Below are 72,089 nucleotides of genomic sequence, written 5' to 3' on the forward strand. Positions count from 1 at the left end.
GCGCCGTTCTTCCACTGACGTGTGGGCTCTTTGGGTACATGGCCTGCATGTCAGTGACCCAACGCAGGCAGCGCACAGCAGAGGAACCTTTGGTGGGCCAGGGCGGTCAGAAGCGGGCATTTCATAAACCGATGATTGTTCATTGAGTGTGACGTCATCCTTTTCATGTAGATAAGCCTACTATGTTGATAGCCCGTTCGATACGTTGTGATTCATAAAGACCGCTGCAAACATCAATGTTCTGCTTATCACAGATAAGATTGATTAATACCCGTAACAATCCATGTCCTTAACAAAGGGTGCATGCACGTATAGGTTGAGCGTGTGTCTTGCGTCGTGTGCTGTGTGCATGCAGGCGTGCGAGTGTTGCGTGTGTGCAAGGGTACGTTTCAGTGTTGCATGCATGTGTGCGTACGTGCGTGTGTTCGTGAGTGCATGTGTACGTGTCAGTGTTGCACGCCTGCATGCGTGCGTGTGTTCGTTATGTGTACGTGTCAGTGTTGCACGCCTGCATGCGTGCGTGTCTTGCGTGCGTGCATGTGTACGTGTGGGGTGAGGCTACACGTCAGTCGACTGACTTTTTCATCTCTGGTCATTAGATTTTCCAGCCGTTGGATACGAAATCAAGGGCCTGCAGTTTATCATCAAACTCCACCCCCCTGAGCCGCCAGCCACCACCGGCCGAACCGCCGGCCCGCGCCGCCCGCCCCCGCCCGCCCCGAAACCACTCCCCACCGCCGGTCCGCCGCCGCACCGGCCATCCCTCTAGCCCCCCCCCCCCGCGCCGAGCTTTTTCTCCGGCGATCCCCACCCCACCGCCCAATCAACGCGCCCCCCACCGCCGGCGACTGCCAACCAGAGGTCTCACGACTTCGAGTACCCACCGACCACTAATTTATTACCATTTCTGTCCTTCATATACGCGCTGACGGGTGGGCCCTATGGTAATGTGCGCTGCTGAATGTGGACCGTTTGACTGGTCAATTGATCGTGTCATCAACAAATTACGGAGCTGTATGGTGAGCGAGTGACCGTATGATCACCCTAAAATGTATTTTATTAACACAGTACAGACTCAAACTACCATTTCTTTCTTTGATATACGGGCTGACAGGTGGGCCCCACGGTTACGCGCCCCGATGGTGCAACACTAGTTGCGCCACATGGAACGTTTGACTGGTCAATTGATTGTGTCATCAACAAAATACGGAGTTGTGCAGGTGAGCCAGTGACCGTATAATCATGACATGTATTTTTTTAACACAGTACAGACGCAAGGGCTCATATATACGCGCAAGCACTCACCGCTATAAGCGCACACACGCAGACCCTACCCCTATGAGCACCTTCGAGAGAGTGAGCCAGCATATGATCTTGAGATTTTATGAAGTCACCATAGGTGCCTCGTAGTCGAGTGGAACGTCTCCTCCCACTGAACGCACATCGCCGGAAAATACTAAAATTAACCCAGGATAAATGCGAGCACTGGGACTTTAACCCTGGTGGGCTCGAGAAACCACTGTCCTCCTAACCATCCAACCACATGTTGGTTAGCACGAAAAAATGTATGTTGAGACCGTGATGAGCTTATTCTGAAGTCCAGTGACCATATCGTGCTTTCGCTTCAAATACAATGACTGTAAGTATCGTCAACAAAATACGGAGCACGCATCAAATGCAAAGTCCGTCAGTGTCATCAAGAAAATACGGAGACGTATCATGAGCTAGATACCGTATGATCACCACGAGAATGTATACAGTTACCGTAATGAGCATATTCTGAACTCCAGTGACCGTATAGTGCTTTAGCTTGAAATACAGTGACCGTCATGCGTGAATGTGTCGTGGGCATGCATACTTTTAGAGGGCCGAGAGATAGTTTGTGTGCGTACGTGAAAGTGGTGTAGAAAGAGGGGATGTCCGGTGGAGACAAGGAGAGATATGCCCTTCATTTCTTTTCCTGTGACTATTATTTTAGGAGAATATATAAACATTCGCAATGCAAAACAAATATTTTTGGATGCACCATGCAATTAACTTTCATATATAACATTGTACTGTTGTATATGCTTATTTTCTTAGTGGCCGATTGCGTGTGTGGTGTGGTGGGCACATCATTTCTAGTTGTGGTGGGTCAACATGAGGACTCATGGGTCGGTTCCATCCTACGCCACATAGGTTGGATCGAGATGCGTTATACGAAGACCCATGTGGAGGACTCGGCGTACAACACGAAGCTAGCTACCAGAGTCGCGGAGGACTCTACCCCACTGGTGATAAGCCGACTATATATGATTTGTAACCCTAGGCCCCCAGTATGTTATAGAAGCTTGGGGGCTAGTTCGTCGATAGTATACACACACGCACAATGCCTGGTATTCACGTGTACTTTGTACACACCCCTATCACTAATATACAGTACCAGGAGTAGGCTTTTTCCTCAACTGTAAAGGTCCGAACTAGGGTAAAACTTTGCCTCGTATTACCATCCAGCCTAACAGTCAGGGATATCCTACTGAATGATGTGATGGAATCATATATGCCAACTACTAAGAGAGAGGTGTGTCTGGGGGGGGCAATGTGTGCGAGAGAGGCCTAAAGATAATGTGCGTGCGGGAGACACGTAGGCACATATATGTGCGTATAGAGGGCTAGTAGAGACCGTGCGTGTGTATATATGCATGTGAGTAAATAGTGTTTCCAACTGAGATTAGTGAAAAGAGTGGTACATAGTAGTCAGAAAGAGAGAGAGAGATACAAAGAGAGCATGTGCGTGAGACTCCCCGACACCCCGAGAGAGATTGTGAGCTTGTGTGAAAGAGAAATGCCGATGCATATAAAGTGTGTGCACTTATGCGGTAGATAGAGAGATATATAGCGTGTTTGTGAGAACGGGCCGAGGCATAGTGCATCTACGTGTAAAAGGCGGTTCTATGCATTAAATTAACATATGAATGGCATTATTATTTTTGGATGAGATCATGAATTTTGCCAATTACGTATGGACGAAAATCGGTCTATCAGACACCCATACTCTATTGAATTCTAGCATGTGCATGTGTTTATTTCATATTATCGATCCATAGAGTGAGAGCGGTTTGAAATACAGGCAATGGATGCTTTTGCAATTCATATATAAACATTAATTAGTGCACTCCATGTTGTTAGTGTGAAGCACTTTATACATTTGTCACTTGCATGGATACATTCCAAATTGCTAGCTATGAAATAGAATACATGTCGAATTCAACATAAAGGGGGTTTCGAAGATTCGAATTCATAGGAAGTGCATTCATCTATTTGAACCCGAGATAATGGCATTTGTAAATCAGATGTAAAAGGGGGCATCAATCTTTGTTGTGCGTTTGAACATGCTATATATATTCATACGCATGTCTAACTTTTTTTTTTGCAACCAAGGAGATTATATCTGGAACCATGCATGAACTGAGGTAAGTTGCATATTTTTTAATATATACTCGTGTACAATGTATATTCAAATGTGCCACCTCCATTCCAAAATAATCGTAGCTTTAGGATTTTCAAGAGTAAAGATTTGTGAAGTTTGACAAATCCTGAATGTTCAATTTAAGAGAACCGAAAACGTTAATGCTTCTGCTCCCAAATATTGAACGAAGCGCCAAATAGGCCTCTGGTCACCCGAAACCGCGCGAGACTAATGTTTGGTGGTAGGAAATTACTGTCCTGACTCTGGCCCGTGTAGCCTATCGGCCCGATGTCCAAAGGTCTAAACCGAGGTAGGTTTGTAACTTCACCAAGACGCCAGTCTCAACCCCCTCCGAGAAGCATTCATACGCCGTGGGCGCCTAAACACCCATGCGCTCGGCCGAAATCTATCCCGCCCACATTTGGGACACCTGAGATTACTGTCCTACCCCCAACCCGCAATATGTCCGAAAGTTTAGATGGGGGCAAAGTTTGTAACTTTCCCCAAATTTCAAACAAGCGCGTCCCAAACTGAAACATTGTTCCCCCTTAGTTCCCCGCCTCCCCCCGTTTCCCCATTCATATTCCGTGGGCGCCAAAACGCCCTCTCCACCAGCCGCGAAACCCCAGCCTCCTCCGTCCTCCACCCCATAGTGCCCAATCCACCGCCGCCCTCCTCCATCACGCCAGAGCCGGTACCCCGATGTCGTCGTCCAACGCAACCGCAACGCCCTCAAGGACTTAGCAGTTGAAGCCGAGGTTGAGCTGCCTCCACGACGCCGACGCCGACGTGCACCGTACCAGAACTACTCCGACCACGTCGTCATGCGCCTCACTGCTGCCGCTCCACTGTCGCAACCGTCCACCGCACCGGAGCTGTTCCCGCTACGCTGTCGTTTGCCGCCTCGGATCTGCTTCCCCGCCGCCGACAGACGGCCACCGCACCACACTCAACAACTTGGCCATGGGTTCGTCCAAGGCTGCACCATCCTCCACAACTTCTCGTTTCCAGCGAACCACAAGAAGATCGTTGGAAAAACAGAAGGAGGACACAGCACTGCAAGCAGAAAGAGGTACTCCTCTTCCCTTATTCGTGCAAACCTTACGTCTCTGCTCACACCGTATTCATCCCACGAAAGAAACTAGTTGAGCGCTTCTTACTGCATCTTCTTCGTGCTACTAAATGCACAAGGTTTCCTCCCTTTACTATTTCACCTTTGCTAGAGGTCAGTAGCCCGCCTGGATTTCAATTCAGGGTCAGTCGAACCGCAATTAAAAGAAGCAGCACCTGCTTAGGCGCGCGGAGCACCTAGTCCGCCTGTTCGCCGGGGAAGCGGCGCATCGGTGTCTATCATAGGGGTGTGGGGTGCAGGAGCTGCTTGCGCCCGATCTGGAGGTCGGCGGGGCTTGAATGGATGGCCAGGGGCGGTGCGGTGAGGTCGAGGGGAGGGCGCAGGCAGGGGACTGGGCTGGTGGTCACTGCCGTTTCGAGGAAGATCGTCAACACTGACTGGCTGGAGGTAGATGAAGGCGATCTGCTCGTTCTTTGTACATCGGACGGGGCAAAAAAAATGGACTGACCTATTTGTTTTCAGTCGAATGTTATTTTCATAGAATCCTGTAGTAATTTAGTGTGCCATGCATGTTGTAGAGCTATCATATGTCTCCCATCATTTATTTCTCACCGACCTGCTATCTGCTACCTTTACACTATACTAATTGTGCACACACTTCACCCATACTCACACTATTGTTTTTTTATGCATGGGTATTTCAGACTCTGACACTGTGTTGATGAATGCTGAAAAGAAAAGACAGAAGGCGCTCTAGTGTAATTCGAAGATAAGCACTAAGCTTTTCAGTGCTCTAAAGGATGCAGTGTCAGCAGTTGGAGACAGTAAACGTAGCTCTGCAGTTGATGATCTCAATTGCCACACACAACCATCCCAGGTGCTTGCTTTAACTTCGCGCTGTCAAATGTGGTTGCATGTTGCATATGGTGTCTAGCTTGTATTGCTTCCAATTTGGTTAAATTGCATCTGCTTACTTTACACATTATACCTTTGATAATGACATGCCTCCTGTTTTTGATACATACTACATATGTCTATTAACCATGTTCGTACATCAAACTAATGCTCTTTTGTATCCCTCGTCAATCACTTATGATGAGACAGTCACCCGAGTGGGTTGCTATGAGACGCCATACTCGTTTAAAGAGTGCAGTGTCGTCCTCCCCACATGATTCTCAAGAAACAGCAAGGCTAAATGAAGATAGTCAACGTAGCTCTCTAGTTGATGACCGCAATTCCCCCACACCACCATCACAGGTGCTTGCTCTAACTTCGCAGTGTGATATGTGGTTGCATGTTGCATACGTGTCTAGCTTGTAATGCTTCTAATTAGGGTAAATTGCATCTGCTTAGTTTACACATTATACCTATGAATATGACATGCCTTCCTATTTTTGGTACACACTACATCTATGTGTTAACCTTGTTCTTACATGAAACTACCTCTCCTTTGTATCCTGCATCAATCACTTACGATGAGTCACCTTTATTCGTTGCATATTGCATATTATTTCTAGCCTGTTGCCATGTATTACTTCTAATTTGGTCAAATACATTTGTTAGGGCACCCTTTTAATTTGGCAGAGTGATATTGGTTTCATCTTTCATATGGTTTCTAGCTTGCATTGATTCTAACAAGTTCAAGCACCTTGTGCTTAGTTTACACTTTATACATCATACATGTCAATATGTCACGCCGTCCTGTTTTTCATACATATTCCATCCTCCTATCATGCGGCTGCCTTACATGAAAGTAGTGTTCGTCAGTATCATGCATCAATGAGTTCTGAAGAGCAATTTTTATTCCTTTTTCTTGTGGGTTTGACTTGACAAGGCAAAATCAAGAAAGAGGAAGGAAAAGAGTAAGGAAGGCGATGATGGTGGTCCTCCGCAGCAACGTAAATGGAGCATCTGTACCGATTCCCCTTGTACTGATAGTGCATTACAAGGTCCAAGTCTCCGCTCCCCTACTCCACCATCCAAGGTGCTTGCTCTAACTTGGCAGTGTGATATCTGGTTGCATGTTGCATATGGTGTCTAGCTTGTATTGCTCCTAATTAGTGTAAACTACATCTGCTTAGCTTACACATGATACGTGTGAATATGACACGCTTTCTTGTTTTTGGTACATACTATATCTGTCTATCACACCATGTTCTTACATGAAACTACTCTTCTTGTGTATCCTGCATCAGTCACTTATGACGGAACACCTTTAAGTTGGCAGTGTGATATTGGTTTGCGTCTTGAATATGATTTCTAGCATGTATTGCTTCTAGTTTGATGAACGCCACCTTGACGAGACAGTTTTAACTTGGCAGAGTGATATTGATTGCACCTTTCATATGGTGTCTAGTTTGCAGTGCTTCTAATTTGTTGAAGTGCCTTCTGCTGAGTTACCACATCATAGGTGTGAATATGTCAAGCCGTCCATTTTTTCGTACATATTCCATCCTCGTATCATGACTTTGCCTTTCATCAGAGTAGTGTTCGTCAGTATCATGCATCAATGAGTTCTGAAGAGCAAATTTTATTCCTTTTTCTTGTGGGTTTGACTTGACAAGGCAAAATCAAGAAAGAGGAAGGAAAAGAGTAAGGAAGGCGATGATGGTGGTCCTCTGCAGCAACGTAAACGGAGCATCTGTACCGATTCCCCTTGTAATGACAGTGCATTACAAGGTCCAAGTCTCCGCTCCCCTACTCCACCATCCAAGGTGCTTGCTCTAACTTGGCAGTGCGATATCTGGTTGCATGTTGCATATGGTGTCTAGCTTGTATTGCTCCTAATTAGTGTAAACTGCATCTGCTTAGCTTACACATGATACGTGTGAATATGACACACTTTCCTGTTTTTGGTACATACTATATCTGTCTATCACACCATGTTCTTACATGAAACTACTCTTCTTGTGTATCCTGCATCAGTCACTTATGATGGAACACCTTTAAGTTGGCAGTGTGATATTGGTTTGCGTCTTGAATATGATTTCTAGCATGTATTGCTTCTAGTTTGATGAACGCCACCTATGACGAGACGGTTTTAACTTGGCAGAGTGATATTGATTGCACCTTTCATATGGTGTCTAGTTTGCAGTGCTTCTAATTTGTTGAAGTGCCTTCTGCTTAGTTACCACATCATAGGTGTGAATATGTCAAGCCATCCATTTTTTCGTACATATTCCATCCTCGTATCATGACTTTGCCTTTCATCAGAGTAGTGTTCGTCAGTATTATGCATGAATGAGTTCTGAAGAGCGAATTATATTCCTTTTTCTTGTCGGTTTGACCACACAATGCAAAATCAATAAAGCTGAAGGAAATTGGCAAGGTATTGGATGATGGTGGTCCTTCCGAGCAACTGAAATGGAGGTTCTCTGCAAATTCTACTCTGCCATCCTCCCAACAAGATTTGCAAGACAACGCAAGGCTAGACAGTCAACGTAGTTGTGTAGATGATGAGCACATCTCCCCTACTCCACCATCACAGGTGCTTGCTCTAACTTGGCACTATTATATGTGGTTGCATGTTGCGTATGATGTCTAGCTTGTATTGCTTCTAACTTTGTTGAATTGCATCTGCTTACTTTACACATAATGCCTATGAATATGACATGTGTTTCTGTTTCTAGAACATACGTGTACATGATGAGCACATCTCCCCTACTCCACCATCACAGGTGCTTGCTCTAACTTGGCACTATTATATGTGGTTGCATGTTGCGTATGATGTCTAGCTTGTATTGCTTCTAACTTTGTTGAATTGCATTTTCTTACTTTACACATAATGTATGTGAATATGACACGTGTTTTCATGTTTCTAGAACATACGTGTACATGATGAGCACATCTCCCCTACTCCACCATCACAGGTGCTTGCTCTAACTTGGAACTGTTATATGCGGTTGCGTTTTCCGTATGATGTCTAGTTTGTATTGCTTCTGATTATGTTGAATTGCATCTGCGTAGCTTACAACTTATACCTGCAATGATCACTTACCCATAAGACACACTTAACTTGGGACTGTGATGTAGGTTGCATCTTGCATTGTCTTCTAGCTTGTACTACTTCTAATTTCTTGAAATGGCACTTACGACGAGACACTTTTTACCTGATAGAGTGATATTGGTTGCATGTTCATATGGTGCCTAGCTTTCATTTCTTCTAATTTTGTTGAAATGCCTTCCGCTTACTATTTTTCATACATATTCCATCCTCCTATCGTACATGTGAATATGAAATGTTGTCTTTTTTTGTATATATTCCATCCTCCTATCCTGCGCTTGCCTTACATCAAAGTAGTGTTCGTCTGTATCATTCATCAACCAGTTATGCAGAGCTAATTTTATTCATCTTCTTGTGGTTTTGACTTCATAAGGCAATATCAGAAAATAGGAAGGAAAAGAATAAGTTAGGGGATGTTGGTGGTCCTCCGCACCGACGCAAGCAGAGACTCTCTAGATTTGCCACAGCTACTGCTAATGAAGTTGAAGTCCCAAGTCTACATGATGAGTTCATCTCCCGTACTCCACCATCGCAGGTGCTTGCTCTAAGTTGACAGGTGTGATAATTGGTTTCATGTTACATATGTTGTCTAGCCTGTATTTCTTCTATTTTGATTAAATTGCACCTGCTGAGTTCATACGTTATACATGTGCATATGACATGGCGTTCTGTGTCTAGAATACACTTCATCTATCTATCATACCATGTTCTTACATCAAAGTACTGCTGTTGTGTATCCCGCATCAGTCACTCATGATTGGACACTTTTAACATGGCAGTTTGATAGTGGTTGCATCTTGCATTGATTTCTACGTTGTACTGCTTCTAATTTTTCGAATTGTCCCTTATGACAAGACACTTTTAACTTGGCAGAGTAATATTGGTTGCATCTTTCATATAGTGTCTAGCTTGCATTACTTCTATTTTCTGGAAAATCCTTCTGCTTAGTTTACACATCGTAGCTGTGAATATGTCATGTTGTCCTGTTTTTCTTACATATTCCATCCTCATACGGTTGTCTTACATCAAAGTATTGCTTGTCAGTATCATGCATCAATGAGTTCTGAAGAGCGATTTTATTCTTTTGTGTTGTGGGTACGGCTTGACATGGCAAAGTCAAAAAAGAGCAAGGAAAATAATATAGTAGGGAGTGGTGTTACTCGTCGGGTGAAACGGAAAAGGATCTGTCGTCCAGATTCTGCTGGTACTTATAGTGCAGTAGAAGGTCCAAGTCCACCGGCTAAATCTACAAACACAGTATCACCTGCTCCACCAGCTGCAGCATCAGCTTCAACTGTACCAGCATCTCAACGAGTTACTCATTCGTTTGCTCCGGAACTAGCCAGTTCCCAAGCTGCCTTCACACCTAACACTACTTCCGAAGCACTGCTGACACAACAGGACTTGGCAAGATCAGATGAACCTCATGAGCATCAACACCAAGACGGTACCTGACCGGGTCAAGTTGCAGTTGCATGCTCCTTTATATGTACTCTCACAGTTTGATGTACACTAACACTTTCCATATTCGTTGTTGAACTAGCACCACGGCGCAAGCGGAAACAGACATCAGGGATAATGCTTGACAGATTAACAAAATCTAAAGGAGGAAGAATGGAGATCCATTTTGAGGCAGGTTTAAAAAGGCCACGTGATGCTACAAAGTCAGCCAAGTTAGTATCAGAGGCAGCCGTTGTCGTTAGGTGTCATGCACGTATCCTCCCAACGTGGATCCAGTACAGGAATGAGAAAGACAATACCCAGTTTAACACCTTCCTTGACCATTTATCCGTAAGTAATGTTATTCATCGCAATTAGTAATATTGTCTTGCTTTGTCCCATACTTTCTAGCTTCCTCCTAATAAGACTCACATTCTTTTTTCAACAGATGAGGTTCAAGTTGGATCCGAAAGATGATGCAACTAAACAAGCATGCACTCATGTTTTTTCAGTCTGCTCTATGACAGTATCGGTACCACCTTAGAAAATCTCACTTTGAAGGCAAGGCTAACAATGAAATCGCCCAAACATCTCCAGTGGAATATATTACAGATGAAGACTGGACAGCCCTCGTTAAACACTAGTCTGATCCAAAGTATCAAGTAGGCTATATGTATTTGATCAGACCACATATTGAACTTGTATTTATGTATGTGCCTTACAAGTGTACCCTCTTCTAGGCTAACTGTTTGAAGAACAAGACCAACCGTTCTAAAGAGAAATTCCAACAGTCAACAGGATCTCGTAGCTATATTGCACACTGCGAGGCTCTTGTAAATAGCTGCTACTTCCTTCTTTTTTCTATGCCATATTATCGTATCTATATTGACTTGTTCCAAATACAGAGGAAAGCCTGTGCGGACCAAAAAGAACCTGAACTGAATGCAGTGCAAATCTTCAAGGATTGCCACACCAGCAAGATGAAGGGCATGAGCACACCAGTTCAAGCCGCTGTTGTAAGTCCTTACTCCTCCTACCTTTGAACTGATTGGTATTGTGATGTGTTCATTTAACTACTTGGTTTGCAGCCAATGTCAGTTACTCTGTTCACTTTTATACACAGTTGTCTTAATGTATCATTTCACCTTACATGGTTTAAAAGAGATGAAGGATATTCTTTTGGTCTTGATCTGTATTCTAGTTGTTATGTTCACGTGCGCACACAGTGATAAAATAGCCTGTTTGTTTTATATCTGTTTGCCCATGATATGAATGATGTCATACTATGTTCATCCTACTTTAAACCATGTCTCTTTATCCTTAGATGTCAACGAATGTGAGGAAATAGACAATACAGTAGGCATGCTACATGGGCATATGTTCCGAAAGTGATTTTATTATGTAGTTGGCACTACAATACATGCTAATGTATTACAGTAGTTCACCAAAATAAGTTATGTATAAACGTGTAACCTACTTTGTTTGTTTTTGTCTCATTAGTAACTTATCTGGTACACTAATCTACAAGTTCAAACTTTTAGGAAGCTATGGAACAAATGATTGAACAGCCACAACCACCTGAAGGTAACGAGGCTACCACAGGCACAATGTCACCTCTTGTTGCAGTGCGTCAGTATCTCTCCACTAACAGTGCAAAAAGCACCTTCCTGCGTAATTCTAGGTTGGTTGTCAAGGTAACCTCGTCCAAATCGCCTACTGAACAAAATCTTCCTGCTAGACAGAGTGATATATCTGTGCTCCAGACACAAGTCCAATCCCTAATGGACGTCGTTTTGGAAACAAGAATAGTGGTTGACAAATGTCGTCAAGATATGAATGGTTTTGAAACCAGACTATCAGACATTCGCTTCGTTGTTCAAGAGCAATGGCGGAAAAAAGGTGAAGATCGTGCTCCTCCATCAGATTCTACAGCCTGAAACATTAGCACTCGGGTCAAATGATTTGTGCTTCTATACATCTGATGGTGCTTTTATCTGCAAGGACTGTAAAATTTATGCCAACAAGCCTTTTGTTGTGTGGATGGAATTTATTTTGTTGTGATACAACATTTATGATGCTACCAAAGGCTGCAATAATTACGACGCTATTTTTGTATAGTGTAGGTTTATCTTAGTAATGTATTCGGCCGAAAGCTTCGTAGGAGCCCAACATGCCAACATTCGTCGGGACCATTCCAATTGGGCTAAAAATGGTTATGGGCCGAAATTTGCATGTAGCCCACTAAAAATATCTGGGCCTAAATCAGCATAAGATTTCATATTTTTCTGGTAGGCATGTGCCCATAGTGGGCCTTTAACAGGCCTAAACATAATTTGGGCCCTCAGTAACAATAGGCTGTTTACAAGTGTAAATATCTCGAGCCCATAAAAAACATGGGCCTTTAAAAGATCGAAAGTGAGATTGGGCCCTGATTGTGCCAAATAACCCACTGGTCTTAGCAGGCCGGAATGGTGGCCCATTTATGATGCGGATCTTTCACAGGCCGAAATTCGGATGGGCCGTAAATGCGCCGACCTAATACATGGGCCTTTAACAGGCCGGAAGTTCGGTCGGGCTAGATTATCGTCATTTTTATATGGGTCGTTAATGGGCCCGATGTGACATTGGGCCACATATGGCCCATGGATTTCGTCCGACGTTAACAGGTTAAAAATCACAACAGGCCGAAAGTGGCCCAAATCTATAGTGGGCCTCTAACAGGCCGAATGTTAGACATGGCCGAATATGACCCAAATCCTTCACGGTCGTTTATGGGCCAAAAGTTTCAATGGCCTGTAAATGGGCCCAAATGAAGCAGGACGTTTATCAGGACGGAAATACACCGGGCCGTAATTCGGCCCATATACTTAGCGGACTGTTAACGGGCCAGAAGTGACCATGGGCCACGATGATGACAAGTTTAGGACAGGCCGTTGACGGGCCGATTTGACACTAGCCATACGGGCCTTAACTGAGAATGTTGGGCCTTTAGCTGGGCCGGCCCATTATGGTCTGCAAAATCTTGTGGGCCTTTAGCTGGGCTGGCCCATTGTGGTCCGCTAAATCTTGTGGGCCTTTAGCTGGGCCGGCCCATTATGGTCTGCAAAATCTTGTGGGCCTTTAGCTGGGCCGGCCCATTATGGTCCACTAAATCTTGTGGGCCTTTAGTTGGGCCGGCCCATTTAAACTTTATGGGCCACTTTTGGGCCCGTCCACGTGTCAACATATCATAGGCCCATCTCGACCGTTGGATGAGTGACACCTGTGCTAACGCGGAGCTGACGCGTGGTTCCGTCGGCCAATGAGAATTTTACACGTGGAAAATCGGCATTGGTCGTGGCTGTTAGCGGGTTATCGAATCCAAAACCGGACCCGATAGCTTAACGGCGTCCCGTTACGGTCGATGCCACGTGTCGGCCACCCTTGACGAAAGCACTTCTATGACGCGCGATTTATCGTCATGGAAGTGGACACTTCCGTGATGATAATTTTGGTAATGTCATGGAACACTTCTACGACAGCACAGGTATGACTATCTTCATTCTGTCATAAATTTTTCATGGATGTACATGCATGACAGAAAACGTGACCTACTGTGACAAACACGTATCATCACGGAAGTGTATTTTTTTTGTAGTGGAAGGGAGGGGAGAAGAAAGGAAGGGGAGGCCGACTCCCCCCTTTCCTTCTCCCACTCGGCCGGCGACCTAGGAGGGGTGTGCCAACCCCTTGTGGGCTGGTGGGCCCCTTCTCCTTTGGCCCATGTGGCCCATTAACCTCCCGGGGGTTCCGGTAACCCCTCCGATAGTCCGATATGTACCCGGTACCCTCCGAAACACTTCCGGTGTTCGAATACTATCGTCCTATATATCAATCTTTACCTATTGACCATTTCGAGACTCCTCGTCATGTCTGTGATCTTATCCGGGACTCCAAACAACATTCGGTCACCAAATCACATAACTCATATAATACAAAATCGTCATCGAACGTTAAGCGTGCGGATCCTACGGGTTCGAGAACTATGTAGACATGACCGAGGCACCTCTCCGCTCAATAACCAATAGCGGAACCTAGATGCTCATATTGTCTCCTACATATTCTACGAAGATCTTTATCGGTCGAACCGTAATGACAACATACGTTATTCCCTTTGTCATCGGTATGTTACTTGCCCGAGATTCGATCGTCGGTATCTTCATACCTAGTTCAATCTCGTTACCGGCAAGTCTTTTTACTCATTCCGTAATACATCATCCCGCAACTAAATCATTAGTCACATTGCTTGCAAGGCTTCTTATGATGTGCATTACCGAGAGGGCCCAGAGATACTTCTCCGATACTCGGAGCGACAAATCCTAATCTCGATGTATGACAACCCAACAAACACCTTAGGAGATACCTTTAGAGCATCTTTATGATCACCCAATTATGTTGTGACATTTGATAGCACACAAGGCATTCCTCTGGTATTCGAGAGTTGCATAATCTCATAGTCGAAGGAATATGTATTTGACATGAAGAAAGCAATAGCAATAAAACTGAACGATCAATATGCTAAGATAACGGATGGGTCTTGTCCATCACATCATTCTCCTAATGATGTGATCCCGTTCATCAAATGACAACACATGTCTATGGTTAGGAAACTTAACCATCTTTGATTAACGAGCTATTCTAGTAGAGGCTTACTAGGGACACGGTGTTTTGTCTATGTATACACACATGTATCAAGTTTCCGGTTAATACAATTCTAGCGTGAATAATAAACATTTATCATGATATAAGGAAATATAAAATAACAACTTTATTATTGCCTCTAGGGCATATTTCCTTCAAATACTGCTTCTCAACGGCGACTATCTCCTCAACCTCGGCCTTGAGCCTCTCATAGGTGGCCATTAGAGTTTCTGGGGTAGGCACGGTGGGGCCCTTGCTGTTCTTCCCACTTTCTTGGTTGAGGAGTTCGTCCGCCAACGTCGTCAACTCTTTGGACAGTGCTTGTTTCTTGGAGTTCTTTATCTCCATGGGTTGGCCCGCCAACATGGCCAACTCGTTGGCCGGTGCTTGCTTCCTGGAGATCTTTGTCTCGAGTGGGTTGTCTGCCGGCAACTCTTTGCCTAGTGCTCCAGGATCCATCAATAAACTGACAAACAAAAAGCAATCGAAAGGAAACCATAATCGCAATGAAAACAGGAAAAGAATAGGCAGTGAGAATCGGTCGGAGCTTCGCAAAAAGAAGATTCTTGGAATGAAAATATAGTAGCATCACTAATTAGCCCACCCTTCCTTTGTCGGTACAGAAGAAAAATGGCAGAAGTGAGTAACCTGGAGTGAGGATTTCTTCAAGATAGGGGAGAAAGGGCTTCAACGAGCGTTCCAGTGAAATGATGGTTGCTTCATCCCGTCCAACTTCGAGGACACTTTAGCACTGCTGGTAAAGGTGTGGGTTTTGTGATATGATGGGTCATGACGGCCACACCGAGGTGACTGGTGAGTCTCCACTGTAGCGCCTCGATGTGATTTGGTGGATGGCACACGGGCGCGGATGCTTGATGTCCCGCATGTTTGGAGCAGCTGGTCATAGAGTTTGGACGACGGACGAGGAGCTCTGTCCTGGTTGATTGGTCCCTATGATAATATGTGCCAAATTTTCACTATAAATTTAGCTAACCAAATGTTGATGCATGGCACAAAAAATTACATCATTGAAAACTATGTTCAAATACGAATCCATGGACATAATTTTTGTTAACATGCACTAACATCTTGTGAGTTAAATCTTTGGTCAAAATTTAGCACAAATTGCAAAGGGGACCAATAAAGATTGTACTCTCACATTTTGTTTTGAGGATACTCCCACATAGAAAATATAAATAATAATGCATGTTGGTGCAGACCACGTTTCCGATAATTTGAGTCGTGGGCTTGTTCAAAAATTTTACGAGGCAGTGGTTGTTCACTTGATGGAGGGTCTAGTACCAGACTTGAACGATACAAAGTGCGACCTAGCACACCGTTAGGGCTGAAACAAAAGCTCATAGCTCACGAGCAATGATCCCTTGATAGTTCATCTCGTTATCCTCGTGGGTCGCTTCTTAATGAACAAAGCCAATCATCAATTTCTTAAGGAGCTTAACGAACCAGCTAACAAGTTTCACGCTAAGTTCGTTAGTAACAACACAACACATGTTTCATCTTACGTTAATTTTCGTTTAACGAGCTTCGAACGAACCAAGTCGAGCAGGGTTTTTTCTTGTTAATCTTTCAGAGCTTAACGAGCCGAGCCTTAACGACCACGAGCTTACGAGCACGAACTTAACGAGCCGAGCAGCTCATTAATCCACCCCTGCACACCACTTGGAATAAGCGGGTAGCTATCGCAAAAAACAATCAACAACTAAAAAAAGGTGACCTGGCACGTACACAATTTTAAACGATTGTTCCGATGGAGTGAAAAAAGAAAACTACCCCACTATACGTATATATATCGGCAGGAGCCTCCGCGCTTGCTTGCCAGGGTTGCTCTATTCACACACTCTCATCCTCTCTAGATCTAAACAAGATAGCGGTGGTAACACTGTCTTTCTATCCTCATCACTAGCTACAGATCCGGACGTATCCCCTCCACCGGTGAAGGGGAGGAGGGGCAGCGTTTAGCTCGTCGTCGACAACGAGGGAGGAGACCCACTGCCGGCTGCACCGTTATCTTTGGCCGAGTGCCAGCGCAGGAGGTCCTCCGATCCCTTCGTCGATGCCCTAGTGTGGGCAGATCCGGCCTCCCGCTGCCCACCTATCCACACCCCGACGACCCTCAGGTATATCTTCCTTCGAAACCGGCCCAGATCTACTTCCTCAACTTGCTACGTCGCTGCATGTGCATCATTTTCTACCTCTCAGCCCCCTCGTAGCTAGGATCGATCGGATGGTCCAACGTCACCTATTTTTTTTCTATTGTTAGAGGTAAAGCTACTTCATGGAGTCGAATCTTGTACATGGTTCAAACAAGAAATAAAGGGGGGAAAGTTAGTATGTACATCGGACTTGGTACAAACAGGAAAGAAAGGGGGTGAAAGTAGTATAGACTGGTCATCCAACCGGTTTCTTGGTCGAAAAGGGAAATATAGGGGAAACGTTGTACACAGTGGTATGACCAGGACTAGATTTGTTATCCACACATACGAATAGGTGGCTAGAGTGAACAAAAATGGGACCAACCCAGATATGTTGCTTGGATGTTTGTTTCTCGGGGCCTGAATCACCACTTTATGCCCCGGTTTAGGTACATGGTGCTGGACTGCTGGTGCAACCACTGTCCCATGCCCTTATAGCAAATATTTAGCTATTCTTAATCTAATGCCCCTAGTAAAATGAAGCCATGCCACTGTTACAAGCCATGACAAGTTTAACCAATTGTTTTTGTCAGTAATAGTTTGAGACTCTGACTATTTCCTCTGTAGCTTTTTATTCAAACAGGGATATCAATTTCACCTCGTTGCTATTGCGACCTTTTGGTGCACTACACAAAACACTTCTTAAAAGAAGTGACTTTTGTGTTGTTTAACTGGAATGTCACACCGGAATAGTTGGTTCATTTCGGTGGAACTGCACAAAGGGAGATTTGTGTTCCAATCTTCATCCTCCATATTGGCAACATAACCTTCCTTTAGGTAAGAATGATATTTAATGTATGTGTTCACCTCTATTTTTGCGACTGCCATGAGAAATAATGCTATTGTTTACTAGTACACTTATACTCCTTCACTGACAAAACCAAATCTGAAATAGAAGGCCAATCATGTACTTAGTTTCACCAATTGGTGAGGAGAAAGAGAAACATAGCAAGAAGAAGAAGAAGAAGAAGAAGAGGAAGAAGAAGAAGAAGAAGAAGAAGAAGAGGAAGAAGAAGAAGAAGAAGAAGAAGAAGGAAATGAAGAAGATCACACGATGGTACCATCCCATGTTATCCTAACATCTTGCTAGTGGTATTGTATTGTTGTGTTGCTACTAGTCTTAATTTACTTGAAGAAATGCACTTGTAGTATGTAGCAGAGTAGTACTTGGCCTGACGAAAGATCATACTAATTAACTAGATTCTGGATGCATGTGTGACCCAGCTCTACACAATCAACAGTGCCAAGGTGATCTTGCTGAAGCCGAGGCCTCAGTCGAGGCCATTCAAGGGCTCCGGCAATGTCTCCCTTACATGTGAGACGATCCTCCATGAGCCCTTCCACTTCTGCTGTCTCTCCTGCAAGGTCACTTAATGAATTAGGAGTACTTAAGTAGCACTAATTAATTGTTGCCTAATTTTGCTATCGGAGTTAAACAAATCTTTAGTAGCACCCTATGCTGAATCATGTACGTGTGTATTTGTGTATGTGGAGGTGAACCATGTGGTGGAGCAGGGAGGGGAACTTGGTAGTGTCATGATATAATAATGCTATTGTTTTGCATGTCAATTTATTGCCACTGGTTCAATGAGGCAATGTTTTGCTACTGTATTGTCCATCATTAATTTGATGCTACTGTTAAAGTAATATGCTAATGTCTTTCTATCCTTTCACACTAAGCTAATGAAGGTTTCACCTTGTTCCTACTTGTGCAAACAGGGATCATGTTGTGACAATCGTACATTGGAACTACACAAGACAATGCAATGAACTGTATCCCAGCCAGTGCTTTAACTCTGCTGGAAGTTCTTGATAATCTTTTGATATAATCTCACCACTGGTAAACAAGAGTGATGTCAACCATACATTTGAAGCGCACAAAAATATGTACTATTGAATGATTCCACTAAGTGCTTTATCATCTCTTCTGGGACTACTTGAATAAGCTTCTTGCTCAGGTTGGTACCGACCTAAGGCCTTCATCCATATTAGTTTGCTGTCATCTCTATTGGTATCGTGCTACTGTGTTGCTACTGTCATGAGAAACTCCTTTATCTTTGCACGTTAAATTTTTGCAACCTATAATACATGGCAATGCTTTGAGTGTTGAGCTAATTGGAAGTGATTAAATAAACTAATACCTCTCTTTAAGCAAGACTACTATGTTGCTAACTTTACCCATTAAGATAATGGGGGTGCTTCTTTTTTTGGTGAATATGCTTAGCAGCGTATCATTTCATTGATAGGGGGTAGAGAGTTGCGAGTACAAAGAAGAACATGGTGCAGCCTCATAGACATGCACGAGCCGGTGTCAGTGAGGGTGCAAAGTGAGCAGGGGGAGGAGGATGCTCAGCCTCAACACATATATCCTAGGTTACAGGAATAATGCTAGCTAGTCCCATGGCGCCCGCCTTGGCCCAGAGCCGGGCATCATCCTTGATGGCCTTGGTCAGGTCTCCCATGGAGGGGCGCTGGCCGTCGAAGATAGCCGCATTGCGATGCTTCCAAATGGCCCAGGCAGACAGCGCGATGATGGAGTTGAGTCCCTTTCTGAAACAGCCAGGGGATCCCGGAGCCGCTTCGGACCACCAGGCGAAGAAGCTCATGGAGTCGTCCAACGGTGGGGCAATAAGGCGACACCAGGAGAGAATTTCGTGCCAAATGATGCGGGAGAACACGCAGCCCACTAGCAGGTGATCGATGGACTCAGCCTCTTGGTCGCAGAGGATGCAAGCGGGGTCATTAGATAGGCCATGGCGCACTCGCCGCTCCGCGGTCCAGCATCTGTCGAGGTAGGCGAGCCAGAGGAACACTTTGTTGTTGAGGGGAGCCCCAACTCCTCCATAGTAGTTTCCAGCATGGGGGCAAAGTGGAGACGTGGAACAGAGCGCGATAGCAGGAGCTGGCGGAGTAGACTCCATTGGTCGTCCACTTCCAGGTGATGTGGTCGGGCTGATTGGTGAGGGAGAATTGTTGTAACTTGCGCCACAAGTTGATGTACTCGACGACCGCGAGGGGCCCGAGGGTGCCGTGTATGTCTCCGATCCAAGCGCCATTGGTAATCCCATCGCAGACCAGCGTGCGGCGGCGCCGACGACGTGGAATGAGGGATGTAAGGGCGGGCGCGATTTCTGGGATTGACTGACCATCGAGCCAGTGGTCGCTCCAGAAGCGACAGGTTCTACCATCGCCCACATGCCATGAGGTTGAGGCACAGAAGAAATGGCATGTATCTTCATCTTGGGGGAGTTGGAGGTGATGCCATGGGCGCGATGGGTCGGTGGCCTTGAGCCAAAGCCAACGACATCATAGCGAGATGCCGGTGAGGTGGAGGTCCCACACGCCGAGGCCGCCGAACTCGACGGGGCGGCAGACACGCTGCCAGCTGACAAGGCAACAGCCGGAGCTGGCGTCCCGACGTCCATGCCAGAAGAAGTCACGGATGATGCGCGTGATTTTCTTGAGGATCGTTGGACAGATAGCAGTCGCCATGAGGATGTGGACGGGCATCGCAGAGAGCACGTGGTGCACAAGGGCAAGCCGCTCGCCGCGAGATAGGAGCGCGACCTTCCAGGTCGCGAGTTTCCTCGCTAGCTTGTCCACCAGCGGGAGTAGCGCCGAGGAGGGGGTCTTGCGAATGGAGAGGGGGAGGCCCAGGTAGACGATGGGGAAAGCGATGACCGCACACCTGATAGTGGAGGCGATGGCTGTGGCAATCTCCTGACCGCAGCGAATCGGGGTGGTGGAGCACTTAAGGAAATTAGTGCGCAGGCCAGAGGCATCGCCAAACACCCGCAACAGCTCGCGGAGCATGGCCAACTCGGAGCTGGTTGGGTGGCAGAAGATCACCATGTCGTCGGCAAACAGGGATATACTCGACGCGGCATGCCGGTTGGTGAGTCGTTGGAGCATGCCAGCGTGCGACGTGTGTTGCAGCAGGGAGTTGAGTGTGTCAATCACGATGACGAAGAGCATCGGGGACACGGGGTCGCCCTGGCGTAGCCCGCAAGCATGGTCCACGGGCGGTCCGGAGTTGCCGTTGACGAGGACACGCGTGGATGCCGTGGAGAGGAGGATACAGACCCACTCGCACCAGCGGTGCCCAAAACCGAGGTGGCGTAGAGTTTGCAGGAGGAAGGTCCAGGACACGGTATCAAATGCCTTCTTGATGTCGAGCTTGAGAAGAATTCTCGGGGCCTTCAGGCTCTGGAGCAGGCGCGCCGTCTGCTGAACAAGGAGGAAGTTGTCGTGCACGCTGCGGCCAGCGATGAAGGCGCTCTAGTTGGCAGAGACGAGCCACCCCATCTTCGGCGCAAGCCTCAAGGAGAGGACTTTGGCAAAGAGTTTGGCTAGCAGGTGGATCAGGCTGATCGGTCGGATATCGGTGAGCGTGCACGCGTCGGGCTTCTTGGGGAGAAGGATGAGGAGGGCCTCATTGAGCTTGTGAAATCCCCTCCCGTTCATGGCGTATATCTTGTCGAATGCGGCGCAGATGTCGGCCTTGATGATAGGCCAGCAAGCACGCAGGAATTCTGCCGTAAACCCGTCCGGCCCGGGCGCCTTGCCTATGGGGAGCTGCTTGACGGCGGTCCAAATCTCATCCTCGAAGAAGGGGTGTTCCAGGTCCGCAAGGTCGAAGTGGCGCGGGTCGATGCAGTCGAGGTCGATGGAGTGATCTCTAGCGGAAGATGGGCCCAGGATGGAGCTGAAGTGGTCAAAGGCTGCTTTGGCAATCTCCACCTCGTCGGAAATGATCCTAGAGCCCACACGGAAGGAGGCCACATGATTCTTCTGCGCGCGGTGGGCAGCATGGATTTTGAAGATGGCCACATTGGTGTCGCCTTCGCGGAGCCAGCTAAGACGCACGCGTTGGCTAAGGATGGAGCACTCGAGGGACACCAACCCGAGGTATGCCCGCTTGAGCTCGTGGCGCAGCCAAGCTTCGGCCGAGGACATCACACGTGAATCTTGCGCCATGTTGAGGCGGTAGATGATTTCGCGCACAATTTGAAGCTGAAGGGAGATGTTGCCCGTCGTGCGCGCCCCCAGCTCTGGAGACGGCGAGCGGTGATTTTGAGCCTGCTATTTATGTGCCTGAACGGGTCGGGGTCTGGGGGTATAGAGTTCCATGCCTCATCAACTGTGGTGAGGAATCCATCAAGCTTAGGCCAGAGACGCTCAAAGTGAAACCGGCGTTTTCCAAGGTTGCGCGACGCGCAGTTCACCACGAGGGGGCAATGATCGGATACAGCAGTGGCCAGGCATCGTAGCATGTGATGGGGGTTGATGGTCGCCCATGAAGGGGTGCAAAGCACGCGATCGTTCCGCACCAGGGTGGGATTGCTTTGCTCATTGGACCACGTGTATCTCCGGCTGTGGAGGTAGATGTCCCGCAGGGCGTGGTCCGCAATGAACCGTCTGAAGCGGTTCATGGTGCGTGGATTGAGGTTGCCGTTGTTCTTATCCGCACAAGAGGTTATCACGTTGAAGTCGCCACCCAGCAGCCAGCGGCCGGTGATCATATCGCGTAGATCGTGGAGCTCGGCCATGAAAGCGAGCTTCTCATCCATGCCCTGGGGACCATAAACACTCGTGATCCACCATGGGGTGGTGCTGGCGCCAAGGGAGATGGTTGCCGAAACATGAAACGTCCCAATGATGGGGTTGGCAAGGGAAATCCGGTCGCAGCGCCAGGCCAGGAGGATTCCACCCCGGGTGCCCGTGGCCGGAAGAAAGAAAAAGTCCGCGGAGGGGGCGCCGAGCGTCTCCAGAACAAGCAACGATGAGACGGAATTCAGCTTAGTTTCAGAAAGGCACACAATACAGGGGTCGGCCGAGGAGATAACAGAGCGCACAGCTGTGCGTTTGGCGCGACAGTTGAGCCCGCGCATGTTCCAGAACACTATGGTGAGGTTTTGATCCATGAGAAGGTGGGGGTGTCGTGCGCAGGGCGAGTGCATCATGCCTCGACCAGGTGAGGCGTGGGGGGGCCACTCCGTCAAGGAGGCCAGCGGGGACGGTCCAGCCAAAGAAGTCGGTGAAAGCGAGGACGATATCACTAGCCAGGGGCTTGGCAAAAAGCCTGTTGTAGCGCTCAAGAGCCTCGCTGGAGATGGGCTCATCATCCCCCAGCAGCCCGAGGCGACGGAGAAGGACCCGCTTGGCCTTCGTCTCCGAGTCCAGGCCATGATCCACTTTGGCGAGCTGACCGCTGCGCCACGGCGTGAAGTTGGGCGGCAGTTCACCGTGTTTGCGGCGCACAGAAGGGGTGTCGAGCACCGGGGCGGGTCGCGTCCTGATGGAGTTGATGTAGTCCAAGACGTGGTCGGGAACGGGGCAGGAAGCAATGCCGTTGGAAACGCATGCAGGGAGCTGCATATGAGCCTACATGGTCTGCATGGCCTCGGGGGGTGGCGAGCAATCAGCGGCCGCGGGCGGGCCCCGGGGCAGCGGCGGCACGGGATCGGAGGGTGCGTAGGTCGTGGGCGTGGGCCCAGCGAGATTTCCTGCAGCGCGGGGGGTTTCCGTAGTGGCGACAGGATCGCACTCGGGATCCGTGTGGCCAGACGGGGCAGGCTAGGGGGTCAAGGACCGCGACAAAAGGGGTGAGACCGTTGGCGGCCGCAGGACCAAGGCCGCATCAGCGATTGGCTGGCGCACCTCCAAAGCAGCATCAGGGGAGGTGCGGGCAGGTGAGGGCGGGCCCGAAGCGCTGACAACCACCCGCGTGGGTGGGGTAGACGGGGCTTCCCGCCCAGGAGATGGCGATGGGGTGGAAGGATCCGAGGCAGACCATGACAAAGGACGGGGATCGCGGGGCGCAGCACGGACGAGGTCGACAGCTGGCGGGCCACAGATGGCCAAAGCGGTCGTGGGCGTCGTTTGAACTGGTGGTGCTTCTATTTGTTAGTGTATGTTTCATCAACTAGTCCCACTATTACAGTAAACTCACTCTCTCAATATATGTGCCAACAGGGATGCTCGATTTTGGTGGAACTACACAAAAACTTTGGGTGCTTCATTGCCTCGACTGCATCCTTCCTTTCCCGTCGGTCACTTATCTCGGCTTCCAATCAAAGGAAATAGTAATTGATATGCTTCCTCACACAGGTTGGTACCGATCTTTATATTGTGCTTGTCATATGTATTGGTAATATGGTATTGTGCTACTGTTGGTCGATTTCATAAATGAGTAACTTGGAGCCTGAACTCGCGGGCAAATCATTACATTGGGTGATTGCAGTAGAACTGCACAAAAAGATCAGATGGGCAGATACTTATGATGTTGCTATGTACTCCAAAGTTCACTCAGACAAGCATTGATGTTGACCAGAAGAAGTGCCAGAGTGAACGCCAACAATATTTCTTGGCGCATAGCCCATAAAAACGCAGTCCAATCTTTGGTCCCAACTTGTGCCTTTTGGTTATCGGCACGCGAACTGTATGGCATAGAGTCTAAAGATTCCCGACAAGTTGGTTGACGCGTATATTCATCTGGCACTTAATTAGTCTGCATGCCAGGGATGCTCCATTTCAGTTGAACAACACAAAAAATTTGGGTGGTTCATTTTATCGACCGCCTCCTTTCTTGTCTGCAATGTAGAATTTTGGCGAGCTACAGGACCAAGATGAGCCAATAAACCAGTTGGATGAAAGTATTGGCCAAGTTGCTCAAATCTCCCTCAGCATCGAGGCCACTATCTTGAGGATAAACCTACAAGCAAAGTTCAGATTGTCTGTGCTACCTCTCATGTACTCGAAAGTTTGCTCGTACAAGCATTAATTTTAGCAAGAAGTACCACCGAGTGAACACCATTTACTAGTCTGTACCCTAGGTAATTAAAGTTTGTCCATGGATGATATTGGCTATGATCTCTCAATCATTTGGATGCGTAAACATGCTGAACGTGTGTATATCTGAATCTTTTTGTGAATGTTATCTACGAATATTGTCTTGTGATCTATCAATCATTTGGATGCATAGACTTGCTGAACTTGTGTATATATGAATCTTTTGACTTGTTGATTGTGAATATTGGCTATGAATATGAACGTGTCTTGTGAATCTGAGTTTGTTACGAATGTTTACCTTTTCTGTTGTACTTGTGTGCTAACTTGTTAGAATGTCTACTGTGGGATTGTGACGCGTGAGTGTCAACGTCACTCCTTCCCGAGAAGATTTGCACCTGCTTGTTAGGGTAGCAATGGCACGTCAGCTCTTTTATCTTTTTGCTCTGTCTTCCCCCCTCCCCCGCTCAACCCCTGCCATAATGTTTTCAGCCTCAAAACAAACATAGTATTGTGTTGTTTTTTGGCCTTGATGAAAAATTAAGTGCTGCTTTCTGTAGGTTGGCCCGCCCAGCAAATGGGCTGTTGGTCCCCAACAGACTGGGAGGCTAAAAATACAAGTTGTATGGTGCGGAGGCAAGTAAAAAACCGCCATTGAGAGCCATCCACTGAAGAAAAAAATCGCGCCTGATGTGCTTCTTCAGTCGCACCACCGGCCCCCTTTTTAATCCAGTTCTCTCCATTCCCCAACCGCCAGCACGGGACGGAAGTTTATTTCCCCCTCGCGCTGCCGGGGGATTGAAGAAGCGCGACATCAAATCCAACATCGGCGATTGCTGCTTGTCCAAGTGATTTTCAGATAAGAAACTGCATGTTTCAGAGGTAGAGCATTTAAATCAACACACACTTTTCAAACATGGATAACATAATGTTGGAAATTTTATTCATGGTAAAAAATGGAACTAACGACAAGTTAACAGCATGCTGATCAACATTCATGTATAGCACATCTTCATATGATGCAAAGTCCAAAAGATATGCTATTTTCAAAACGGCAAGACAATGTTGAGTGTGCGAAAAACTAGGTAAACTAGGGACGAAATTTTGGCAAGTGTTAGATATTTTTCAACTGCACCAATTGGAATCGAACCCAGGCAGTACAACTTTTGGGTGAGAGGGCTGCAGCCACCGGGCTAGTGCGGTATGTTCGAAAGAATGAAGGTGTCTTCCCCGGCTCCGGTTCTTTCCCGTCTGTGTGCGCTCGCCGTGGTGCCGCCGCCGTATGCCATTGTCAACATGCTCAACAAGCGAGAGGAATCCGGAGAGGACTGTACGCCGAGAGGCTGATAGTTGGGACCCACCAGGTCCAAGCCGTACGCAAGCAAGTGCCACATTTGAAAAATAAGCTTCCTCCTAATTGTATACTGATGTTGGGGCCAACGGGTTTGTCAACCTAGTCAATAAACAAAATAAATTTCCAACGATGACTGTCATCGGGGAGCTTTTTCTAGGGGTATCGGGGATCTTTTTTTGCGGGAAAGGGGTATCGGGGATCTAGCTGGTATCATTTTTTTCAGAGGGCGAACAAGTATCAGCTAGGCCTAAGTTTTGTTTTTTAACATGAGTAGCCCATGACATATCGAGACAGTGGTTTCAACTTATTTATTGAGGTCCATCATGTACGTACCGGCCTATGGGCCTCCCAGCGTAGGTTTTACTTTTTCTTAAACATCGGCAGTCCAATGTATTTTTTTAATAAAACGCAGGTCTATGTTATGTTTATCTATATATAAGAATAATAATGCAGTGTCCAATTTATGTTTTCCCTTCTAACCACATTATATATATTTATATTATTACTATTATCGTATATTTAATTTTTTTGCAGGGATATATTTAATAGAAACTTATATATACATTATAAAAACATCACACATCTTATTAACTTATAAAAATAAATGTTTAACAGAACTTGGCAAGGGAAATCATGGTTGTTTTTGACTCTCAGGCAAAGAAAATCCTGGTGATTGCATACAAAAGCTTGCGAAGATTTTAAGGACCAATGTAATAATAACACACTCATTTTTATTTTGAGCAATAACTCGCTAATTTGTAAATTTTATATATAATAAAATGTGTAGCTCCGGTTTATTTTTTGATATTAATTGCTCCTTTTAACCTAACATTAAATATAGAACAAGCCCAGCTAATTCGTGTATTTCAAGAAAGTGCAAATGGGCTATGATTTCTTAGAAAAAATTAAATGGGCCGCATTGACGCAAAATTATTTGTTCACCCAGCCCAGGAAATGGACTGTAATTTATAGAAAACATGGGTTAAATATATGCCACATTTTTGCAGGCTGACATGTGGGCGAATGTCGAAGCCTACGCAAGGCGTTGTTAACTTAGTCAACCAATGATTCTGACATCGATAGTCGTTAGATTTACATCCAACGGCCGGTATTCATCTTCAATCTCTCGTCTTCTTCCTCCAGCGTCGCCGGGACCTGCTCCCGCCTCCGGCTGCTAGGAGCTCTGCTTAGCACGCTTCACTGCGAAGCGCTACCCCACCGTCGGCCAAGCCATCCCCCACCCCTCCACACTTTCTGTTATTCTCCGCCGACTGCAGAACCACGCCGCACCAGAACCAGTTAACCCTCGTACACCTCTTCGTCTGTGACTCCATTGCCGCGTCTTCCCATCACCGGCTCGTTGCCGTATGGGGCCTCGCCGTCGTCCACCGCCTTGGTGCGCTCGGTGCGGCGTGGTCAACAAACAAGAGTCATCGAAAGAGGACTGTACGTGGAGAGGCTGGCGTGGGGATGCACCAGGTCCATGGACGCACGCATGCAACCGTCTCCTTATTACACGAAAATAAAATTATTCCTCCCCCTGAAAGTTGGGACCCACCACGTATATCTTCGCAAGGAAGGAAGTGCCTCCTTATTGCTGCCCCTGATAGCTGGGACCCACCGGCTACATCTTCGCACGCAAGGAAGTGCCTCCTTATTACGTGAAAAAAAACAATTCCTCTCCATGACAGTTGGGACCCAGTAGCTATATCTTCGCACGCAAGGAAGTGCGTCCTTATCCTCCCTGACAGCTGGGACCTACCTGGTCAAAGCGTACATAGCGGTCTCTGTCTTGTCGCGAACGTGTATGTACATACTGGTCGATCGATCGCTTTGCAACGATGAACAGTGGCCGAGTAAGTAGTGGCACATGTCATAGTAGAGCCCCTCATGTAGCAGTTCAGGTTGTCCCGTTTGAACTGTGTACACGTACATACAACCACATGCCAAAAAATACGGCCACGTACGTACATACGAGCGGGGTCTCGAAACGCGTACTCGCGCATACGAACGACCAGGGCTCGTGTACATGGAAAGGCAACAGACGGCATCGACGTCGGCAGCTAACCGGCTGGGTCGGAATGGAGGAAACATCATCGTGTTCATCGGGATCCAAGTGACTGGGTCGGAATGCGTCATGTTCACCGGGAGCGAAGCCACTGGGTCGGAACACTTCATGTTCATCGGGAGCCAACCAGCTTGGACAAAACAACGGGAATGGGGTCTGGCGTACCGCAAAACGGAGGAAAATGGCCTTCTGTTCGACCGCATACGATCGAAACGGGGTCCTGTTCATCGGGAAGGGTCTGACATACCGCAGAACGAAGGAAACAACCTTCTGTTCGAGTGCCTACGGTCGAAACGGGGTGCTGTTGATCGGGAGGGGTGTGGCGTACCGCAAAATGAAGGAAACAAACTTGTGTTGGAGTGCCTACGGTCGAAACGGGGTCCTGTTCATCGGGAGGGGTGCGACGTACCACAAAATGAGACTCCATGGGATACTGTTCATCCACCGTCTACTGCTTCGCTCCAGTCTTCACGGGCTACTGTTCATCCACCGTCTACTGCCTCACTCCAGCCTCCACCTGATATTGTTCATCCACCGTCGACTTCCTCCAGCCTCCACCTGCTACTGTTCATCCATCGTTGACTTCCTCCAGCCTCCACTAGCTACTGTTCATCCAGCCTCCACCGGCTACTGTTCAACCAGCCCTCCACGGGATCCTGTTCATCCACCCCACCTCCTCGATCGGGGTCCTGTTCATTCAGCGACAACGGCCTCTACTACCACGGGGTCCTGTTCATCCATCCCCCACCGGGAACTGTTCATCCAACCCCCAATAACGGTCACTGTTCATCAAGAGGCAGCAATAGGTTCGATTGGCTTCAGTTAGCAGCAATAGCGAAGGAATCGCTCGGGTTGAGTTAACAACCAAGGGATCGATCGCTTGGGTTCAGTAACGTAGCTAGTGCAATCGCTCGGGTTTAGTAAGCGAACGCCTCGCTCGGGTTCAGTTAGAGCCCAATACCTCGCACACACGTGCGTACGTGTACGAGAGAAACGCGCAAACCTCCATGCATCGCTCGACCCCGACCACCTACCGTAATCGGGAACTCCCCGATATTTTCCTCGCCCTCGCTTCTACCATGATTTTTTCCGTCATGGACGACCCAAAGAATGTCATGCAGGTGCATCCCCGGCCCGCCCAGGACAAAAAGCCCATTTTATGTCATGATTTTTTGTCATAGAAGTAGGAGCCACCACATCTATGATGATACGTGTTTTTGTCATAATTATCGTTATAGTAGTGTCACAAGCATGACAGAAAAAAATTCGTTCGGCCCAAAATGTCACGGATGTGTCTTTTTTTGTAGTGAGGTTTGTGGCCACCTGGTGGGTTCCCCTGTGGTGTTTCTTCGCCCAATATTTTTTATATATTCCAAAATAATTCTCCATAAATTTTCAGGACCTTTGGAGTTGTGTAGAATAGGCCTCTCAGATTTGCTCCTTTTCGGTCCAGAATTCCAGCTGCCGACATTCTCCCTCTTTGTGTAAACCTTGTAAAATAAGAGAGAAAAGGCATAAGTATTGTACCATAAAATGAAATAACAGCCCATTAATGCAATAAATATCAATATAAAAGCATGATGCAAAATGGACGTATCAGCCAACACATCTGCGGCCACAGCCGACACCGAGGAAAAGTAGACCATGGGAGGTCGTCACCGCTTGGGTCCCACGGTGGCCACCGCCAACGCGTCGCTGACATACACTGCCGATGTCTTGCTCGGTTCAGCGCAGACCATCGTCGACCCCCGCCTTGGCTTCACGGAAGCGGAGTAGGCACTCTTCCCCTCGGGCTAAAGCATGGGCACTCCGATGAGCGGCGGGGTCGGACATAAGGAAGGTATGGCGAAGGCGAAGGCCACAAAGGCGGAAGCCACGGAGGGTAGCCATGTCGTGGGAATGGAGATCCACCGCGGCCGGCATTAGACTAGGTGATTAGTTGAAATATGTCCAAAATTATACCTCCAGAGTCGGACTAGCTCCGCTTTGAGTCCAAAATGTAATGAATTTCATCTGGTTTATGTGAAATCTGCCGTGTTTGCATGAATTTTGTTTGGTTAATTCAAACAGTGGTTGAAATGCACGCGACTATCGTTGGATGGCCGGCTCCCGCATCAGTGTGTGCCGAAGGAAATTTGCGGTTCAGCGTTGGAGATGCCCTAATTGGTTACAAAATACTGTATGACCGAGTAGATTGTATCAACCGAGCTTTTTTAGGTCAACCAGGGATTTTATTCAACGTTCAGTGCCGTAGCAATACAAGCAATGTCTGGAGGAATCCCTAGCCACAAGCGGCGACCAGGAGGGAAAGCTGAAGCAACCTTTGCAAATGGCGTGAGCTTCTAGGTTTGCTTCCCTGCACTCATAACGAAAGCTAATTTTTACAAAATCATTCATCGATGCCTTAACTTCATCTATGACTAGTGCATAAGATGAAAACGTCCTCCCATTGATGTCGGACACGACCTGCATGCAATCAGATGCTATTGTCGCATGTGAGATATGAAGATCCCTTGCCAGAGGAAGTGCCTCGCTGCACGCGTGGGCTTCAAGGCTTGCCGCATCCACCAGGCCATCGAAAGTAACTGCTGATGCCCCCATGTAGTTGTCGTGCTTGTCTCTGCATATAGCAGCCGCTGCCCCCGCCTTACCAGATCTGGAGACTGCACCATCCACATTTATCTTCACAGCATCTTCTCCCGGTGCAATCCAGCGATGAACACGCTGCTGAGTTTTTTTTGCATTGGGCGTTACCCTCCTAGCAGAAGCTATGTCTAGGTCCTCCAAGTAACGGTTGATGAAGCACATAGTAGATAGAGGACTCTGGAATTCATTGTCATGTATAGCCCTTCTTCTAGCCCACCAAATAGCCCACATTGTAATAAGCACTCTCGCTAAATCATGCTGATTCATGGACTCAAAAAGCCAAAATAGCCATAACCTTGCATCATCAGATCTGTTGGACAACATATGTTCGACAATCTCCTCATCCCCCAAGGCCCATACACACCTTGCCATGCGGCACTCAAAGAGAGAGTGCCGCCATGAATCTGTTTCAGCATTGCAGATGGAACACGCCGGTGTGGTCGCCATCTTTCTTTCATGTCGGGTTGTGCCTGTGGGGTGAGACATGTGAGATAATCTCCATACAAAGACTCTGACTTTTGACGGGATTTTAACTTTCCATAGTCGCGTCCATGAATTCCTTTCCTGTGTTTGATTTGAGTGCCCCAGCCTGTGCTCCAACCAGTACTCCCTCTGAAACTTTATCCTGTTTATCACTCTGTAGGCCGATCGGACAGAGAAAAGCCCCTTCCGGTCATCGTGCCATGCCCAAAAGTCCGGCTGCAACCTAGAGCTCAAAGGGATGTTCAGTATTACATCAGCATCCGGAGCAATGAAGTGTTCATTGATCACCTGTTTATTCCATGCACGCAACACTGGATCAATCAATTCCAAGACTAGTTGTGGCGGGTTCACTGTAATGGAGCATATTGGTCTCAACTTATAGTCGCGCGGCAGCCAGTTATCATGCCAAATATGTGTCTCTGCTCCTGTACCGATCCTCCTGATGAGACCCAAAGCAAGGGCATCTCTTCCTTCGATTAAGGAACACCAAACCTGGGACGGGTGAGAGCCCAGAGTTGCGTGTAGAATATCAACCTCGGGGTAGTATTTGGCTTTTAAAACTCTAGCACTTAGAGTTATCCGGATCCTGAAGCAAACGCCAAACTTGTCTGGCTAGTAATGCAAGATTAAAGAGTTCGATATCCCGGAACCCCATGCCTCCCATAAACTTTGGCTTGCACATAGTTCTCCACAACGCCCATGTCGGTTTCCTCTGGCCTTGTTTACTTCCCCACCAAAATTTACGAAGTAGCCCGTTGATGTGCTCACACAAACTGCGAGGTAATTAAAAGCGGGCCATGGAATACATAGGGATAGACTGAGCAACTGATTTTATCAACACCTCTTTCCCTCCAGCCGACAGACATTTCTCCATCCATCCCTGAATGTGCTTCCATATTCGGTCTTTCAAGTACCTGAAGCATCCCTCCTTCTCCTTCCCAACATCTGTGGGCAAACCCAGATATTTCTCTGATAATGCCTCGTTCTGGACATCCAAAATGTTTTTAATCTCCAAACGCTGGGTGTCCGAAACCTTTTTACTAAAATAAATGGACGATTTTGTCGGTGTTTATGCGTTGACCAGAGGCAGCGCAATATGTGTTCAGAAGATCTCTTATCCTGGCTGCACCTACACTTGTTGCTTCAAAGAATAAGAGGCTATCATCGGCGAACAATAAGTGATTGACAACCGGTGCATTGGGTGCAACCGAGAGACCCCGAACCCCACTATCATGTGCGTTAAGCAAGCAAGATAGCCCTTCAGCTGCCAACAAAAATAAGTAGGGGGATATCGGATCTCCCTGCCGTAATCCTCTTGATGGCCTGAAAGTTTCCAAACTACCACCGTTGAAAAGAACCGAAAAAGAAACAGACGAGATGCACCTCATTACTGTCTCCGTGAACCGGGGGCTGATCCCCAACTTAAGCATTACTTCCTTCAAATAAGACCACTCTAGTCTATCATACGCCTTCATCTTATCCAGCTTAAGTGCACAAAACATGTTGCCCTTAACTCTCTTTGTTTTCATGTAATGCATACATTCATATGCAGTGATAAAATTGTCCGTGATTAGGCGACCAGGGACAAACGTCGATTGCTCCTCAGAAATAACCTCGGGGAGAATACTTTTCAACCTGTTTGCTAAGACCTTTGATGCGATTTTGTAAATCACATTACAAAGGCTTATAGGTCGAAATTGTCCTAATTTTTTTGGACTTGCTATCTTGGGAATAAGAACGATGAACGTTTGATTGATATCCTCCAGTGAGTCATCTCCATTGAGCACCCTGAAGATCATACCTGTGACTTCCTCTCCACACAAATCCCAATGCTGCTGAAAAAATGTGCCGGAAAACCATCCGGACCAGGAGCTTTAGTTGGGAACATTTGGAACAAAGCGTTTTTTACTTCCTCATTCGTATAAGGAGCGTTAAGACGAGCATTCATATGAGCATCAACTCGAGATGGTATGTGTGAAAGAACCTCCTCCATCCCTATGGTTCCTTCCGATGAATACAAATCCTCATAAAAGTTTGTAGCCGTATTGGCCAACTCTTCCGGATCATTACACATTGAACCATCAAGCCGTTGCAACTAAGTTATAGTGTTTTTTGCCCTGCACGCACTAGCTTTCTTCTGGAAATATTGTGTGTTGCTATCCCCTTCTGCAAGCCAGCGTATGCGTGATCTTTGCCTCATCATAATCTCCTCCCTGTATGATAATTCCACAATACGATCCTGCACCTTCCTTTCTTCTACACTTGCTCCTACACGCAACGGGTCAGACCGTAGGGCAGCCAACTGCTTACGCTAGTTGGTTCATTGTAGTAGCTGGTTGATCCCTTTGCCATGCTTGTTCGACCGTAGCGCTGAAAGTTTCTTCCTGCTCCCACATGCATTCATAAAGAAACGGTTTCTTTAGAGCCACTCTCAAGTTGCTTGCTTCTAATTCATTTAGTAGGAGGATAGGGCTGTGGTCTGATTTGGCCGCCGTGAGATGTTCTAGTGAAGCAAAGGGGAACATTGCTGACCAACTTGGGGTTGCAAGGGCCTGGACCTACAGAAATCCCCTCTCGCTATCCTCTTCTCAAAAGTCCAATCCAGCCTTATAGCCAAGATCTGCTAATTCACACACATCAACCGCCTCCCTCAACCCTGCAATTTGAGCACTATTGCGTTCATTCGGACCCATCTGCTCTTCTGGCCTCAATATCTCATTAAAATCAACCGACCTCGGCCTTCTAGCATCGAGGCCCATGATTCTCGAGAAATGCAAATCCGGCCTGTGTCCTAAAAGTCAACTTTGGCCCAGCCCAACAAGGACTGTACCCCTGCCACCTGGCCCCCCGCTATGTCATCGTCGTTCAGCTCACTCCCATCACTTTGTTGCCTCGATCGCCCGCGTAGCCTCTCTGAACACGCAGATCACCACTAATATCACACCGACAAGTGGGTCCCATGCACGCTCGTTCCCACCAGTCATCGACATCTAATCGATCCGGTGCATTCCTCGCAAATCTACGCACGCGAACATCTCTCCCCGTCTTCGCCCCACTCGCCGATCCGAACCACCTCAAACCCCAGCACCGGACCCGTCACTCCCCTCCCCCGCCCCGCCCAGCCCAGATCCAGATCCACCCGGCGCGGCACAGCCGCGGCCACCGAAATCCCTCGAGGAATAATGGCCTCCGCGGCCGCAGCGGCGGCGCCGCCGCTGTCCTCGCCGGAGTCTGACCCGCGCCTCGTCGAGGCCTTCGTGCCTTTCCTCGAGAAGCTCGTGAAGAACGCCTCGTGGCGCAACAAGGCGCACTCCAAGCTCTCCCACACCGCCAAGTCCATCCTCGACCGCCTCCAGAGGCCCCCGCCCCCCTCGCCCACCGCGGCGCAGACCCCGTCCACCCCGACCTCGCCCTCCACGCCGACTTCCTCCTCCTGGCAGCCGGGCCCGCTCCGCAACCTCTCGCTCGAGGACTCGGAGCTGCTCCTCTCCCCCATCTCCTCCGCGCTCGGCTCCGGCAGCGCCAAGCTCGTCGAGGCCGCGCTCGAGCTACTCCACAGGCTGATCGCGCACTCCTACATCCATGGCGAGGCCGACCCGTCGGCTGACCCCTCGTCCCAGCTCGTCGCTTCCCTGCTCGAGGCGGCCTGCAATGCGCTCCACCTTGACGACGAGCACATTGAGCTCCTCCTCCTCAAGACTCTCCTCTCTGCGGTCACATCCACCTCCGTGTGCCTCCACGGCGACTGCCTGCTCCGCGCCGTGCGAGCCTGCTATGATATGTATCTGGGGAGCCGTAGCACCGTGAATCAGGCCACTGCCAAGGCGTCGCTCGTGCAGATGTTGGTAATCGTCTTCCGCAGAATGGAGGCAGATTCATCTACGATCCCCGTGCAACCCATCGTCGTGGCTGAAGTGATTGAGTTGCCTGATGCTGGCTCAGGTGCATCACCCACCGCCGATGCCACCTTTGTACAGGGATTCATCTCGAAGATCATAGTGGACATTGATGGTGCATTCACACCTCTGGCACGGACAACCTCGTCTGCTGCGGCAGGCACTGTGCCTCATGATGGTGCTTTTGAGACGACCGCAGCAACCGAGGAAGGAGCAAATCCTGCGGACTTGCTTGATTCAACGGATAAGGACATGCTGGATGCCAAGTACTGGGAGATTAGCATGTACAAGACAGCTCTTGAGGGTCGTAAGGATGAGCTTGGCGTGGAGGGGGCAGTGGTAGCCACTTTGGATGATGATGCTGATGTCAGGATTGGGAATAAGCTGCGGAGGGATGCTTTCTTAGTTTTCCGGGCATTATGTAAGCTCTCGATGAAGACACCGCCAAAGGATGCACCAGCTGATCCGATAGTGATGCGGGGGAAGATCCTTGCTCTTGAACTTCTCAAGATCTTGCTTGAAAATGCTGGGGCTGTGTTCCGCACCAGCGAGAGGTACAATTTCCCTTGCCTGAAGTTATTTTGCCCCAGATCTTCTGAATTTCTTTTTATAATCTGGTAACAACATTGAGCAAAAGTTTGAGCACCATTTTATTCCTTGAAACGTGGTCTAGTCACAGCTTAAGGAAGAGATGAATTCTTTGACGAACTCTTTTGTAAAGATTAGGCATTGATTTACAGGTAGTACATTTGGATTAATCTATAATACTCGATGTTGCTCTGTTCATAGCAATGCTAATAAAAATCAGTATTGAAATTCATGTTGCAATTTACAGAAGTTAGAGGTGTGTAATTTATGCTTGTTGCTACGATATTGAAATCAAAATGTACTTGATCAATCTCACATAAAAATGGTTCAGTGAGGTTGATTCTGACAATTGCATTTTGATGGGACTGCATGGCTGCACACCCATGCAATGAGGGTTATGATCTGATGTCATTTGTCACAAGACGTTTTACCTCCTTAAAAACCTTGATACCATGTCACTTGCTAGAGAAGCAATCTACACTCAACAAAGTGGATACTGTACCAGGAAGAGGAGCTTAGCTATTGTCATAGGAAAATTGATTGGTTTTGAATTATATACGTTGACACATTGTTGGTTATTTTGTTGGTTCTGTCTGTCTCCTCTTCTTGAAATTTGAAAGTAATGCCAATTTGGTTGATAATACAATTGTATTTGTTGAATAACTATAAATGATAAAGTGGGTACAAATTTTGGGTTACAACCTATCATTCTAACGAAGTTGCATTGCCCATGAGAGTCATGGTGATTGATTCTGTTATGGTTGCTTGTATTTTTGATTAAAATGAAGTTCAGTAACCTGTAAACGGACCAGTTGGTAGTGATGGTCTATTTTTCCTCGGGGTCGTACCAGCAGTCTGATTTGGTACTAACGGTTCCGATCGTGATGGGATTCTCATCACCCACTTAAACCTGTTTTCTAGAAACATCCCGCTATATTGTACTCCTTCCGTCCCAAAATAAGTGACTCAACTTTGTACTAAGTTTAGTACAAAGTTGAGTCACTTATTTTGGGACGGAGGGAGTACATTTTTGGATACGCCTAGCAACACCTCATTTCAATAAAATAACTAGTCTTGCAAACTTGTATGCCATTTTTACTCTGTAGCAAGACACATGTTTCTTGCTAGTAAAATAGTAACGGGCATGTGTATTGTCATGCCTACCAAGGTATATTACTGTAGCTTTTCAGGTAGAACAGCTTCTTCTCAAAGTACACTATGCTGGTGTAGCTAATACAATTGTATCTTCATATTGACTGTGCTATAGTCATATTTTCTTGTCAACTGCTACGGAGTTCTTATACCCATCTGCTTGATGCTTTATTTATCGAATATACTTCTTTTTGGCCTAACTATCTTGTTTTAACCTGGTCAGGTTTCTAGGTGCTATCAAGCAGTATTTGTGCCTATCACTTTTGAAGAACTGTGCCTCGTCACATATGATTGTTTTTCAGTTATCTTGTTCTATTTTTATTAGCTTGGTTTCAAGATTTAGGCCAGGATTGAAGGCAGAAATTGGAGTATTTTTTCCCATGATCATTCTGAGAGTTCTGGAAAATATTGCACAACCAAATTTTCAAGCAAAGATGATAGTTCTTCGTTTTTTGGAGAAGCTCTGTACTGATTCTCAAATCTTGGTTGACATTTTCATCAATTACGACTGTGATGTCCACTCATCGAACATATTTGAGAGGTACTGCATCACTCACTTTTCATTACTATAGTTGACTAGTGAGGTTTTATTCTCATAAATAGCTGCAGACACCTATTTACTATTGTGTTTCATTTTCTGTATGTTTTTCCGACAGGATGGTCAACGGTCTGCTTAAAACAGCTCAAGGGCCTCCTGCGGGTATTGCTACCACATTGGTACCGCCTCAGGATACCACAATGAAGAGTGAAGCAATGAAATGCTTAGTTTCTATCCTCAGATCCATGGGAGATTGGATGAATAAGCAGCTACGTATTCCAGATCCTGACTCTCCTAAGATTGAATCAGAGCAAAACGATAATGATGGTGGAAATGAGTTTCCCCAGACAGAGATCAATGGAGATGCATCTAGCGAGGTATCCGATTCACATTCAGAAGTATCAAATGGGGTTTCAGAGGCTGCATCTTTGGAGCAGCGTCGAGCTTACAAAATGGAACTTCAGGTGGATCTCATTCCACAGTTAGTTACTTTTATGCATTTTTCAATGAGAATGTGGCAATGTGTAGGACTTCTGGTTGCTGTTCTGTCCTGAATTACTTGCCACAGTTCCATTATATTTAGGTTGGTTCATTTCCTTTTTCTTATGTGGTCAACTGCTTTATGAATGGCAGGAGGGTATCGCTCTGTTTAACCGGAAGCCTAGAAAGGGAATTGAATTCTTAATAAATGCCAACAAGGTCGGGGAGTCATCTGAGGATATAGCTGCTTTCCTGAAAAGTACTTCTGGCTTGAACAAGACTATGATTGGTGATTATTTAGGGGAAAGGGAAGATTTATCCCTCAAAGTCATGCATGCATATGTGGATTCTTTTAATTTTCAAAATATGGAATTTGATGAAGCGATCAGAGCCTTTCTTCAAGGTTTTAGGCTTCCTGGAGAAGCTCAAAAGATTGATCGGGTTATGGAGAAATTTGCAGAGCGTTACTGCAAATGCAACCCAAAGGCCTTTTCGAGTGCAGACACAGCTTATGTTCTTGCTTATTCAGTCATAATGCTTAACACTGATGCACATAACCCAATGGTCAAAAATAAGGTATTTTCAAGTTATGCTTGAGCATACAATTTACACATTTTCTGATGCTATTCCTAATGTATTAATTGGTGCAGATGTCACCAGAAGATTTCATAAGAAACAATCGTGGTATTGATGATGGGAAAGACCTACCGGAAGAATTTATGAGGTCCTTGTATGGAAGGATTTGGAAAAAAGAAATTAAGATGAAAGAAGACGAATTTGTTCCTCATCAGCAACAATCAACAAGCTCTAACAAAATTCTTGGGTTGGATAACATTCTTAACATTGTCATACGCAAACGAGGTTCAGCTATGGAGACAAGTGATGATCTCATTAAGCATATGCAGGAGCAATTCAAAGAAAAGGCTCGTATGTCTGAGTAAGTTATGCTGGATTCTAGATGAATAATTGTAAACTAAGTTACACTGTTTACTTGATTAATTATATATTTTTTTCTGCCCAAATGTTTATGCAATCGTATTATTTTTGTTCATCTCCTTCACTGTAAATAATATATGTGGATCTTTTTTGAATGAATTATTTAGGTCAGTATTTTATCCAGCCACAGATGTAGTAATTTTGAAGTTCATGGTTGAGGTTTGCTGGGCTCCTATGCTTGCTGCCTTCAGTGTGCCACTTGACCAGAGTGACGATGAAATTGTCATATCCCAGTGTCTTGAGGGATTTCGCTGTGCAATACATGTCACCGCAGCTATGTCGATGAAGACTCAAAGGGATGCTTTCATTACATCGCTTGCCAAGTTTACATCACTTCACTCTGCTGCGGATATCAAGCAGAAAAATATTGAAGCAATTAAGGTTTGTTCTGCATATCTGGTGTGGATATTGAATCTCTTAGGTTTTTGACTGGTATACTACCGGCAGAAAGTTGCTTCTATTATTAGTGATTTTCTAAAGAGAATAAATTCATTAAAGCAAAAAATGGTACTCAGAAGTTTGTTTCGCGTTGGTTGGCTTTAAAAGGCTAGATGCAACTGATTTATGACCTAGCTGGTTCCATGCTAAATTGTTGGGAAAGTGCATGATAATAGCTGGATGTGATGTTCTGAGGAGAGCTGCTCTGCATCTCTGTTAAAGCAGCTATATTTGCTCCTTGTGTGTACTGAGCATTTGGTATTTTTTCACAGTTGCTAGTCATTCTGGGTGACTGAGAAAATGTTGAAAGAAAAAACTATTCATGGGACTCATCTTTCGCCTCTTTTGGTCTGCCATTTGAATGTTTCTGTTGCACACTCCATTACAAGCATACGCCGTCGGGCTAATTGCAGTTTACCAAATCTTACTTTGAGCATAATGATATAATCAGTTTTTCCATTCTCACTCTTTTGTTGTGGTGGTGAATTGCCTCTTAGGCAATTCTGTTGATTGCAGATGAAGACGGAAATTACTTGCAAGAAGCATGGGAGCATATATTGACCTGTGTTTCTCGTTTCGAGAATCTACATCTTGTAGGTGAAGGTGCTCCTCCAGATGCCACTTTCTTTGCACTGCAACAGCCAGACCTTGATAAATCAAAACAGGCTAAATCCTCGATTATTCCTGGTTTGAAAAAGAAGGCTCCAAATGCTGGTGCCGCTTCTAAAAGAGGTACTTATGACAGCGCTGGTGTTGGTGGAAAAGCTTCTGGTGTTGATCAAATGAATAATGCGGTGACAATCCTCTTGGAGCAAGTCGGGATAGCTGAAATGAATCGTGTATTCATAAGAAGTCAAAATCTCAACAGTGAGGGTATAATTGATTTTGTAAAGGCCCTTTGTAAGGTTTCAATGGAGGAATTGCGGTCTGCTTCTGATCCACGTGTTTTTAGCCTGACCAAGATTGTTGAAATCACGTAAGGAATATATGATGTCATCTCAGCAATGTATAAACATTGCAATATGCTTGTTTACACTCTTATTGCACTATATAGTCACTGAAGTATGATTGTTTCTTTTCTCTAGGCATTACAATATGAACCGCATCAGGCTTGTCTGGTCAAGCATATGGCACGTCTTGTCTGAATTTTTTGTTACCATTGGCTGCTCAGAAAATCTTTCAATTGCAATATTTGCTATGGATTCATTGCGACAGCTGGCAATGAAGTTCCTGGAGCGAGAAGAACTGGCGAACTACAATTTCCAAAATGAATTTATGAAGCCTTTTGTTGTTGTAATGAGGAAGAGTAGAGCTGTTGAGATAAGAGAACTAATCATCAGGTGTGTATCTCAAATGGTACTGGCCCGTGTTAATCATGTGAAGTCAGGGTGGAAAAGCATGTTTATGGTATGTTATCTGTACTTGCACTCATGTACCTTGATTTTGATACGAGACACTTGAGCAGTTTTATTCAGGTTTCTGAATGCTGATTTGTTTTGTATAAATTTCAGGTTTTTGCAACGGCATCATATGATGATCATAAAAACATTGTACTATTGGCCTTTGAAATTATCGAGAAGATTTTGCGAGATTATTTCCCCTACATTACCGAGACCGAGTCTTCAACTTTCACTGATTGTGTGAACTGTCTTATTGCGTTCACCAACAGTAGGTTTAACAAGGATATAAGCCTTAATGCAATTGGTTTTCTTCGATTCTGTGCGGCAAAGTTGGCAGAAGGTGACATCGGGTCCTCTTCAAGGCTGAAGGAACCCTCGCCTCGTTTGACCAAGGATGGAAAGCAGGAAGGTGCAATTCAGGTTGATAAGGATGATCATATACACTTTTGGTTTCCTTTATTAGCAGGTAGTTACATTCTCCTTTTGTTCAAGATGGACCTTTCTATTGTTTTCCATTGACTTATTATTTACTAGTAATGATGTGTGGCGCCAACTTGTCAAACCTTGCAGGATTGTCTGAACTTACTTTCGACCTTAGACCAGAAATTAGGAAAAGTTCCTTGCAGGTGTTATTTGACACATTAAGAAACCATGGCCATGTTTTCTCTCTTCCTTTGTGGGAGAAGGTGTTTGATTCAGTACTTTTCCCAATATTTGATTATGTACGGCATGCTATTGATCCATCTGGTGGTTCTTCACAAGGACAAAGTGCGGAAAATGATCCTGCAGAGCTTGATCAAGATGCTTGGATGTATGAAACGTGCACGTTGGCCCTTCAGCTAGTTGTAGACCTTTTCGTCAAGTTCTATGACACTGTCCATCCACTTCTGAAGAAAGTTCTTTCACTCTTGACAAGTTTCATTAAGCGTCCCCATCAGAGTCTTGCTGGTATAGGCATTGCTGCATTTGTTCGCCTGATGAGCAGTGCTGGCTCTGTCTTCGTGGATGAAAAATGGCTGGAAGTCGTGTTGTCTTTGAAAGAAGCTACCACAGAGACGCTTCCTGACTTCTCTTATATCGCATCTGGAGCTTACCTTGAAAATGTACCAATAGAAAATGGAGACTCTTCAGATAAGAGAGAAGACGAATCTCAACCATCAGAGGATGGTACTGAAGAAACCTCTAGATCAAGGAACCTGTATTTTGCAATTGCTGATGCCAAGTGCCGAGCTGCTGTCCAACTCCTTTTGATTCAGGTCTGTAGTATTTCTTCTGCAACTGATCTTTGTTTTCATGTGCTCGGAAGCATATTGTTTTCACCATTGTTCCATTTTCCTGGATTATCGAAGTCTGGTGCATCGCCTCTCACCTTGTCAAATAGGCATGCTAATAAGGGAGGTGAGAGTGGTAGGAGAGGAGAAAGTGAAGAACTTCATACAGCTATATCCCACAACATATCTCTAGCCGAACACTGTAGGAATTGGTTTCTCCATTCAGACACAACAAGAGTGTCTAATGAGAATGACTTAAGATTCTTAGCTTGTTTGACCGGAACACGCAGAGCTTGTCAAACTTTAACTCTAGCTTAACATGTAGCAGTATGGGTTGTTAGCACAGTACCTTTTTCCTCTAGTTCGGACCTTTTATCTTGCTATATATATTACTCCCTCTGTCCCACAATATAAGAACGTTTTTAACATTACACTAGTGTCAAAAACGTTCTTATATTTTGGGACAGAGGGAGTAGTTGTTAATGCAAATTATAGTCTCCTTTCTTCATTAATTTTATTCTGTGCTTGCATTCTGCTTTATCATGTTTATCATGCAATAGGCTGGTAATTGCAACATGACCGTGTTTAATTTACTTATATGTATTTCACTTTCTGTAGGCTGTGATGGAGATATATAACATGTACAGAGCTCAGTTGTCGGCACAGAACACAGTAATCCTCTTTGAGGCCTTGCATACTGTTGCCACTCATGCTCACAAGATAAACAGTGACAACGACCTGCGGACCAAGCTGCAGGAGCTGGGCTCTATGACCCAAATGCAGGATCCGCCATTACTACGCCTTGAGAATGAGTCATATCAGTTGTGCCTCACTATCCTCCAGAATATATTCTTGGACAGAGCTCCAGATGAAGGGAGCTTAGAGGTCGAAACCCACCTTGTTGGACTTTGCAAGGAGGTTCTTGAGGTATACTTGAGCACAGCAAGGCCTGCTCACCTTTCTGGTGGTATACAGCCGCTTGGTCATTGGCTTATTCCGGTCGGTTCGTCAAAGCGGAGGGAGCTTGCAGCCAGGGCACCGCTTGTTGTGTCAACATTGCAAGCTATCAGCGGTCTCGGCGACTCATCGTTCGAGAAGAACCTTGGCCAGTTCTTCCCCCTACTAGCTGGTCTCATCAGCTGTGAGCATGGTTCAGGTGAAGTGCAGGTGGCCTTGAGTGATATGTTTAGCACTTGGGTTGGCCCAATCGTGCTTCAGTCCTGTTGATGCTGAAGCACCCTGTGATATAGTATACCTCCACATGTAAGTTATTCTTTGTTCCAGACTTCCAGTGTCATATCTTTCTGTTGCTCCGTTTCCCCCCATTTTGTTGTGTTCATTATTTTAGTCGTTGTGGGAAGTGGTGTCTTGAGCCGAACTGATCATGTAGATCCTTTCCCCTTTTATGCTATTGGTTTTCTGCACTGGGAGCGTGTATGTTTACAAGATGATTAAATTATATGCCTTAGTATAGTTCACCAAGTTATTGAGCAGTTCGTTCTGCTTTGGATGTTTGTAACTGCCGCTGTCCGAAGCACAGGAAGCTTCAGCATTGTGTTATACATTTCGTTAACTTTTGATTGGCATCAGATGGTTCTGGTTCAGTTCGAGTGTAGAAACTTCATTCTCCGATAAACAAACCCGTATCATGCTTTGACCCGCATCTACGTACATAGTAGTACTCCAGTTAACTGTATCTGCCGTGAGAGGTTGCCATTTTTAAACACGAGACTGCCGACACTAAAACATCTTGGTAGCCCTTTGCCATCGTGCCTCTGGAATAGAACCCACGCTCTACGCAGGCCTGCGTGTCTCTCTAATGGCTTCTCGTTGTCTCGCGCCAAAAGACCTAAACCCGGGCACAAGTATCTCCGCGTGCCTGGCACTTTCTGGAGTCTTCCGCGGTCCGTGGAGTACACTTGTGCCACTTTTTCTGGCACCTTTTGGCGAGCTCCGGAGGCCCTCTGCATGGTTCCCTAGGCGTCCACGTCGTGGCCCAGCTCCCGCTGCCTTACAACTTCTACACGCTCACGGCTGGGGGTGCCCGCCGACGTGGCCACCGCCGCGGCCACCCCCTCATGGCCGGGCTAGCTCGTCCTCCCCGGGCCCTATATAAAACGCACACTCGTCATCGGCAACAGCACACAGTCACCAGTCACCAGAGTCCACAACGAAGCAAGTGTGATCTAGCCACTCCCTGCATCCTGCTGTGAGTAATGACGACCATGGTTGCCTTGAGCTCCTTCGCTGGTGCCACCGTCGTTGTCCGCCCCGCCTCCTGGTCTCCGGCGCTGACGCGTCAGCGCGCCCTCCTCGTCAGGGCGCAGACCGAGGTAAGCCTGTTTTACCTAACTGACTCTGCCATCATAACTTGTTTACTCTGTACAAGTTTCAACTGGCTGTACTGACTCACGATGCTCTGCAGCCGGATATCGAGCCGACCAAGGAGACGACGAGCGCGTCGACATCCTCCCCAACCCCAACCCCAAGCCCGGTGGCGCCCAAGCCCAAGCCCAAGGCTAACCCCTCGGTGTGGGACGCGCTCGCGTTCAGCGGCCCAGCGCCGGAGCGCATCAACGGCCGGCTCGCTATGGTGGGCTTCGTGGCGGCGTTCTCCGTCGAGGCAGCGCGCGGCGGCGGGCTACTCGACCAGGCCGGCAGCGGCGCCGGGTTGGGATGGTTCCTGACGACCGCAGCGGTGTTCTCGGTGGCGTCGCTGGTGCCGCTCCTTCAGGGACAGAGCGTGGAGAGCAAGTCCAGCGGCGTATGGAGCGCCGACGCCGAGCTATGGAACGGCCGCTTCGCCATGCTCGGCCTCGTCGCACTCGCCATCACCGAGTTCATCACCGGCACGCCCTTCGTCAACGTCTGAAACTAGCTAGTGTAGTGCAGTACGCTTGCACGTGCATGTACATATTTGTTGGTCATGCTGAGGAACTAGGACTACGGACTCTGACGTTCTGTAAGCCTTATCATTAGCTTGTCTTTCTTGGTGATGATGTCTTGGAGCCTACAATTAATGCAGGAATGAATCGCGTTCATGCTAATACTCCCATTCTACTAAGACGCTTGCGTATTTTAAGTAATTTTAATCATCAATTAGACGAACAATATATAAATTTCGGGACTTAAAATTTATACCATCAAAAAGTTATTCAAATACGAATGCAACGGTATAACTTTTGTCGTCAAAGTGGATTGCCGGACGATTCAGGCGACTTCTCCGGTGGAGGATGCTGGCAGGTTTTGCCTTGGACCAGGGGCGTTCGGGACTCGCGCGGCGGCGGTTCGCCGCAGTCCGGCGCTTACAATGGAGGTCGATCCTACAGGCAGGCTATGGTGGATAGAATCGGGCCCTCAGACTGGCGTATTCCTGCGATGGGCATTGGAGGAGAGATGCCAGCCCCGGCGCCACTGTTGGCGCCGCCGCCTCCCCGCACCGCGCCATCGATGCCACCGCCAGACACACGGGCGCCTCCTAGAATCACTGGAGCAGGAGATCGCAGCACCACTGGAAGGCAGGCGGCCACACGAGCCACACGGGATCTGGCGAATGCCGCGCCTCCCGTTAGGCCAGTCAACAACCAGGTGCAGGTGGCCCATCTGGACCCACCGGGGCGACAGGCTTTGGCCCCTCGGGCTGATGCGGTGGACAAATTTGACCTATGGACCAAATGAAATCACAAAATGAACTGTCCGTGAAACTATTTCACGCGGCTGACTTTTTTGTGTGACGCCCGACACGAAGGCGCCACATTACACTGTGCAACGCCTCACAAATAGGCGCTACACGGCCAGCGTAGTGGTGATAGCACTGCAGCAGAGGCGGTGCTACTAAAGGCCCTTGGCATTGCGCATGACGATCTGGCAGTGCACGATGGCGCGTTGGGACAGTTGCGCGAACTGTTCGACTCGCCAATCCAGGAGCCCCAGCTCAAGGCGATTGCTGCCATCTTCGGCAAATCTATCCCGTTTGACCTGGGCAAGGAGGAGGCCACGAGGGTAACCGTGCTTGCCTAATTGGCAGGCCCCGGCGCGACTATCTGTTGCTATGTCGTCGCCCAATCTGGAGTTGGTGTGCTGGAATGTGCGCGGCCTCAACAGCCCCGCGAAGAAAAAGGCGCTGCGGGAATTTGCAGATACGACTCACCTGGTGATTTTCTGTATTCAGGAGACTAAATTGGCATGTATTGATGGTTTTACGGTTATGCAATGTTTAGGCCCCGCCTATGACGGGTTTGCTTATCTTCCGGCGATCGAGACCAGGGGTGGTATCCTGGTTGCTTGGAATTCTTCATTGGCGCGTATTTCGAACCACGTACTAGACACAAATTTTATCACTGGCTACGTGACACCCATCGATGGTGCGCCCTGGTGGCTAACCACCGTCTATGTCCCGCATGAAGATGAGGAGAAAATCGCCTTCCTGGAAGAACTAACTGCTAGAAGGCAGCTCTGTCCGGGGCCATGGCTTGTCATTGGCGACTTCAACATGATTATGCAAGCCTCGGACAAAAGCAATACGAACCTGGATAGGAGAATGATGCACAGGTTTCGCCAATTCGTTGATGGCATTGGTTTGAAAGAATTGTTCCTGCACGGCAGGAAGTTCACTTGGAGTAACGAACGCGAGGCCCCAACCCTCACCAAAATTGACAGAGCGCTGGTCTCGGTTGATTGGGAGATGGAGCACCCGGATTGCCTCCTGCAGGCTCTGTCGACGGCCTCATCGGACCACTGCCCGCTGCACTTGGCCCTACATGAGCATTTGCACCCACACCGGAGGTTTAGGTTTGAGCTTTTCTGGACGAAGCTCGAGGGATTTGAGGATGCGGTGAGAGAAGCCTGGCAATGCGACCCGGAGATCACCGACCCTTTTAAGAGGATTGATCTCCTGCTCAGGAACACGGCGAGATTTCTTACGGCTTGGGGTCAGAAGAAAACGAGCAATGTTAAGCTGCTTATAGCTATTGCCAATTGGGTTATTTTCCAACTGGACGTCGCTCAGGAAAGAAGGAGGCTCTCTGAGGGAGAGAGGTGGTTGAGGAGAACACTCAAGCTGACCACCTTGGATCTAGCTTCGCTCGAGAGGACAATTGCATGGCAGAGGTCTAGAATTAGATGGCTCCAGGATGGTGACGCCAGCTCCAAACTGTTCTACCTCGTGGCCAACGGCAGGAAAGTTAAGAACTTCATCCCGGCTATCTCACATGAGGGAAACCTGATCACATATCAAATTGGCAAGGAACGCATCTTCTATGATTCATACAAGGAGTTGCTGGGTACGACCACAGCTTGCGAGCACACTCTGGCCCTAGACTTTCTAGGCATCACACCCTCAAACTTGGAGGATCAGACCGTGATATTTACAGAGGAGGAGGTGTGGACAACTATCAAGGAGATGTCCTCGGACCGTGCTCCGGGTCCGGACGGATTTATTGGAATATTCTTCCAGAAAGCATGGAGCATCATCAAGGATGATATTATGGCAGTGATACACAAGATCTTCATGGATAATGGGCATGGCTTTGGCCGGCAACCAGGCCTTGATTACTCTCATTCCCAAGAGGTCGGACGCCTGCCACGTTGGAGACTTTAGGCCCATAACGTTGGTGCACAGTTTGCCCAAAATCTGCTCGAAACTTCTGTCTAAAAGGCTATGTCCTCGCATGGGTGAACTTGTTCAAGCCAACCAATCGGCTTTCATAAAAGGGAGAAACTTGCATGACAACTTCGTGCTAGTTTGACAGGTGGCCAGATCCCTTCACCGTAGGAAGGCCAAGGGAGTTATGCTTAAACTGGATATATCTCGTGCTTTCGACACCATAGCATGGCCCTTCCTATTTGAAGTTCTCAGGGCCAAGGGATTCCCTGATCTTTGGCTTTCGTGGATTGCAACCCTACTCACCACAGCTTCATCTAGAGTGGTAGTCAATGGATACGCTGGGCTGAAATTCATGCATGCCCAAGTTCTCAAACAAGGCGATCCGATTTCTCCCCTACTCTTTGTCATCGCCATGGATGTCCTGACATCGATCGTGTCTAAAGCCCAGGAGATGGGAGTCCTCAGTAAGATGCCAGGCTGCTCCTCGATGCAAAGAATCTCGATATATGCTGATGATGTGGTGCTGTTTATCCGGCCTTCCCTGCCTGATCTCCGGTTCGTCCAAGAGGCCATGCTCATATTTGGGACGGCATCGGGACTGAAAATTAACTTTGCTAAATCTACGACAATTCTGATCCGCGAGGAGGAAGGAGACAAGGAACTTGTAGCAGCAGCCTTACCATGGAAGATGGACAAATTCCCATGCAAATACCTCGGGCTGCAGCTCTCTATTTGGCAACTGACTCGAGCGGAGTGGCAACCGATCGTGGACAACATTTTGAATTTCCTCCCTGGATGGCAACAAGGACTTATCACTTGCGCGGGCAGGCTGGTTCTCGTTCATGACGTCGTTATGGCTAGGCCGACGCATCATCTTCTTGTGGCAGATGCACCAAAATGGGTGTCGAGTGTGTGAACAAGAGATGTCGGGCCTTCTTCTGGGAAGGAACAGAGCAGATTCATGGAGGGCAGTGCTTAGTCTCTTGGCAAAAGGTATGTAGACCTAAAGAGCTGGGCGGCCTCTGCATCATGGACCTAAAAAGATATGGTCTGGCTTTGAGACTGCGGTGGGAGTGGCTGCGACGCACCGATCCATCTAAACCCTGGCACGGTCTGCCGATGACATGCGACCCGCAAGTTCAGATAGCTTTCAACAGCTTGGTGCATTGGAGAATAGGATCTGGGGATAAGGTGCTATTTTGGAAGGACAGATGGATTGATGGGGCCTCGATCGATGACATTGCACCAAATATCAAGAAGCTAATTCGCACCCAAACCGCTAACAAGAGATTGGTGAAGGATGGGTTGCTGAACCATAGATGGGCATCGGATATCACAGGAGAGTTGTCCACAGATGGCCTAATCCAGCTGATCCGGCTTTGGGAGATCATGTTGAACACGCAGCTCAACCCCAACCAGCAAGATGAGGCGATCTGGCCATGGAACGAACGTGGAGTCTACACTTCTGCATCGGCTTACAAGATGCTCTTCATGGGTGCAATTAAGGCCGCTTTTGCCAGCTGGATCTGGAAGTGCTGGGCGCTTTTACCCATCAAAATCTTTATGTGGCTAGCTTTGCAATACCGTGTCTGGACATCTGACCGTAGGCTGCGACATGGTCTGCAAGAACAGGCATCGGCTTGCTTTTTTTGCGACCAAGAAGAGGACAACGTAGACCACATAATGAATCAATGTGCCTACTCCAAGCAAGTATGGTTCATGACCTTCTCCAGGAGTAGGATAGATACACTACTCATTCCCGAAGGTAGCAACACTCCGGAGACTTGGTGGGGTGCTACTCGCAAACACATCCACAAAACACACCGCCGTGCTTTTGACTCACTTGTGAGCCTAGTTTGCTGGAGCCTCTGGAAACAAAGAAACAACCGAGTGTTCCGCGATAATTCCAGTTGGATGATTGCCACGGAGCTAGTCACAAAGATCTTTGAAGAACTACATTTGTGGACACTCGCAGGAGGAAAAGGAGTTAGTGTGTGGTGTGAGTAGTAGTGTGAGATAGCAGGAGTAGGAGTGGAGTGTCTTCCGTGCCTCAGCCGACTTGTGGCTTCGATGCATCTAAACTCTTGTACATACACTTTCTATCTTCTATAAAGCTACGGTACACAATTTGCGTACTCTCAAAAAAGAACTTTTATCGTCGTAACCCACATTTTCTTGGTTAAACCGATGGCCGAACTTGATTCCCAAAATGCGTGCGCGAATGGAGGGAGTACCACTATATATGTTTCTTGGTCGCGGAAATATAGACCGAGAACATGAATATCTTGAGAATCTCTTAGCGATTTCAAACATTGACCTAAATATGTTAGCCCCAAAATTCCTGACCAAACTGAAACACAATTAAAAATATATTCAGAATCACGCTTTTAAATTTTTGGAACATTTTTAAATTTGTCTACAGATTTTAAAATCATGATTTATATAATTTGTTTGGGTTGATTTGATTTTTTATACATTCACTGTTTTATATTTTAAGACGGAATCTAAGTTATAAATATGTTGTACTGTAATACATAGAAGCTTCATTTGTAGGAGAAAAAAAACAAAAGGTTGTTCATGTTCCACATAATTCTACAAATAATCAGACTAATTATAAATAATTATCATGATGTCCAATACTAATGCAACTAGCTAGTAAGGGCATCTCCAATGTCGTCCATCAAACCGCCCGTAAACGTCTAGACCGTGCGGTCCGGACATTTTGAACCCTCCACCACCTTCCATCAAACGTTCACGGACCGGTCCGCATGCCCGAATTCCCGTAAACCAAAACTAACCTGGACGAGGTTTGCGGGTGTCTGAACAGCCGCGAGGCCGGACTCCCACACCCCAGGCTCACACACAAAACCCACCCGGAGGCTGGAGGGGTGGGGAGTTAGCGCCGTTGGTGATTCGCTCGGTACCAGGGAGTGCTTGATAGATTGCAATATAATACTAATATAAAGCTAGAGTAATTAAGGGGAGGATCAAGGAGTGCTCTCCGTTTTGTAGTCGCTCGACCTGAAAAAATATGGGATTCAGAGACGTTGTGGGAGGTGATGACAGCCTGTGTGATCATGCACAACATGATTGTCGGGAATAAGGGCGACGGAGTACGCCATGGTCTGGAATTTGCGCAAATGGGTGATCGTATCGAACTTCCTGAGCAGAATCCGACGACGAACATGGAATTTATTCAAATGCATCAACATATTCGTCATGGAGCAACTAATGAGCAACTCAAGAATGATCTGGTTGAGTATTTATGGCGATTCGAGGGAAGAACTAAAAAATATGTCCGAACAAGTTGAATTCAAATTTAAATTATTTTATTGTAAAACTTCATATTTGGGTTGTACAGCCTCTGTACCAAAATGTAAGATGCTTTTTGATTTTGCATGGGGCATTAAAAAATCTTACATTTTGTTACGGAGGGAGTAATATTTATATTTGAATTATTGTTGCATTAAAATATTTGAAAAACATAATAATAGAGCAAGAATGATATTTATCTTACTTATTTTAAGTGTTCTGGGTGCAGGACAGAAAAACATGGATGAACATTTAGGATATAGGGTTAGATGTTCACCCCCTTATCTACTGTCCTGTGGACACATCAAACGTATTGCACACGTTCAAAGTGTTCGGTTTGATGAACGGTGCTGAAGATGCCCTAACCGAATACAATCATGATGCAATCTCTCTTCTAGGCCAAAAGCCTGGACACGCCCATAACACAGAGTGCAAACTCATGAAACACGTCAACCAACCAATCTAAGACCAAATGCCTAGCTTTCACCGACAAATGACCCGCTGCCAGAAGAGAAAGGACAAGTCTATCACTCCTACGAGAGTTAATTGTACAGAAGTACCACAATTGGGGCATTGGAAGCAGATTGGTACCAAGTTTGATAATTTTTACGTGTCAGTACCAAGTCTGGGGCTAGCCGTTACAAAAAGTCTAAACCGCGTATAAATACGTATTGACGGGGTATCTGACCAGCGGGGCCCGCCTGTCGGGTGCCGACGTGGCATGTTTTTTGCAGAAAGCCCCCTTGCTTCGTCGGCGCTACTGTTCATCGTCTCCACGCACGGCGGCGCCCGATCTAGATCGAGGGGAGGAGCCCCTCGAGCCCGAGCTCCTTCACCTCCCGTAACCGCCGCCCCGCCCCGGCCTCCACCTCGCCTCGCGTGCTTGCAGCCGAAGCAGGGGAGGCAGCGGGACTTGGCGCAACTCCAGCGACAGGGAGCGGCGAAGGGCGCGGGAACCGACGGATCTGGACGGCGACTCGCGCAGCGGAGGGCAGGAGGGGCGGCGCTGGTCCTCTGTTCATACAACAGAGAGGGAGGAAACAGGGAGGCCACGAGGGGACCTGGTCGCAGGCGATGGCTGCTCTGGCGAGGCGTGTGGGGCGGGGTCGACAAGACGCTTGGGCGGAGGCGGCGTGCTGGTGAGCTCGGGAGGAGGCGCGAGGGGTCCTCGTGGCTGTTGCTGCTCGCCGGCGACGGCTGGGGGCGGGGTCGGCGAGACCCTCGGGCGGAGGCGGCTGGGAGGAGGAGCCCAGGCACGAGGAGGCGGCGGCGCGCTGGTGAGCGAGCTGGGGAGCTCGGGAGGAGGCGTGAGGGGTCCTCGTGGTTGCTGCTGCTCGCCGGCGATGGTTGGATCGGCTGGTTTTCTCCGCGCGAGGGGAGGAAGGTGTTTATGCAAAAAAAATGCCACGTCGGCACCCGACAGGCGGGCCCCACCGGTCAGATACACCGTTAATACGGGTTTATACGCGATTTAGACCTTTTTATAACGGCTAGCCCCAGACTTGGTACTGACACGTAAAAATTATCAAACTTGGTACCAATCTGTTTCCAATGCCCCAATTGTGGTACTTCTGTACAATTAACTCCTCCTAAGAGGATAGTAGACATGGGTTACTCCCACGCCGGAGATAAAGCTAACAAATCACAGGAACCTCGTGCGGGATGTGTTGCCCAACACGTCGCCAGCCTAGCCAAAGGTGCCAGGATGTCAGGGGCTTGGTTGCTCACAACACCCGAATCCAAACACTCTTGTAATTGCATATAGGCATACCAGGCATAGAAAACATCGACCCCGAACATATCCGTCGAATAAAGTATCCAGGGATTTGAAGTACTTAAAATGTTAGCTCTCCCAATAATATGATGAACTGAACCACTCCTTAGAAAGTGGTTACAACACTCATGGTTCGCTCGCAGAGCTAACTCAGCTAGCTAGTATAACCCGCAAGTCAATCTTGATCCTATCATGATGTGCATTCATATTTTGGTGAGAGCCATTCTCTGGTTTCTTCTGTGTTTTTTTCTCTTTCTCCTATCTCTTTGTTTCTTCGACTTCTACCGATTTTCTTTGAATTTTTTTCATACATATTGTAAATTTTTCGTATACATCAGAAACATTTGTATACACATTTGATATTTTTTAAATACATGACTAATATTTTTTAAAATATATTTCTAAATATAAGTGGTCGGACCATTCTCTGGACTCTGCGCAAGCACCGGGCTGGCCTTTATGATTAATATTTTTTGGAATATATGTTTTGATGTCTACTTATTTTCATAGACATTGTACATTTATTATCTACATCTAAAGCAATTTACATATATATTAACAATTTACAAAAATACATGATTTTTTACAAAATACGTGTTAAACATTTTCCAAATACATGTTGAAACATTTTTTTGAATCATAATAATATTTTTAAAAGTATGTGAACAATTTTTTACATCGTATTAAAAATTAAAAATATCACAAATATATTTGGAAATGTGTGATTTTTAAAAATCTAATAAACATTTATTTGAATGGAATGAAGCATGTTTTTAATTACACAATCATTTTCAAAAATGTCACGTACATGTTTTTGAAATGCGTGAACATTTTTGAAATGTCACATGCATTTTTAGTGGCTTAAACAAATTTTTAAAGTTAATCACGTTTTTAAATGTGCAACGAGCACTTTTAAAAAGCTAACTAAATATGTTTTCATTATATATGTATTTAATATGTTTGAAATTAAAAAAAAGTAAGAAAAGAAATAAAAAGACATGTGTGACGTTAGCATGACGAAACCAGATGGCTATTGGTGGGCCCACTACCGACCCCCTGTAGGTGAGCTTAGCTTCCGCCTGGCTAAAGGCAAGACATAGACTTGCCTGTGGGCGAGACATGGCCGCACCCCTGGAAAAAGTCGAGAAAAATGCAAAGTGCTAGCGTGAACTCAAAGGCTTTGAAATCCAAAACACATGAAACAAGTCTGCAGTGATGGCCTGCTAGTTGTTGGCCCATAAGCAAATATAGTTACAATACAAGCCTAATAACGCAGATTTATCTTTAAAAAACATAATAATGCAGATACAAATTCCTTAACCCTTGCATTTCCAAATACTGTTTAAGTAGATTATTTTCCTTTTCTTAATAAATATTATTTAGTTATTTAACAAAAAAATTAGAACATCATTTCCCTCGTAAAAAAATAGAACATTTTGTAGCTAACGTGGGTACAATATAAATATTTTTGTAAGTATTGTAACATGTTGATCAACTATAAGCCAATTTTTAACATTGATGCTTCGAATTTCCTAGGCTAATGCTAATACATTTTAGTCTTTGTAGATTAGCATGCCAAGCGTAGAAACATCTACACCGTCCATGTTTATCAAACAAAGTATTGAGGGATTTGAAGTACCTATGTGCTCATCCAATGCCCTGTTGAATTAAACCACTAAACCACTGGTTTAGACAATTGTTTACCTCCATGGTTCGCTCCACCAAGCTAATGCAGCTAGCTAGTGAGGGCATCTCCGATAATGTCCATCAAACTACCCGCAAATGTTTCGACCACATGGAACATTTTTCAAATACACAATTAACATTTCTAGAAGATATATGTTTGAAAAAATTAATACATATTAAACATTTTTCAAATACACATTGAAACTTTTTCTTGAATTATACTTAACATTTTTAAACTATCTGAAAAAATTACATCGTATTAACAAAAAAAAATATCACAAACATATTTTTGTATTGCGTCAACATTTTCTAACATGTAAAACACATTTTCAAACATTTGTTTAATTATATGAGCATTTTTTCTACATTGTATAGATTTTTCAAAATGTCTCCTACATTTTTAGGAAATGCGTGAACAGTTTTGAATTGTAAAATATTCTTTTGAATGGTAGGAAACATTTTTTTGAATTACACGAAGGATTTTAACATTGTAAAGCTTCTTCAAAAATGCCACATACAAGTTTTTGAAACGCATGAATATTATTGAAATGTCACATACATTTTTTTTGAATGAGCGAATATTTTTCACACAGATGCAAATTTTTTAATTATGCGATGAACACTTTTACAAATATTAACTAAATTTATTTTTCATAATATATGTATTTAGTATTTTTCAAAATATAAACAAAGGTAAGACAGAAATAAAAACACATGTGTGATGCTAGCGTGATGTAACCACGTGGCTAAGGAGTCGCCCCCCTACCGCCCCCTGTAGGTGAGCTCGGCTTCCGTCTTGCCAAAGACAAGATACAGACTTGCACATGGGCGAGACACAACCACTTCCCTAGAAACAGTTGAGGCGATTCAAAAGGCTAGCATGAATTCAAAAGCTTTGAAGTCCAAAACATATGTAGCAAGCTTGCAACGATGGTCTGCTAGTGGTTTGGTCCATAAGCAAAGATACCTATGGTACAAGAATCACATCTATTTCAATTATGCATTTTTAAAATAACATATGGAATAGGTTTGTTTCACATATGGAATATGATTTTTGAAATTTTAAACGTGTTTGAAATTTATCCAAGATTGATCTTGTTCTAAAGGTCCCGGCGTCAAGAGTTGAAATATATAAAAAGTTTCAAAAACTAAATTCTAGTTTAAAAGATTTGAATGATTTAGTTTTAACAAGGTAAAATAAAATAGTGGATTTATTGTGTAGTAGAGTGGAACTGACATTGAGGGAAAGATGCATGGAGGCACTCGTGGTTGGACCAGATGGTGATTTGACTATATTGGAATACCAACAGCTGAGGAACGAAACAAGGACTATACATGCAGGTGGGCCATAGGTTTGCACAAATCTCAAAACTAGCATGTGGTGCCAGATCTACTGGTATGAGGCGTTGACGGGCAAAATGACTTTGCAGAGGTGATGACAGCCTGTGTGATAATTCACAACATGATTGTGGAGAATGAGGGTGATGGAGTACGCAATGCATGGTCTGGAATTTGAGAAAATGGGTGATCCTATCGAACTTCCTGAGTAGAATCCGGCGACGATCAAGGAGTACAAATGCATCAACATATTCACCACGGAGCAATTCATGAGCAGCTCCAGAATGATTTGGTTTAGTATTTATGAGGATTCGAGGGAAGAACTAAAGAATATGTCTAAATAAGTTGAATTCAAGTTTAAATTATTTTATTGTAAAACTTCATATTTGGATTGTATTGTACCAAAAGTTTTTTGATTTTGCATAGGGCATTAAAAACATCTTACGTTTTGGTACGGCGGGAGTAATATTTATATTTGAATTATTGTTGCATTGAAATATTTAAACAACATAATAATAGACTAAGGATGATATGTATCTTACTTATTTTAAGTGTTCCGGGTATAGGATAGAAAAACAGGGACAAATATTTAGGATATAGGGTTAGATGGTCACCCCCTTATCCGCTGTCCACGGACACGTCAGACATGTCTGCAGACGTTTAGAATGCCCATAACACCAAGAGCAAACTCACGAAGCACATCAGCCGACAAATCTAAGACCAAATGATCTATCTTTCACCGACAAATGATCCGCTGCAAGAAGAAAAAGGACAAGTCTATTACTCGTACGTACGAGGGTAGTAGACATGGGGTGCTCCCACGTCGGCCATGAAGCCAACAAATCACAAGAACCTTGTGCAGGATGAGTGTAACACCCCAAAATTATTCCTTTGGATTTTCAAAATTTTAAAATGGTTCTTATTTGGGTGAGTTATTGGTTTGGTAATTTTTTTTAAATATCAAAAAAAGCATTCCTCATGTTAGAAAAGTTTTGGAGGCATTTAAAAATATTCCAAGGATTTGGTCACTTCACTCTTTTCAAATACCTTTAACTTTTCCCAAAAGTTTATTCTGTCATGATAAATTACTCCCCTAGTCTTTCTCGCTCTCTAGGACAGTATCTAACACCTCTCCCTTCCCACAAAAAGATTTTCCCTACATTTAATAAATTCCAAAGTTGGAATTTATATTATTCATAGTTCCTTTGGTTTACAAAGGAACCATATATTTTTGAACTCTTTTGCACCCACAAAAAATTATCCTGGCTACTAGACAGTACCCACATCCCATTTCACCAAAAACATCTGGTTCCACAGTTCAAAATTTTCAAATCTCAGGCAATTCAAATTTGGACCAGATTCAAATTTCATGATCAAAGTCCAATTTATATTGCTCCAAATTTTTTGAAACTTTGCTAGACTCTCTCTTATGCATCAACACCTCACCACAAAAATTCTCAAAAAAAATATATCCTAAAATGCCTTGATCCCTCTGGCATTTTATCAAACACCTTCTGTGCACTGTTCACCAGTGCAAAAAAAAAAGTTCAGTAAAAATCAGAAGTGATAGAAGTTCAGAAAGGGAGGGAGATCGATGTCGTGCACTCCTCCTCTTCCTCTCCCCCACTTGGTGTCGTCTCCTTGGTGTTTAAATGAGCGACCCCGGGCCCCTCTGGTCGGCCGCTCGTCGACGACAGCATAGTGGCTGGCCGGTGCACCTGCCACCGTCCTCGGCACCGGCAGCCGAGCGAATCAGCTCCGCCGACCAGCGCCTTCACTCCCCTACCGCTCCCCTCCCTAAATCCTCCCACACGTCGTCTCCTATGCGACGCTGACCCACCGTCCGAGCCGCCACGCGCCCGTCTGGCAGTCGCCGTAGCCCATCGTCGCCGCCACACCCGTACGGACACCCCGCCGTGGATAAGGCCGCAGGGCTCGGCTCTGTCCACGTTGATGCTTCTGGAGTACTCCCTCGACCTCATCCACGCCTCACCGCCCTTGACCACCGTCCTAACCTACCTTGTCGGCCGGATTAGCCCCAGCGTGATCCACTCCGCCACTGACCTCCTCGGATCGCTTATAAAAGGCTACCCCGAGCCCCGTTCAGCACTCACCACACCCACCCATCACCAGTCGCCACCCAGAGGGGTCGAACGACCTCGGGAAGGTCTTCTTCCCCGACTCCGGTCATCGATCCGCCGCCACCCTCCCCGATCGGCACGACATCGTTACTCATCTGCGCCTCCAAAAATCCACCAGTAGCCTCGCAACACACCCACCACCCAATCACGTGCTTCAATTTGACTCAAGGAGCTCTCTCCAGCGAGATCCCACCTCACCCGAAACCATTGTCCGCCGGCGTCGACCTCATTGCCGTTCGGGTGCTCGCCAGCGACCAACTCCACCACCTACCGACGCGGGGCGCCACCCCGAGCGCATCTCGACCATCGCCGCCTCCTGAAACGCCGGCGATCGCCGCCGGTGACCACCGCATCCCCTCTGTACATGCGCGCGTAGGGCGCGTTTGAATTTCAAACCTGACAGTGGGGCCCACCTGTCAGTGTTTTATTCTTTTCTGTTGTTTTCGAAAGCGTCTTTTGCCTCTTTACGCTTTCTGCGCTCGGAAGCGTATTTCCATCCGAGGCGCTTTCAGTTGTTACTGCAGGGACCCGCCGGCAGTTATTTTCTTTACAAAGAGGTCCCTGGTTTTAAATCCTTAATAACTTTTAAACCACATATCACTTTCAGTTGATTCTTTTTCTGAAATTCTTATTTTTCACTCTAGTTTTTTTAGTATTTAATTAAAAATATTTTGAGATAACTTTTTGTACGGTTGCAAAAAGTTGAATTTGGATGTTTTATTTTCCAGAAAACAAAGAGTGAGGCTTTACCGGGAATTTCGAGGAACCACTTTCTGACTACTTTGGTCAAGGCAAGCATTATTGAACTTCAGATATGATGAATTGCATGCATGGTTGCATCGGAGGGTTTTGCACCGTATAGTAGGAATAGTAGAAGCATGCGTTGGTCATGTCAAGTTGAGCACTATTGCATGAACACTATTGCATGTTATGTGAGCACTATTACATTCACCAGGGTTTGCTAACGTGTGAATATGGTAAGATTCTAGGAGTGTATCTCCTGCCTTGGACGTGCAGGTGGGCACGGCTGTGTTATGACACGATGGTGTCATTGTGGCATGCGGCACATGTCAGTCTTAATAACAATACCTCCCGAGTCGACCTAGATTGAGTCTTGTTCCGTTAAGCCTAGCTAAATACTGTGCTGCCACTTGTCTTCCCGCAAGGGGAGTGCGATTTATTAAGTTGTTAACCCCTTAGAGAGGCCACGATGAGGGTTTCACGGCCATGGTCTAATGCGAGTCATCAGGTCAGGGGGCATGGGTGTATCCGGCTAGGCTGAGAGGGGGGCACCCCTTGTAATCTGTGTGTATTAATAGCGATTCCATGCTATTCGAGACGGTGGTCTTCCCGACTTAGAGTTTTTCTTGAAAGATGCTTTGGGTGATTCCTGGCATCCGAAAAGTTGTTCTGGTGTGTGCTGCTCAGATGTGTTTCCAACCCAAAGACCGTAATGAAAATTAGTCAGTGTCTAGATATTGGCTACAGAAATTCCATACACGTGGGCAAAGAGTACAACCTCTGCAGAGTTACATCTATTCGAATATCCGTATTCACGGTCAAGGATGATAGTTGGGAAGGGTCAAGTATCGGTCCCGGCGTCGGTCTTTGGAGGAAAATAATTAAATTGAGCTTGATTCACTTTGCAGTATAATTGTTGTCACCACCGATCCTATCATCAATATTACTACTATACATGTTATTGTTATTGTGGACTAACCCGTTATCTTGTTTGATTTTACTGAGTGTCACTTGGGATGGCTGGACTACCCGTGTACTCAACTTTGTTTCCTTTTCCGAGTATCACTTGGGATGGCTAGACTACCCGGGTACTCGGTTTTATTTTCAAGACCTCTCGAGGCGTCGCTTTTAGACACCAGTTTGGCATTTCTTTTCAAGACCTCTCTAGGCATAGCTTTCAGACACCCGTTTGGCATTTCTTTTCAAGGCCACTCGAGGCGTCGCTTTCAGACACCCGTTTGGCATTTCTTTTCAAGACCTCTCGAGGTGTCACTCTCAGACACCCATTTGGCGTTCTTCTTGGAATTTCTTGGGTGGTCTAACGCCCGATGTTCCACTTTAATTTCTTGGTTAATACTGAAGTTACGTAATTATTTATCCATACCAGGTTAACATTATCATGCCATGATTTAATTCCGATCTGCATGTGCATTTAACATAGCCCATCATGAGCATTTACATTAGTTATATATTTTGTTCATAATGTTTGCGAGTACATTCTAACGTACTCACAGGCTTGTCCCTGGCTATTGTCTTGGCCAGACTTGGAGGAGGGCGAGGTTATGGAGAAAGATTGCGCTAGCGAGCCCGACGCTTAGAGGTGTTCCCAGTCAGTCAACCGTGGTCTTGGAGTCTACCACATGTATCATCCGCAGTGCTTCCGCTTCACAAATAAAATAGTCAAGCCTCACTCTGACGCTTGGTTTTATTTTATTGTATCAGTGTTGTACCACTGTCACAACACTGTTATATTCCACCACCACCTATATTGCAAGTTTGTAACAGAATGTTGACCACTCTGGCTCAACCCGATGTAATATTATGTTTGTACTGGTTATCTATATCAAGGAAGTCCACCAGCAGATCTGATCTTGGGGCTGGTGTGACTTTGGGCTATTCTATGATTTATCGCGGAAATGAGCCTGGCAAACCTTGGTATCAGAGCCAGGCTGACTGTAGGAAGCCCTAGGTACGATCGCTAGTAATAGGTCCAGTCCTAACATTTTTAGCATGCATTTTGTGCATTGTAACAAATTTTCCATAGTCATCATATACTTATGATATGACTATTTGGATTTTTGTCTACTATTGTATATGTCTGGCGGCAGCTGTCCGACCCAGATTTTCACCAACGAGCCTGCAGGATTTTCCCGTCTTCTCATCATCATCGCTAGAGTTACCGTGAGATCACCGAGCCGTCCGAAGTACACCATCTTCCCTGACAGGATCACAGACACCCTGACCATGTACCAGGCCTCGGTATATATTCGGGGTGAATCCACCGAGCCCCACCATAACTATCATTTTGTTGGGAGAGTCATGGCTACTGAGAGGCATGCTATCTAGATGGCCGCTCGCGAAGCCATCGCTCGTTTTAGGGACATCCTTCCAGTCATGCAGACACGTCCCTATTACTATCTTCCATGCCATGTACCATACACTAGTCACTATGCTTTCTCTTGCACCACAGAAGGGAGGGACGAGGCAATTGAACCCCTTGTTCAATATATCATGGCTCTAGAGTCAGTCTTCACCTCACTGGTGGATGACTATCTTATTGTACGGATGGACTTGGCTCGTGTGAGAGTTCCTCGAAGGAGTGTGTTCCGTTCTCCTTCACCACATGCTCCACGCATTCCGACTCCACCATATAATCCTCCTACTTGTTCTGCTTTTTGACGCTTGTCCCCGAGCAATGAAGCTAGTCGCTTGGTTGCACCCATCCTTGTTAGAGCATCACCACCAACAAGCATAGTGCCACCGCGAGCGGGTGTGGCATCAATGACTGCGCAGGGCCGTCTAATCTTCAGCACCCCGATGGACTTGGCTCGTGTGAGACCATCCCCGAGGAGGAGGAGGAGGAGGTCGAATCTTCAGCACCTCGTCTGGGACTCACACTCATCAGGGCCTATGACGTTCCAGACACTCTGTGATGGCAGCCAAGGCAGCCACACCGCAATCACCCTTTAAGGGGATGTAGTTGTAAAATAGTTATCTTCTGTCTTCTTCCTTCCTTGTAAGATGGTGAGTGGTGGACTCGGATCGCATCACGCTAAGAGGTCGGAGCGGTGCACTAGTTTAAATAAGCGGTCATGTAGTACGGTTGCGGCAAGCATATTGTATAATTAAATCATGCATGTATGATTACATCCTCCTTGTGTAATTAAAACCTGCATGTATAATATGACTTAGTGTACTTGCATCCTGGGGGGATTTATTTTCAGTTTCTTAAAGATTTATTTTTGCTTCTTTGAAATTATTTTCTCATCGTGTTACACAAATACCCCAGAAAGAAAATGCATCGTCCCTGGACTCGTTTTATGCCCAGTCCATCAGAGGAAAACTTTGCGCAGATGGGAAACAATTTCACACCTGGACAAACAAGTCAGCAAACCAATTATTCAGCGTTTTCACAAGTATTCCATCTGTACGAACAAAGTCAGCAATAGCACCAAGAAATGATGCAGCACTTAATAAATATGGGGAATCACCAAGGATAGCACCAACACAGGTCAAAATTATCTGAACTCCATAAGACCAACCCAACGGTCTTTTCTCACGCAGATAAACCTTTGGAGGCAGACAACTGACTGCGTGACATTGAAAGGAAATTGGTCATAGGCCAGTGTCCGGACCAGGAAAAGGTATTATATGCTCCGCATTATTTTTCTGGTACAACAGCATCATGGTGGGAAAATTTATGCCACACGCATCCCAATGGAGGGGACATGACCTGGGAGTAATCCAAGGAAAGCTTCCGGGGAGCCCATATTCCCAACAACGTCATGGAGTTAAAGAAAAGAGAGTTGGAGGATCTCAAGCAACGGGGCACAACGGTAACCCAGTACCTCGACCAATTTACTCAGCTACCCCGGTACACCAACGATGAATACATGTGAGAGGGCAAAAAGATGGAAAAATTTCTGGACAGACTTGTTGCGTCTCTAAAGTGCCAACTGGTGGTCCACACCTTTCCAGATTTCAAGACACTGGTAGACAAGGCTATTATTCTGGAAAATGAGCACCACAACCTGAATGAGATTCGCAAGCGCCGCATGAACCAGTCAGCACCGGTTCGCAACAACAGGCCCCAAAATGAATGGCCCCGAAATGGATTTCAAAAGCCCGTGGTACCCCAACCAGCTGTTCCAACACCACGACCGCAACAGAATCGCAGCACCTTCAACAATCAGGCCAAGGAAACCATATACCGTCCTGGCATCACTTGCTATGCCTGTGGTGCGGAGGGGCATTATGCTAGGCAATGACCAAAAACAGGGGAATAACGCTCCGAAACCCAACAACCACGGCCGCAGTACAAACGCAGCCCCACGACACAACAACCCCAATAACAATCAAAGAAAGGGACATGTTAATCATTTGACATTTGAGGAAGCCCAGAATGCACCGGACATCATGTTTGGTATTTTCCATGTCAACACAATTAATGCTACATTTTTATTTGATTCCGGAGCTTCCCATTCGCGCATCTCTAAAAGATTTGCCTTGAAGAATTAATTTTCTTTTTTGCCTTTGGAAAATTCAATGGTTATTCAGTCCCCGGGATCAAAGCAAAGCACATAATGGTACTGCAAGGATCTGAGCATTGAAATAAAAGGGATGAAGTTTCTAGCCAACCTGATTGTACTGGAAGCAGTCAATTCAGATGTTATTTTGGGAATGGACTGGTTGACCACAAATATAGGTTTTATAGACTGCTACAGCCGTACAGTGACTCTCACCGATTGTCAAGGGAAAACAATAAAGGTTGGTACAAGAAGAATGTCCACCTCGCAGGGAAAATTAAATCAAGTGGACATGACAGAATTAAGCAAAGTCCCTATGGTATGTGAATATCCAGATGTATTCTCTGAGGAGCTACCAGGCACGCCACCGGATCGTGAGATTGAATTTGTTATTGAACTAGCACCCGGAACGACACCCATTTATAAGAAGCCATATCGAATGGCGCCAATAGAGTTGGTTGAGTTGAAGAAGCAAATCAAGGAATTATTGGAAAAGGATTATGTCCGACCCATCTCATTACCATGGGGATCGCTGGTTTTATTCGCCAAGAAAAAGGATGGTACCTTAAGGTTATGTATTGATTACAGGGCACTCAACCTGGTCACCATCAAGAATAAATATCCACCACCATGGATCAATGACTTGTTCGACCAACTGGCTGAAGCCAAGGTGTTCTCAAAAATAGACTTGAGATTAGGCTACCACCAATTAAGAATCCGACCGTCAGATGTACCAAAGACTGCCTTTACCACCAGATATGGATTATATGAGTTCACTGTGATGCCTTTTGGATTAACCAACACTCCTGCTTATTTTGTACATCTCATGAACAAGGTCTTCGTGAAATATTTGGACAAGTTCATGGTTGTGTTCATCGATGATATACTTATTTATTCCAAGACACCAGAAGAACATGAGCAACATCTTCGGATAGTGCTCAAGGAATTACGGAAAAATCTACTTTCTGCCAAATTCAGTAAGTGTGAATTTTGGTTACGAGAAGTTGGTTTTTTAGGACATGTTCTGACACAAGATGGAATAGCAGTGGACCCAAGTAAGGTAAAGGATGTCTTGGGGTGGAAGCAACCCACCAACGTGACTGAAGTCAGAAGTTTTCTTGGTTTGGCTGGCTACTACCGACGATTTATTGAAGGATTCTCCACCATAGCCAAACCCATGACTCAGTCGATCAAGAAAGATAAAAAGTTTGAATGGACCGAAGCATGCAATAAAAGTTTCCAGGAATTAAAGAAGAGATTAACAAATGCACCTGTTCTGTCCGTGCCAGATGTACCCAAATGTTTTGATATATACTGTGACGCATCTAGAAAGGGCTTTGGTTGTGTCTTGATGCAAGGGAGAAAAGTCATAGCGTATGCTTCGAGGCAACTACGAAGACACGAAGAAAATTATCCTACCCATGACTTGGAGTTGGCAGCAGTGATACATGCACTCAAGGAATGGCGACATTACCTTCTTGGTAACCGATGTGAGATATACACGAATGACAAAAAACCTGAAGTATATCTTCACCCAGCCAGAGCTGAACCTACAACGGCGCCGCTGGCTCGAGTTAATTAGGGATCATCATGTGGGAATCCATTACCACACGGGTAAAGCGAATGTTGTGGCAAACACCCTCGGCCGAAATCCATGTACTAACAACGACAGTGTACGATTCTGATACGTCCATTTTGCATCATGTTTACCTACTGGTATTTATGATGTTTTTATGCATAATAATGCTTTTTGGAGTAATTCTAATGCCTTTTCTCTCATAATATGCAAGGTTCACACAAAGAGGGAGAATTCCGGTAGCTGGAAATCTGGACCTAAAAAAGCTATGCCAGGCCACCTATTCTGCACAACTCCAAATGAGCTGAAATTTCACGAGGAATTTTAATGGAATAAATAAGAAATACTGGATCAAATAACTACCGGAGGGGGCCACCTAGTGAGCACAAGACACCAGGGCGCGCCAGGCCCCCCAGGCGCGCCCTGGTGGGTTGTGCTCAGCCAAGCCCACCTCCGGTGCCCCTCTTCTGGTATATAAGTCATTTTGACCTAGAAAAAATAAGGGGAGGACTTTCGGGACGAAGCGCCACCGTCTCGAGGCGGGACTTTGGTAGGAGCACTTTTGCCCTCCGGTGGAGCGATTCCGCCAGGGGAACTTCCCTCCCGGCGGGGGAAATCATCGTCATCATCATCACCAACAACTCTCCCATCTTGGGGAGGGCAATCTCCATCAACATCTTCAACAACACCATCTCCTCTCAAACCCTAGTTCATCTCTTGTGTTCAATCTTTGTACCGGAACTATAGATTGGTACTTGTGGGTGACTAGTAGTGTTGATTACATCTTGTAGTTGATTACTATATGGTTTATTTGGTGGAAGATCATATGTTCAGATCTAATATGCTATTTAATACCCCTCTGATCTTGAGCATGATTATCATTTGTGAGTAGTTATCTTTGTTCTTGAGGTCACGGGAGAAATCTTGTTGCAAGTAATCATGTGAATTTTATATGTGTTTGATATTTTGATGGTATGTTTGTCGTGATTCCATTAGTGGTGTCATGTGAACGTCGACTACATGACACTTCACCATATTTGGGCCTAAGGGAATGCATTGTGTAGTAGCAATTAGATGATGGGTTGCGAGAGTGATAGAAGCTTAAACCCCAGTTTATGCGCTATTCTGTAAGGGATCGATTGGATCCAAAAGTTTAATGCTATGGTTAGAATTCATTCTTAATACTTTTCTTGTAGTTGCGGATGCTTGCGGGAGGGTTAATCATAAGTATGAGGTTTGTTCAAGTAAGAACAGCACCTAAGCACCGGTCCACCCACATATCAAATTATCAAAGTAGCGAACACAAATCGAACCAACATGATGAAAGTGACTAGATGAAATTCCCGTGTACCCTCAAGAACGCTTTGCTTATCATAAGAGACCGTTTTGGACTTTCCTTTGCCTCAAAAGGACTGGGCTACCTTGCTGCACTTTTGTTACTACTATCGTTACTTGCTTGTTACAAATTATCTTGCTATCAAACTACTCCGCTACTTACAATTTGAGCACTTGCAGACATTACCTTGCTGAAAACCACTTGTCATTTCCTTCTGCTCCTAGTTGGGTTCGACACTCTTACTTATCGAAAGGACTAGATTGATCCCCCATACTTGTGGGTCATCAATGCTCTTTTCTGGCACCGTTGCCGGGGAGTGAAGCGCTCTTGGTAAGGAAAATTTATTACTACGTGCTGAAATTTACTGTCACTTGTTACTATGAAAAACAATCCTTTGAGGGGTTTGTTCGGGGTATCTTGACCTCGACAGGAACCACAATTAGTCACCCCTCAACCTACTGCACCTACTGAAAATACTGAATATGAAATTCCTTCGGGTATGATAGAACAACTGCTAGCTAGTCCTTATGCAGGAGATGGAACCGAACATCCTGATATGCACTTGATATATGTGGAAGAAATTTGTGGATTGTTTAAGCTTGCAGGTTTACCCGGAGATGAGGCTAAGAAGAAGGTTTTACCTTTATCTTTGAAGGGAAAAGCATTGGCATGATATAGGCTATGCGATGATATTGGATCTTGGAATTGGAATCAGTTGAAATTGGAATTCCATCAAAAAAAATTATCCTATGCATCTAGTTCATCGTGATCAGAATTATATATATAATTTTTGGCCTCGTGAAGGAGAAAGTATCGCTCTAGCTTGGGGGAGGCTTAAGTCAATGTTATATTCATGCCCCAATCATGAACTCTCGAAAGAAATTATCATTCAGAATTTTTTTATGCTCGGCTTTCTCATGATGATCGATCCATGCTCGATACTTCTTGTACTGGTTCCTTTATGAAGAAGACTATTGAATTCCGGTGGGATTTGCTAGAAAGAATTAAACGCAACTCTGAAGATTGGGAACTCAACGAAGCTAAAGATTCAGGTATTAAGCTTAAGTATGATTGTGTTAAATCTTTTATGAATACCGATGCTTTCCAAAAGTTTAGCACTGAATATGGATTTGACTCCGAGATAGTAGCCTCCTTTTGTGAATCCTTTGCTACTCATGTTGATCTCCCAAAAGATAAGTGGTTTAAATATCATCCCCCTATTAAATAAGAAATTAAAGAACCAGTAGTTGCTAAAGAAGAAACTATCACCTACAATGTTGATCCAGTTGTTCCCACTGCTTATATTGAAAAACCACATTTCCCTGTTAGGATGAAGGAACATGCTAAAGTTTCAACTGTGGTCAATAAAAGTCATATTAGAACACCTAAACCAGCTGAACAAATCAAGGTAGAACCTAGCGTTGCTATGGTTAAAGATCTCTTGGTTGAAAATATAGATGGGCATGTTATTTACTTCTGTGATGAAGCTGCTAGAATTGCCAAACCCAATGAAAAAGATAAACATAGACCTATTGTTGGCATGCCTGTTGTCTCAGTTAAGATAGGAGATCATTGCTATCATGGTTTATGTGATATAGGTGCTAGCGTGAGTGCTATTCCTTTCACCTTATATCAAGAAATTATGAATGACATAGCACCCGCTGAAATAGAAGACATAGATGTTACTATTAAACTGGCTAATAGAGACACCATCACACCACTTGGGATTGTTAGAGATGTGAAGTCTTGTGTGGGAAAATAGAATACCCTACTGATTTTCTTGTTCTTGGTTCCCCACAAGATGACTTTTGTCCCATTATCTTTGGTAGACCTTTCTTGAACACCGTTAATGCTAAAATAGATTTTGAGAAACAAACTGTCGGTGTTAGTTTTGGTGATGGGTCTCATGAGTTTAATTTTTCCAAGTTTAGTAGAAAGCATCATAAGAAAGAATTGCCTAGTAAGGATGAAATTATTGGTCTTGCTTCTATTGTTGTACCTCCTATTGATCCTTTAGAACAATATTTGCTAGACCATGAGAATGATTTGCATATGCACAAAACAAATGAAATAGATAAGATTTTCTTTGAACACCGTTCTCTGCTTAAACACAATTTGCCTATTGAAACTCTAGGAGGTCCTCCTCCACCTAAAGGTGATCCTATGTTTGAATTAAAACAATTGCCAGACACTTTGAAATATGCTTATCTTGATGAGAAAAAGATATATCCTGTTATTATTAGTGCTAATCTTTCAGAACATGAAGAAGAAAGATTATTGAAAGTTCTAAGGAAGCACCGGGCTACTATTGGATATACTCTAGATGATCTTAAGGGCATCAGTCCACTCTATGTCAGCACAAGATTAATATGGAACCTGATGCTAAACCCGTTGTTGATAACCAACGCCGGTTAAATCCTAAGATGAAGGAAGTGGTAAGAACGGAAATATTAAAACTTCTGGAAGCAGGTATAATATATCCTATAGCTGATAGTAGATGGGTAAGTCATGTCCATTGTGTCCCTAAGAAAGGAGGTATCACTCTTGTTCCTAATGATAAGAAGGAACTTATTCCACAAAGAATTGTTACAGGCTATAGAATGGTAATTGATTTTAGAAAATTAAATGAAGCAACTAGGAAAGATCATTACCCTCTGCCTTTTATTAATCAAATGCTAGAAAGATTGTCTGAGCACACACATTTTTTCTTTCCTGATGGATATTCTGGTTTTTCATAAATACCTGTTTCTCAGCCTGATCAAGAAAAGACCACTTTTACTTGTCCTGTTGGAACTTATGCTTATAGACGCATGCCTTTTGGTTTATGTAATGCACATGCTACCTTTCAAAGATGTATGACTGCTATATTCTCTGACTTTTATGAAAAGATTGTTGAGGTTTTCATGGATGACTTTTCTGTTTATGGGAAGTCATTTGATGATTGTTTAAGCAATCTTGATCGAGTTTTGCAGAGATGTGAGCAAACAAATCTTGTCTTGAATTGGGAGAAGTGCCACTTTATGGTTAACGAAGGTATTGTTTTGGGCCATAAGATTTCTGAAAGAGGTATTGAGGTGGACAAAGCTAAGGTTGATGCAATTGAGAAAATGCCATGTCCTAAAGATATCAAAGGTATTTGTAGTTTCCTTGGTCATGCTGGTTTCTATATCAAAGACTTCTCTAAAATTTCTAGGCCTCTTACAAATCTTTTGCAAAAGGATATTCCTTTTGTTTTTTATGACGATTATTTAGAAGCCTTCAAAACACTCAAGAAAGCCTTAATTTCTGCACCTATTGTTCAACCACCTGATTGGAACTTGCCTTTTGAAATTATGTGTGATGCTAGTGATTATGTTATTGGTGCTATTCTAGGACAATGAATTGATAAGAAACCGAATGTTATTCACTACGCAAGTAAAAATCTACACAGTGCACAAAGAAATTATGCTACTACTGAAAAAGAATTTCTAGAAGTGGTGTTTGCTTGTGATAAATTTAGATCCTATATTGTAGATTCAAAAGTAATTGTTCACACCGATTATGCTGCAATAAAGTATCTTATGGAAAAGAAAGATGCCAAACCTAGGCTTATTCGATGGGTTCTCTTGCTACAAGAATTTGATTTGCATATCACTGATAGAAAAGGAGCGGAGAACCTCATAGCTGATAACTTGTCTAGGTTGGAGAATGTTCTTGATGACCCACTACCTATTGATGATAGTTTTCCTGATGAGAAATTAACTGCAATAAATGTTTCTAATAGTACACCTTGGTATGCTGACTATGCTAATTATATTGTTGCTAAATACATACCCCCTAGCTTCACATACCAACAAAAGAAAAAATTCTTCTATGATTGAAGAAATTACTTTTGGGATGACCCACATCTTTATAAAGAAGGAGTAGATGGTATTATTAGAAGTTGTGTACTTGAGCATGAACAGGAACAAATCCTACGGAAATGTCACTCCGAAGCTTATGGAGGACATCACGCGGGAGACAGAACTACTCACAAGGTATTGCAATCTGGGTTTATTGGCCTACTCTCTTCAAGGATGCTCGTAAGTTCATCTTATCTTGTGATGAATGTGAAAGAATAGGTAATATCGGTAAGCGTCAAGAAATGCCTATGAATTATTCACTTGCTGTTGAACCATTTGATGTTTGGGGATTTGATTACAAGGGACCTTTTCCTTCCTCTAATGGGTATACTCATATTTTGGTTGCTATTGATTATGTTACTAAGTGGGTAGAAGCTATTCCAACCAGTAGTGCCGATCACAACACCTCTATTAAAATGCTCAAAGAAGTTATTTTCCCAAGGCTTGGAGTCCCTAGATATTTAATGACTGATGGTGGTTCACACTTTATTCATGGTGCTTTCCGTAAAATGCTTGCTAAATATGATGTTAACCATAGAATTGCATCACCCTATCATCCTCAGGCTAGTGGTCAAGTTGAACTTAGCAATAGAGAAATAAAATTAATTTTACAAAAGACTGCCAATAGGTCCCGATAGAATTGGTCTAAGAAATTAGATGATGCACTTTGGGATTATAGAACAACATATAAAAATCCTATGGGCATGTCTCCTTATAAAATGGTTTATGGAAAAGCTTGTATTTCCTCTTGAATTAGAACATAAAGCTTACCGGGCAATTAAAGAACTCAGCTATGATTTCAAACTTGCTGGTGAGAAGAGGTTATTTGATATTAGCTCATTAGATGAATGGAGAACCCAAGCTTATGAAATTGCCAAGTTATTTAAAGAAAAAGTTAAAAGACGACATGGTAAAAGAATCCAAAAGCGTGAGTTCAAAGTTGGAGAATATGTTCTTTTGTACAATTCTCGTTTCAGATTCTTTGCAGGAAAACTCCTCTCCAAATGGGAAGGACCCTATGTTATCGAGGAGGTTTATCAATCTGGAGCTATCAAAATAAATAATGCCGAAGGTACCAACCCGAAGGTTGTTAATGGGCAACGAATAAAACATTATATCTCAGGTATACCTATTAATGTTGAAAGCAATATTATCCAAACTATGACACCGGAAGAACACATAAAAGAAACCTTCCGGAACACTCCAGAATTGTGAAAAAGAGGAGGTGCATGATACGGTAAGTAAACGGACTCTGAAAAATCTGCAAAAATATTTTCTGTCTGTTTTGGAATATAAATAAAATTAGGAAAATAAGAAACTACTAGGAAGGCACCCCTGGTGGGCACAAGACACAAGCCAGGCGCGCCCAGGTGGGTTGTGCCCACCTCGGGTACCTTCCGGACTCCGTTTTTCTTCCGTTTGCTTGTTTCCCAAGATAAAAAATCTTTATATACCCCCCAAACCTATTGACCTCCGTATCATGGAGAAATCTTCTATTTTCTTTTCTTGATGTTTTCTGTCAGATCTGTTAGGCCAAGTACCATGGATTTCCCCTTCTCCAACAATGAAGAAGGTGATGCTTGGTTGCCACATGTGGAGCCAAGGGGAGAGGGAGTTGAGGAGGTTGCCATGGAGGAAGATGAAGGAAACTCTCCTGGAATTCACTCTCCGGCTTTTGAGAGGGGCACATTGGCTGGCATATCCACTCGTCCTAATCCTCATCAGGCCATAAGATTATCAAACAGTCAAGAGAACCCTAAAGTTCAAGAAGAACTCCAACCAAGGAGACCTTTACACAGCTTACATAAAACAATTTTCACAATTATGGGTTCGAAAACACTCCTCGTATGCATATACCGTCCAATTGGGACATATCCCATCCAAGAGAAATGATGCAGGAACAAGTTTTTGGGGGCCGGAGAATAAACATATAATGGCTGAGGTGGAGAAAAACAGTGAGTTGCTTCATAAAGCACTTTGTGAGATTCAAGGCTTGAAGGAGGCACTCATGGATATATTGGGAGTTATCTCACCACCACCTTGCTACCTCTTGAGCATGCGTTGGTTTTCCCTTGAAGAGGAAAGGGTGATGCAGCAAAGTAGCGTAAGTATTTCCCTCATTTTTTGAGAACCAAGGTATCAATCTAGTAGGAGACTACACGCAAATCGCCTAGTACCTGCACAAACAATCAAGAACCTTGCAACCAGCACGATAAAGG

General features: G+C 45.4%; 2 protein-coding genes across 2 annotated transcripts; both read left to right on the forward strand.

Moving 5' to 3' along the window:
• The first annotated feature begins 34,291 nt into the window (after positions 1–34,291).
• LOC123098066 (brefeldin A-inhibited guanine nucleotide-exchange protein 2) lies at positions 34,292–43,436 on the forward strand. Its single transcript, XM_044519942.1, has 11 exons — positions 34,292–35,645; positions 37,055–37,372; positions 37,488–37,833; positions 38,003–38,425; positions 38,500–38,786; positions 38,953–39,226; positions 39,781–40,259; positions 40,369–40,690; positions 40,795–41,149; positions 41,254–41,939; positions 42,573–43,436. The coding sequence occupies exons 1-11, from the start codon at positions 34,378–34,380 to the stop codon at positions 43,179–43,181; spliced, it is 5,367 nt and encodes a 1,788-aa protein (XP_044375877.1). The 5' UTR covers positions 34,292–34,377; the 3' UTR covers positions 43,182–43,436.
• A 643-nt stretch (positions 43,437–44,079) lies between these two features.
• Positions 44,080–45,001, forward strand: LOC123098068 (high molecular mass early light-inducible protein HV58, chloroplastic). Its single transcript, XM_044519943.1, has 2 exons — positions 44,080–44,287; positions 44,380–45,001. The coding sequence occupies exons 1-2, from the start codon at positions 44,171–44,173 to the stop codon at positions 44,824–44,826; spliced, it is 564 nt and encodes a 187-aa protein (XP_044375878.1). The 5' UTR covers positions 44,080–44,170; the 3' UTR covers positions 44,827–45,001.
• Positions 45,002–72,089: the final 27,088 nt, after the last annotated feature.

The sequence above is a fragment of the Triticum aestivum genome, chromosome 4D (genome assembly GCF_018294505.1).
Source record: "Triticum aestivum cultivar Chinese Spring chromosome 4D, IWGSC CS RefSeq v2.1, whole genome shotgun sequence".
Taxonomy (NCBI): domain Eukaryota; kingdom Viridiplantae; phylum Streptophyta; class Magnoliopsida; order Poales; family Poaceae; genus Triticum; species Triticum aestivum.

Excerpts from the sequence above, each read along its gene's own strand:
- LOC123098066 (XM_044519942.1), top strand. The coding sequence starts at position 34,378 with ATGGCCTCCGCGGCCGCAGCGGCGGCGCCGCCGCTGTCCTCGCCGGAG. Across the intron at positions 37,834-38,002 it reads CTTACAAAATGGAACTTCAG|GAGGGTATCGCTCTGTTTAA; the intron begins GTGGATCTCATT and ends TATGAATGGCAG. Across the intron at positions 41,150-41,253 it reads TTGGTTTCCTTTATTAGCAG|GATTGTCTGAACTTACTTTC; the intron begins GTAGTTACATTC and ends CAAACCTTGCAG.
- LOC123098068 (XM_044519943.1), top strand. The coding sequence starts at position 44,171 with ATGACGACCATGGTTGCCTTGAGCTCCTTCGCTGGTGCCACCGTCGTT. Across the intron at positions 44,288-44,379 it reads TCGTCAGGGCGCAGACCGAG|CCGGATATCGAGCCGACCAA; the intron begins GTAAGCCTGTTT and ends GATGCTCTGCAG.